General features: G+C 45.7%; 1 protein-coding gene across 1 annotated transcript; it reads left to right on the top strand.

The window, feature by feature from the left end:
- Window positions 1–3,567: 3,567 nt before the first annotated feature.
- LOC119436350 (dual specificity protein phosphatase 12) lies at window positions 3,568–37,298 on the top strand. The gene is made up of 7 exons (XM_037703169.2): window positions 3,568–4,114; window positions 4,197–4,310; window positions 6,736–6,857; window positions 10,349–10,442; window positions 19,899–20,064; window positions 30,107–30,155; window positions 30,673–37,298. The coding sequence occupies exons 1-7, from the start codon at window positions 3,780–3,782 to the stop codon at window positions 31,101–31,103; spliced, it is 1,311 nt and encodes a 436-aa protein (XP_037559097.1). The 5' UTR covers window positions 3,568–3,779; the 3' UTR covers window positions 31,104–37,298.
- Window positions 37,299–58,035: the final 20,737 nt, after the last annotated feature.

The following is a 58,035-nucleotide window of genomic DNA, read 5'->3' as shown; positions in this document are numbered from 1 at the left end:
GCAAATAATTACAGGAAAGAAAACAATAGAAAATGCATAGCATGACGAGAATTGTAATGATGAAAGGAGTCAACATTACAGCGCTATTCCTCAGGTAAAATGAAATGGCATATGTTGTGGCCATGTACAGGGCACACACAGCAGGCTGGTTTCAGAGCTCACGGCAGGCTTACTCCTGCACACGTTTTGTTTACATTTCTATTATAACCACTCGATCTTGCTCCAACTTGACGAAGGTGTATGCTCAGCGACAGTCTCGCTTAGCTTGAGACGAACATCTCTGCAGCTTCCTCGTGCGTACGTTTCCGGATTAGGCCGCAGCATCTTGCTCAGATATGCAGTTACGACTCGCAATGGCAATTTCATGGTGAACGCGCTGTCCTTCCAGGTGTTGAAGCCCCTGAAAGGCTCATCACAAGGCTTTATGGTGCTCCTGACTGCATTGCTTGGATATTAAAGGTTGTTTCCATCACAAACATATTCCTTCATTGTTGTTAGATATGCATGCTCGCTGCTGCTGGGCCCCAAGACTGCGGTGTTGCACTGCTCAGACGAGTAAACCGCTTTGACGACACTTGACTTTCGACGCTTGACGCGCTTGATTTTTGCGATCCACTGCGGCCTTCTTTTCGTCTCTGCAGGAAAGTGAAACATTTAACTATTTATGGAGTAGTTCCTCCACAACGGAACACAGCAGCCATACATGCTGTGTAGAAAAATTCACCAACGACTACGATACTCCCTAATGCGAAATTGAGCACAGCTCTATACGTGCTTTCATTTCACGATATATTTGCTGGCGCGGACAATCTGTCTCGTGCGGCACGTTCCAAACGGAGCGAAGTGTGGCGCGACTGCCTCGCTAATCGGGAGATCGCGAGCGGCAGCGGGAGGGTGACGCGTGGGCGCGATTCACATCATCCGCCGCAGACCAACCTCCGCTCATGCAGCGCTTTGGTGAACAGACGACGCGCGCTACTCTGGCGCAATCTCGTAGCCATCGTCCCCGCAGAGTCCGTCGTGTGCGGAACTACGCGTTTCTTCTCACGCTTTCGCCATAACCTCCTCCTCCGCTTTCCGCCTCATGGTTCCTCTGCAGCCTCCTCCTCCGCTTTCCTCCTCGCGCTCTCTTCGTCATCGCCGTCTTTCATCTCCTGCTGCGCCGCGCGTTCGCTCTCATCCTTCGCTGTGCTCGTTCGCTCCGTTACGAGGTACGACGCCGACGCTCGCCGCAGAAACGAGCGTTCGGATAAGAGCTGCGCTCTAAAACCACTGCCAGGCGGCCACGCAAAGTTAAAACGACGTGATTCCTCGGGAAGAGGGCTACACAGTGGCGGACAGCGGCTGCGAAAACCGATATCGACGGTGACAGTTACTTCAAAGAATGTCTCCACCCGGAATGGAGAGACATCGAGGTATCCTATGACGAGTTACTCGTCATCAGCAGTTAGGGGGTTAATGGCATCCCTTTTGAAACGCGGTGGCGACAGTCACACAGCCTGCTTGAGCTGACCAGGTTTTACATTTATATTGCAGTCTAGCATTGTGTCCGCGGCGGCCGCATTTCGATGGAGGTGAAATGCAAGAACGCCCGTGTGCTTGCGTTGTAGTGCACGTTAAAGAACCCCAGGTGGTCAAAATTATTCCGGAACCCTCCACTACAGCGTGCCTCATAATCAGAACTGGTTTTGGCACGTAAAACCCCAGAAAGAAGAAGAAGCATTTTTTCTATATCTACTTTGTATTTTTATCTTCATCAATTGAGTTCTACCTCTATATTCTGTCTCTTCCTCTGTATCTTCCTTGCTTTTTTTCACCAATGCTCCAAACGTCTCTTGCTTATCTCGACTATCTAGCCACCCTATCTCAACCATGTAATGGCCAGTTAAAGCTCCCACCAGTTATGGACTTTCGCGCTTCTGGAAGGTGTAATACGTTCCATACGGTCCTGGCTATTCTATGACAATGTGCTGACTCGTCTCCGGATTCTTTTTCCGCAGCAGATACATATATGTCTAATCGTGTTGCGAATATTTACTTCCGCATGTTTTTTTTTGTCCTCAGGCAGCCAGATCGGGCCTCAAGTATTAATTAAGGCACTGCCGCTTGCGTTATCGTACAGATTTTATCTCCTGATTTCTTGCTTGCCGTCCTTGTTGATATTTACCGTCGCTGTTTCTCTCATTTTCTTTTTGATGACTCCGGGTTGTCTACATGCAGTTCCAATGACTGAAATTGAATGCCACTTTTCTTTACCTGTTTCCGCGACCACGATTTTGAGGTACAGATATCTGTACACTTCAGCTACAGTGTACTATACCCCCGTGAAAACAGTTTGTCCACGGCACGTCCAAATCATGCCCCAGTGTATGTGCACCGTTTTGGAAACAAATAGGACATCCGCCGGACATCCTGTAACAAGGATGTCCCCGGGGTATTATGTCTGGACCTTTTTCGGCCCCCACGTGAATTAATAGTTGTCCCTCTCTGAGGGCTTAATGTCTTTCAGGTTCCTCAAAACAAAATTACGTTTTCTTGTATGCTCAAATTACAAGCCGATGCGATCGTGTCTTTAGCTATGTAGACATTGTGCTTTGCGTATTTGCAATTCACTTTGAAAACTACAGTTAGTTATATTTATGCAACTTGCACATAGCGGAAGGTCTAGAAGAATGAGTATACACTGCACTTCTGAGCATATCGGGAATCATTATATTCAATCCAGCTAAAGTATATGTTTTCTTAATGATGAAAAAACGGTGACATGACAGGAAAAAGCGTTCTATTGTCTCATCCTCACCACAGTATGAGCACAAGGAGGAGGGCGCCAGACCAGATCAATGCAATAATAGTTTAATGTAGGTATTCAACATCGGAATTTGGTAAAGAGGACTTCAACTTTTCTATTACGGAAGAAGTTTCTGCTCCAAGGAAATAGGAGGTGTCGGTAATCTGTTAAATTTAATAATGCTAGGTTCTAAGATTCTTGCATGACTGCACGTCTCCTGAACCTAGCAGCAGTTATGAAAGCCGATACAGGAAGGATCGGGAGAATTGGAGCACTAAGGGCCGCTCTCGCCAAGCTGTCTGCTAATTCATTCAAACTAATCCTTTGTGAACAGGCACCTATGTTCCCCGCTTCCACTTCATCTTCACATTCATTTTCTTGGTAGATGTTTGAGTATTTCATTCGTTTATGTATACGCAGAAGTATATTGTTTGACTATGCTATGGGTACGACTTGCTGTTGAATGGATACCCCATCATTACTCGTCTTTTCATTATAAAGACCCGGTTTATCGGTTCTAAAATAAAGGCCTCTGTGAATCCCCTGCATTTTCTGCTACATAGTCTGCTAGAAATGGATGGATGCTATGAGCGTCTCCTTTGAAACGGGGTAGTGGGTTTCGCCACCAAGCTCTTGTCAAGGATGAATGGATGGATGGATGAGGCTGAACCCTTTAAACCGGGCGGTGGCATACGCCACCTAGCCATGACTATTAACATATTTTGTATTTTGTACTTCACAGAATGCCCGAAACGGGCGCCTCTGGCGGAAAACACCAGAAGTGTGGCGTCGCGGTTGTTCGTTTGTTTGACATGCTGCACAGATGCTGTTCCGTCTATGGTTCCGTTTCCATTCAGTGTAACTAACATTCGCGCACCGTAGTGCTCGAAATGTTTACTTCATTCTTTTTTCGAGCAGTATCCATATCTTGCTGCTCCTGAATAAGAACACTTGGTGGCCACTTTTACGTGAGCATCTGACTTGCTGAGGCATGAGCGCCGAGGCCGGAGCTGGCGATGGTCCGCAGAGTTCACTAGAACCTCCGGACAATCCCGCTTGTCCAAAATCCATACCTTTGTGCAGTCTTGTGGAAGACGGCCTCTACCTTGGTGGGCGAGACGCTGCTGAAGACGTGGAATTGATTCAAGGTTTCGGCATCACTCACGTTCTTACGGTGGACACGTATCGACTCAAATTTGAGGGAAATGTCGTCTGCTTGTACCTCTACGCCGAAGACAGGGCCGAAGAGGACTTGCTTAGTCGCTTTCATGAGGCCTGTGAATTCATCGAAAAAGGACAACAGAGTGGCGCGTGCTTAGTGCACTGGTGAGTTGATCTCTTCGCTTATTTACTGCACGCACGTTACCTCGTGCTGTCGGCGTAACTATGTACATTCTGCTCGTTCCAGTCGCTTTGGTGTCTCGAGGAGTGCGACATTGGTGGCCGCTCATCTCATGCGAAAATATGCCTTAGATTGTGCCGAAGCGCTGCACAAACTGAAGGAAAGGCGTGCCTGCATTGGGTATGTGACTACTCCCCCTCCCCCACTGCCTTCTGTGGAGGGAACATGCTTGCTTTCTTTTAATTCAGAGAACGTCAATGGTGACGACCAAATTTCCATTCTGTGCTTGATGTATAGTGTAGAGGCGCCCAGCTATTTGCATATCTTGGACAACTAGGCAATAGTACTGTGCAATAACTTTATGTTAAGCACTCTTCGCAACATAATTTGCTCCATGAATAATTCTTGGTTTTGGGTGTCACGTAACAAACGGGGGAAATAAAAATGTTCTGCCATCACGTCATGTTATGAGCAGCGCTGAGCGTGACAGCAGTAAAGTAGTGTGGCTACACAAGAACTGTGGGAGAATAACATGGACTGGGGTATGGCTGTACTACAATGAGACACTAGTATGTGAACTACTGGTACATGTACACTTCCCAAGGCAGTGTGTTATGCAATATGAACCACACCCTTTGTGTCAGTGGGTTAGAAATACACACTGCAACTCATGAACTGCAGCTTTGATCACATTTCCTTTTTGGCCGACTGTACGTACAAGCTGCTGTGGCTGCTGCTCAGCCACAATAGCCTTTCATACTCATCATTGCTCTGACATTCACACTGCAAGTGTACTGAGTCATTGCATTCACTTGCTTGGAAGGTGTCAACACAAGTTAATGCGTGTAGCAAGGTGCCAAGGTGTAGCAAGGTAGAGCGCCTGCACTCCTTGCAGTGCACCTAAGTCAAGCGGAAAGTGCAGCAGTATACAAACATTGTCTGACTGATGTTAGCTTTTATCTTTATACCATGTGCATAGGTGTCACACAGGGCATTTATTCTTGTTGCAATAATATTAGAGTCATGGCAGCAGCAACAAAATGGTGTGGTCCCATGTCTCTTCGTTGTCAGAAAAAAACATTTTTAACGTGAAGACCATTTGAACAGAAGGATACTGCAAGCTATCATTAACACCTTCCATGCCTTGGAAAAACTGTGTTGGTCCACGCGTTTCTGATGAAAACGGCCAAGGATGAACTCAGCTTGTCAACGGTACTTTGCATTTTCTAGCAATGCAATGGACATGCCTAGTGTTGTCTCAGTGCTTGGTCGTGCTTTTGGTAGACCACAGCACACAATCCACAGAACAGCAGAAGCAGAAGCAAAATTATTCTTTCTGCGAAGGTAAAACAAGTTGGCAACTGGGGTCTTTAAAAGTAATTTGCCTGCTTTTGGTCAGAATTTGGGATAATAGTGTGGCATTGGAAGGTGTTAATTCATATCTGCCGACTCTCCTGAATTTTTTGTAAACTTCAAGAGCTTGGGCGCACTTACAATTTTACTAATTTTGCATCCTGCTTCACTAAAAATAAATTCTGTTTGTAAAAGGTTTTAGAGGTGTTGAAAGGTGGGGCGGCACAAGATTGAAAAAAAAAAAAAACATATACAAGAAATTGTGAGGGTACATGTGCCGCCGTCTTATAGCAGTGCAAGACTTCATATACCAAACGGGTATCTGTAAATTTGGCAACAGCAAAGTTACTGAAAAACACACTCTTGTTTAAAACAATGTATTGCTTGTCAGTCTCTCCAAGTTTGCTGCATCTAAAGGTAAATTGTTATTAATAAATAGTGTGTGGCATTTTACAAAAGATGTGTGCTCAAAGCAAAGTTCTAAAGAATGCATGTTAAACCACCCGCCATAGTGGTGTAGTGGCTTTGGTATTGCGCTGCTAAACCAGAGGGCATGGGATTGAATTCTTGGGTTTTGTGGGCCAAAACCAGAATATGAGACACACCATAGTGGGGGACTCCAGATTAATTTTGACCACCTGGGGTTCTTCAACGTGCACCCAATGCACAATACATGGGCGTTTGTGCATTTCGCCCCCATTTAAATGCGGCCGCCGCGGCCGGGATTCGATCCCATGCCCTCGGACTTAGCAGTGCAATGTCAAAGCCACTACGCCACCACGGCAGATGGTATAACATGCATTCTTTAAAACTTTTCCTTGAGCACACATCTTCTGTGAAATGTCACATACACTTTATTAATAATAATTTACCTTTAGATGCAGCGCAAGAGTAGCAGCAAACTTGCAACAGCAGAGACTGACAAGCAATACATTGTTTGTAGATACTGACTGCTCAGTATCTGACTTACTAAAGTAACTTTGCTGTTGCCAAATTTGCAGGTACCCCTCTGGTATATGGTGTCTTGCACTGCCACGACCATATATGATTTCATAATGAAGAACTTCAGTTGATCGAGAGAGACTTGCCTATGGCTCTTCAGCATGGCATCACTTAGAGCCTCTATAGTCTCGGAGTATGAGTAGCTTCTCTTTGTTGTGATTATACGAAATTTGTGCATACTATGTGCATGTGTGTGTGCCCTACTCACGGATTGTATGATTGCTAGCATTGGTTGCGTTTTATTCTGTAGACCAAATGCAGGCTTTGTGGCTCAGCTGAAACTTTACCAAAAAATGGGGTACAAACTAGACAAAGCGGACCTGCAATTCAGACTCTTTGTCTTGGAGCGGCTTTCTCATTTGGCAAAGAAAGGTAGGTTGCTTCGTTTTGACTCTGAGCATTCTTATTAAAATTGCCAGTTTCAAAAAAGTTTCAAATAGTCTTGTGACACTGTCTGTACTGACATGATGAAGAGTTGTTAAACAAGGGATGTCTTAGGCTGGAGCAATCGTTCTGACAAGGGGACTTGTCTTCATCGAAGTGAAGACAAGTCCCCTTGTTGAAATGTTGGCTCCTAACTGATATCCCTTGTTTGACCATTGTCGATCACCTCAAGTCTCTATCTTTCTGTGACACCTATGTCTTGTTCGGATGTCTGTAGTGACATTATTTACATATGGCACAAGCTTTGACAACTGTTCTGAGGAAAAGTGACGACAGTGCTTCGTTTAGTTTTCATATTTTCTGCATGCTATAATTCTTGTAGCTCAGGATTAAAATTTACCTTATGTAAGTGGAAGTGGTGACGTGGAGCAGAGGTAGAACACCGGGCTTGTAATCTGAAGGTCATACATTCGAATCCTCCTCCAGTCCACTACATTTTCAGGCATGGAGTGGGGCCTGACACCGGCAAAAAAAAGAAAAATTGCCGAGAGCCAGTGGGGTTATACTAGTCCAGGTGCAATCAAATTAGGACGACCCATTCAGCTTCAACAAAGGTACTTCTTCACCAGAAGAGGAATTGGCCTCCCTGGTGCAGTATTCGGCCACTACCTGCCTCATGACTCTTCCAAATAACCCATGGCCCTCAGTCTCCAGTGGCTGCAGAGCACCTGACCAAGGCGACGGTCAGATCGCGACGCGGCAGAGGGTGCTAAGAATCTCTGGATCCGGACAGGCTGCCACTGGAAACTGAACCTGGCAACGTTCAACACGTGCACTCTCTCAAGTGAGGCTAGCTTAGCAGGGCTGTTTGAGGAGTTATCAGGCATTGCCTGGGATATTATTGGCCTTAGTGAGGGGGGGGGGGGGGGTTAGAAGAACTGATGAAGCTTATACAGTGCTGACTAATGACCACGTCCTCTGCTACAGAGGTATTCCAGATAAGAAATAATACGGGGTAGGATTTCTAATCCATAAGGACATAGTGGGCAACATTGATGAATTCTACAGCATTAATGAAAGGGTAGCAGTTGTCGTAATCAAGCTGAATAGGAGGTATAGAATGAAGGTAGTACAAGCCTACGCTCCAACCTCCAGTCACCATGATGAAGAAATAGAACAGTTTTATGAAGATGTTGAATTAGTGATGAGAAAGGTGCAAGCTCAGTATATTGTAGTCATGGGCGACTTCAATGCAAAAGTGGCGGAAAAGCAGGCTGGTGGACAAGCAATTCGCATCTACAGCATCGATTCTAGGAACACTAGAGGAGAGATGTTGGTAGAATTCGTGGAAAGGAATAGGCTCCGAATAATGAATACCTTCTTCAGGAAGCACAGCAACAGGAAGTGGACCTGGAAAAGCCCTAATGGAGAAACAAGGAATGAAATAGAATTCATACTCTCTGCCTATGCCAGAATAGTGCAGGATGTATAAGTGTTATGTAGGGTAAAGTGCAGTGACCATAGGTTATTGAGGTCTAGGATTTCTCTCAATTTGAAGAAAGAGCAAATTTAGTCAAGAAGAAATAGGCAACCTAGACGCTGTAGGGTAAAAGCAGACCAATTCAGGCTGGTGCTCACAAACAAATATGCCAGTTTAGAAGAGGAAGATGATAACATAGAGGTAATGAATGAAACCGTAACTAGGCTGATTTCAGAAGCAGCAGTTGAAGTTCGGGAGGTAAGGCACCGGGGCAACCAGTAGGTAAGCTCTCCCAATTAACAAAAGTCCTAATAAAGAAACGAAGCACGAAAATGTCCAGCTCAAGAGATCAGATCAGATAGAATTCATTGGACTGTCAAAACTGATCAACAAAAAGAAAGTTAGAGATATTCGAAATTATAATGCGGGAAAAATTGAGGAAGCAGTAAAAAATAAACGCAGCAAGAAATCGGTGAGAAGAAAACTTGGCATAGGACAAGGCAAGATGTATGCACTGAAAGATAAGCAGGGTAATATCATCACCAATTTCGCTGATATAGTAAAAGCAGCGGAAGAATTCTATACTGACCTGTACAGTTCCCAGAGCATCAGGTGAATATCTCGGCAACCTTCAGTTTGCAGATAACATTGTCCTGTTTAGCAACACTGGGGACGAATTGCAACAAATGATTGAGGGCCTTAACCGAGAAAGTGTAAGAGTGGGGTTGAAGATTAATATGCAGAAGACAAAGATAATGTTAAACAGCCTGGCAAGAGAACAAGAATTCAGGATCACCAGTCAGCCTCTAGAGTCTGTACAGGGGTACGTTTATCTAGGTCAGTTACTCACAGGGGACCCTGATCACGAGAAGGAAATCTAGAGAAGAATAAAAATGAGTTGTAGTGCATACGGCAAGCATTGCCAAATCCTGACTGGGAGCTTACCACTGTCGTTGACAAACAAGAAAAGTCTACAATCATTGCATACTACCGGTGCTAACATACGGGGCAGAAACTTGGAGGTTAACGAAGAAGCTCAAGAACAAGTTAAAGATTGCACAAAGAGCGATGGAACGAAAAATGTTAGGCGTAACGTTAATTTGGATCATAGAGTGCATGGGCATAGTAAATATTCTAGTTGACATTAAGAGAAAGAAATGGAGCTGGGCAGGCCATGTAATGCATAGGGTAGATAATCCCGGTGGACCATTAGAGTTGCAGAATGGGTGCCAAGAGAAGGGAAGCACAGTCGAGGACGGCAGAAAACTAGGTGGGGTGATGAAATTGGGAAATTTGCAGGTGGAAGTTGGAATCAGCTAGCGCAAGACAGGGGTAATTGGAGATCCAGGGAGAGGCCTTCGTCCTGCAGTGGACATAAAATTAGGCTGATGATGATTATGTAAGTCTCAACTGTGAAGTAACTGGGACAGCAGTTTCTGCTTGTTACAGTTTCCTGATTAACTGATGTACACCCATGAGCAAAAGTATACGGACCACAGGGTCGCTGAAAAAACTGAATTTCTTCGTATTTAACACACATAAACTGAAATTGACGAGTGCACTGGAAAGTTCGCAATGCTAAGTTTGGACTGCAGTCCTCAATTTCAAGTTTCATTCGCAAGCACTTGAAAAAATTGTCTTTTTCGCGCAATCGCTGGTCCGTATACGTTTGCTGACAGGTGTACATGGCTTTCTGCTCTTAGAGAAAGCATCTAATTAGTATGTGTGTAATGTGTCATGTTGGCCCCTTATTTTCCATGAAGTCAAAGAAATGAAATTTAATAAATCTGAACACTAATGGAGGTGTTCCCCCTAAGGTAGGATGGCACTGCAGATCTAACTTTCCAAATTGATTTGCTGACCAGATCTCTGCAAAGAATTTATTTTTGTTGCAAATATTGATAGTAAATGCACAGATTTGCTTGCATGTGTAAACATGCTATTTCATGTGCAGCGTAATGGTGTCTCCCTTGTTAATTGAGGATCTCCTCTGTTGCAGCTGGCTCCTTTTATGCTGTACCGTGTGAAGTGAAGAGCTTCTGGACTGATCAAGACAAGTCTAGTGGGGAATGCTTGAGGTGCAGGAAATGTAGGTCAGTATCTACAGCCTTCAAAGCAGCAGGACTGTACTGCGTGCAGTGTTCTAGATTCTTTTGTGGCGGTGGATATGTGAAGCAGATGTGCATGATGTGCTAGGCTGGTTTTAAATCAGTCAATTGACATTGTATTTCCCCCATCCGTTTGTTTTTCACTTTTTGTTTTTCACAAAGTGAACCTGTTCTGGCAGTCAATGTGCTGCTTAATGCGGGACCAAAGCACATATAGACATTTAGTAGGTGATAATGTCAATTTGCAGTTCGTATTATCTTTCCAATGTTAATAAGGATATGTGAATATTCAAAACTTTCGAATAACGAATCGAATAGTGTCATATTCGATTCGGTATTCAAATCGAATAGTCACAATTTGTAAATGGGAATATTTTTCTGATACTTTTCCAATATTTCAAAATGTCAACTGTGCCCATTTAAACATAAAATTGCAGCAAAGGTACGGTAAATTTACAACCCCGCAGCCATAGTACAGACAAAACATGAGAACTTGCGTAGTGGAGCAGACTATGTCGCTTAGGTAGCCATACTTTTCACGCTATACAGCGATCATTTGCACTCTCTGGAGAGTCCTGTGCATGCGAAGAAACTACTTGTTTGCTCTTAATGCTCCATTTGTGCTTTGAATAAACAACGCTTCATAACGTACTATGTAATGGCAGAAACTTGCTAACCTTAAGAATACTGGGATGTGAACATCATTTTATATTATTTGTAATAATGATTTGATTCGGTCTCAAAAATCACTATTCGCACACCCATAAATATTAACAGTGCAGGCTGTTGGAAATAAACCAGTGGAGAGAATCGGCTTAATTCTCTACAATGTCTCTAAACTCCTCTTGTAGCCTTGCTGCATCACTCTTATTGAATTAAATCAGACAAGTAAATCACGCAGCTCATGGTACGATAAAGGCATTTGACTCAATAGCAATCAAATCAGTACACCCCCATCCTTTTCCTCTCCCATGTCTGCTGATGATTATTGTTGGACTTATTGTCCAGAACAAATGCATTAGATGCAATTTGAGGCACACGAATGATTTATAAAAGGATTTCGCCAATGTTACCAAAAATCTGAAGTACCTCTACATATCTTTCTTTATTGCTATGCTGGATATGCTGGATGTTTCAGAAAATGCCTTCTAAATTTCTTTAAAATAGTGATGGTGAGAAAGTAAGTGATTTCCTCTGGATTGCTTTTACTACAGTAGTGTACATAATAAAATTACTAGAGGTAGTGATTGGATGAGTAATTATAAAAATTAAGCTAATTAACATTTTGGTCGACAGAGTGAGACAATTGATTCTAATTCAAAACTCGAAGCTAGTCTCCATGGTTGCAAAGCGACGAAGCACCTCTAGAGTTGCACAATTCTGATGCTAGTAATTTCTGTGGAGTAATGAATTCCGGTAAATTTCACCCAAAAGGCCCAAACTGAAATGGTGTAGGGCACAACTGTCATGTCCCCAGCAGATGCTCATGAGTGACGTGACTGTTTCCACATTACTGTCTGGCAAGCATAAAGTGAGAGGGCGCATGGCTTGATAACCTCATGCTCATCCAACGGTGTTGCTGAAACAGTCTTGTCACTCATGAGCATCTGCTATGGCACGATAGCTGTGCTTGTCGGCACTTCAGTTTTGGGCTTCTAAATGACATTTACCAGGATTCATTACTCCACAGGAATTAGCATGTCAGCCTTTTGCAGCTGTGGAAGTGGTTAAGAACTCTTCGGAAGGTAGTCTTATGAGTCTCACATTAGGATTGATTGTCTGATTCTTTTGGTTATAAAGTATGTCTATTGCGAGTACATACAGCGTGAACAGATGATAATGAGATGGGACGCAGCACTGCTTGGCAACTGTAACGTTTTCCATTGCGTTCTTGGCTAAATATGGGAAGTGAAATGAAATAAGCCAGAGGGGGCAACCAATGATGTGAAAATGAAGGAAAGCACACGTGACAAAATGCAGAGCAGATATATGTGCAAAAGGAGTGGAAGGTTATTTTTAATTCTTTTCTTGTTAGATTTACACTGTCTATCAAAAAAAAAAAAAAATTCGCAGTGGAACCATCCTTGAGATTGATATCTTTGTAAGCGATAGCGTGTGCATTATGACAGGAGATGCGCTTCAGATTTTAGTGATGAACGCATCCCTCAGCCACCATGGTGGACTTCGCAGAGAAAGCGGAATTTTTATTTAGCATCATAACGTGTTGAAATGCAAGACACGATGGGCTTGACCTTGTAGAGACGTGCAGCGAATTTCGCCGATGAACGTCTCCTGTAACTTCTATCTCCATCGTCGGCTAAAAGATGCGTGCACTCACTTTTTATCGGTAAATAGCTGCTATGCGATGCGCCCAACACGCCAAGCATCTAAAAGCCCTGGCTAGCATGAGGGAAATTGGTAAAGGTGTTTTATTCTGCCATTTTAGGCATGTGTTTATGGCCTAATGGTTAGAGCATCAGGCGTATGTGCTGTGGAAACGGAGTTCGAAACCAACCATCAGAAATTTATTATACAGGGTATCCTAACTATCATGCATCAAGATTTAAAAATATGCAAATGCCACATAGCTGGACAGAACCAAGGTAATGTTGTTTGCCGTCGCTTGGAGATACTCAGATTATTTCTTGCATGCCGCCTAATTACATAATTAATCTTAATTAATCAACTTCTGAAATATAATTAGGTTAAAAATGTAAATGAGAAAATTGTACAGCAAGATGAAAAACTCCCTATAGAGCTTTCTGTTGCTCAATACATGCTACTTAAAAGTGTTTTTCCGACCATGAAAGAAGCCTGCGAAAGCACACAAAATTGCCGCGTGACTGGCCGCTCGTGGCACTTAGCGTATATTCGCAGGCTTCTTTCACGCTCGAAAGAACACCCTTATGTAGCACGTATTGAGTAACAGAAACTGTATTGGGAGTTTTTCATCTTGCTCTACAATTTTCTCATTGACACTTTTTAATCTAATTATAATATTTGAAAAGTTGATGAATTAAGACTAATTATTTAATTAGGTGGAATGCAAAAAATAATCTGAGTATCTCAAAGCGACGGCAAACAACATTACCTTGGTTCTGTCCAGCTGCGGGGCCTTTGCATATTTTTAAATCTTGGTGCATGACAGTTGGGACACCCCGTATACAGTATAGACCACTTATAACGTAACCTTGTATAGTGCAGGACCGGATATAGTGCGGTCTTTTCAGACTCCCGTTAATTTTCCCATAGCACTCCATGTATACGCATACCGCTTACAGTGCAGCCGCGTGAGACGAAATACCGGTTATAATGCGGCTTCCGCAGGAAAATCTCGCCGACAAGGGCGGCAGCGAGCACGCTTGTTAACAAGGTGTGTGCTCCCGGCCGGTGTATGCATTATTCAATGCAATCATACTCTCGTTAATTCGGACTTATTTGGCCGCACATCGGTTAATTCGGACTACTTTCGGAGCTCGGTGAGCGGGGAGCGCCGCAAATGTGCGACGCAAAAGAGCAAGAACGGCGCTAGCGTCCAACCGAAACGAAGCGGCGAAGTCCGCATCACCACAGCCATCAGTTGAAATCGTACGTGAATGACAGCAGCGCCGGAACGCTTTGAGCCCATTTGTGTCTTTAAAGCCTGTATTCTTGCGTTTACATTGCGTTGGCCGCGGGCTTTCGTAACTGCGTAGTCGTCATCCACGATCGCGTCGATAGCGGCTGCGGTTTTCTCCGCAGCGGTTGCGGCGAACAGTAGTTTCATTTTTACTCGGTACACGCGTTGACCGCGTGCCTAAAGAACTGCGTAGTCGCCATCGATGATCGCATAGATAGCGACCACTGTTTCGACTGTAGTTGTTACAGCGAAAGGTAGTTAATTCGTCCAGACTTGGTGCGTGCGTCAGGCCCGTGCGTCAGGCGCGTGCCTTCAGCACCGCAAAATCACGTCGATAGCGGTCATGGTTTTTTTCTGCAGCGTTTGCAGCAAACGGTTGTTTCGTTTTGACTCGGTGCAAAACTGTCAAACTTGAAGAGCACCGGCTGCATCGCAATTATGTTTTTGCCAGCTCACTGGCGAAAACGTAATCATGATGTGCGCGCGATAGTACAAAGCGCGTCTACATGCTTGGTCTACATGTTTTGCATACGTGCAGGGCTTGAAAATCGTTGTTTTGTTTATAGTATGGTACTGCTTATAGTGCAGATATTCGCTACTCCAGCAACTTAGGTTATAAGCGGTCTACACTGTATAAAGAAGGAGAGCATGATCCATTGAGAGGTTTCTTTACTCAACGTTCAGGCTGGAGGTCCGGCATTTATCTATAGTGTGTATATGATGTTACATGAGGGTTTTAGTGCTTGAACAGTTTTAGCTGTGGGCAAAGCCCGAATGCTCCATCAATCAGGTTTGAGATCGTAAAATAAAGGGAAAAGAAAGTGCTTACGAGAGTAGTCAAAAAGGTGGGGCAAAAAAAGGGGGTGAAAGAGAAAAAATTATCACAGAAAGAAAATTAAAAGAAAAGAAAGACAAAGCCAAGCAAACATTGCCTTCATGTAATGTGGCTTCAAGTTCAAGGAATGTGAAACATAAGTGGGTTGCACTATAGCTAACAGCCGCAGTTAGGGGATACAAAAGACACAGAGGGGAGAGCGGGAGTGGGGGCTGTTTTTCCTACGCAGCGTGGTATGCACGGGCGCTACACCTTGTGTAAGCTACATTGTATTGGGAGTTTCTGTCGATTTTTGTTAATCACGACCATATAAATCCAGCGGGCAATGAAGGCAAGGAAAGCATAGGGGTCTTTAGCTGTGCTTGAAACTGAAATGTAGAAAATAATGCAGAAAAGGGGAAATGAAAGTGGACGAAAAATAACTTGTAGCCAGTAGGGACCGAACGTACAACCATCGCGTTACACGTGCGGTGCACTACCAATTGTGCTAGTCTCGGCCATTAATCCGTCCACTAACTTGGGTATTTATGTTATCTTTTCATCCACTTTCAGTTCCCCTCTTCTTCGTTATTTTCTATAGTTAAACCTGGATATAACGAAATTGACAAATTCCCGGAAAACTTCGTTATAAAGAGGATTTCGTTATATGCAGGTTCGGCACGAAAATTCGAAAAATAAACATTTACCCTATTTACTCGATTTTAACGCGCCCTCAATTGTAACGCGCACCCGTTTTCCGTTTTCGTCGAATCACTCATCCTTGGAATGTCACACCAGGTACCGGATGCGTGGACGCGTGTCGTTTCGCACAAGCGCGAGGCATCGGAAACGAAGAGCGAGCGTCACGATGGCGTCGTAGCGTCGTATAGTGTTACAGTAGAACCTCGCTGTTACGTTCCCGGGGGCTGCGTTTTCCCGGCTGTTACGTCATTTTCGACCGGTCCCAGACGCAACACTCCATTTGCTAGTAGGTACAGCGTTTGACCGCTGGCGCCACGCTGCGCCGCTGGCGCGTACCGCGTTTCTAGGTGGTTTCTTTCGCCGAGGGCGCTCGAACGCAATCATATGGTTCGCATGAATGCAACCCTTCGAAGCGTGGCTGTACGGCTGAGTGGCTACGGCGCTCGCTTTGGGATCATGCGTTCGCTGGTTCGAATCCCGCTCGGGCTACAATTTTTTTTCTTAATATCACGTTTTTCTTTTTTTCCTCTCTGTTTGCCAGCGTGGTCGTTTGAACCCCGGTGCCACGGCGGCAGCCGTGGTACCGGGTGCCGACGCGAAGCGGCGGTCGTTGGTGTGTTGCGGAGCGCAGCGTAGCAACACCCCAAATAAAAAAATACTGCTCCAGTCAGGTAGACTGCTCCCTCCCTGATAGTGAGATTATATTTGGATCATCAAAACAGTGATGCGTTTATAATACTACCGATCCCAACAGCAGGCTAGTCACCACCAGCCCAGCGTTTTCTCCGTCAACGCCTCCTCCGTTCCAATGGCGGCGGTTACAAACATGGTACGCGCGAGCGGCGCAGCGTGGCGCCAGCAGTCAAACGCTGTACCTACTAGCAATTGTAAATACGCGTCCCGGACAGCTCCCATAGAACTCAATGCGTCATGCAGCCAGCGGCAAGCGTCAGCGCCTTGCCGCGAGGCCACCGTGGCACGCGCGTGGCAGCGCGATAAAATCTCCAGCGCTCTCCGAACGGGCGAGCAACACCGCGAGCGCTCGTTGTTTCATGCGAGAGACGATGATCGTCGATTGAAAACCCAGCGCGGACCGGCGGCGTTCCGATTGTGATGGCTCTGTGACGTCACCCTCGTCGCTCTTGATTGGTTCTTCATCTCGCGGCACGCGGCATTTGCCGCAGAACCCATTTCGCGCGGCACGCCGCAATACCCCCGATTCCTGCCGCTTTTGACGCGCGTTTTTGCTGCGTGTTTTTGCCGCTAGCGTGGCCGTACCCTAAGTCCAAGGGCGATAACGCAGTCGCCGCGCGCCGTATGTATGTGCGAGTGAAAACGTGGGAGGGGAGCCGACGACCGCGTCTAAATCTCGCGCGCGCAAGAAAAGCAGGGAGGAAGCGCGCCTTCTTCCGTTGCGCTCGAGGCAGCGGCGAGGGAGCGAGGGGGAGGGATAGCGGGGCGGCGCGCGGTCGCGCAGGCCGTATCTTGAAAGCGATCTGCGTCGGGGCAGAGTCTAGCCAGGGGGGTGAATCTTCCTATACCTCCCATTGGTTCTTTTATAGCAGACGCTCAGTCGACGCTAGCGCCAAGGCGCACTTCAGTTAGGCCCTAGCGGATGGATGACGGTACTACGGTGGCGAAAAAAAGAAAAGCGGCGCGATTTTTTTTACCCTCCCCCTTTCGCTATAGCACTTCTTTCTTCCTTTTTTTATGATAACGTTGCTCCACTCTTTTCTCCTTTCCTATGCCTCCTCGCAAACCTCGCCTCACCCTCCCCTCATGCCACGCGCAATGCTCTTTTTTTTTATTTCTTTAGCTTTCCGCGGCACGCTTTTTTTTTTTTTTTTTGTCGCGGACGCCGGACCAAATCTCGTGCTCCGCGCTCCTCTCCTGTCCGGCCGTGCCATTCGTGCATTCGTGCTTGTGCGCAGTGGATTCTTTTTGCGTTTTCATGCACGCAGTCCCGTTCATAATTAGTATCAAGCAAGCATGTGCCCAAATTATATTTAAAAAACAATTGCACTTACAACAGAACAGTTCTTTGGACTCACTTTATTGAGTTCGTTTGCGAAAACCAGAATTGGAGCAGACAGTGCAACACAACAGAATACAACAAAACGCGGATGGTGTTCCATGTACGCACATGTGAAAAACATTTATTCTAATTGATCTAATGGCCAATGCGCAGAATAGCTTCTCACAGCCTGCTTCTCGCTCGGTTCATAAAATCCACTTCCGTTAAGTGCACCGAGCATATTCTGCGGTTGTTGATCTTGTCTCTGGGCAAACCCATTAGGTCCATCCTTCCAGCGTAGGTTAAAAACGCTTTCATCCTGAAGAACAGTGAAGATAATAAATTATAACATCGCAGTTGGAACATACAGAACAGAACTCGTTTCGCATCACGGCAGAGTACTAGTTGTGATATGTCAACCTTAATTCTCAGAAAAAAACGCACACCTACACACGTGTTCTTTGCGATACGCACAGGTGGTATTATATCAGGAGCTTTATGTTCGCTGCTTATTGGCATAATGATTTACTGCAGTGTTGTGGTGTTTTCAAATCAGCCAACTGCTGCCTGACCACCGGACAACCATGTACAACTGCGCACAATTACCATAACAAGTGAAAACCGGGAAGTAAACAGCACGGTGCTCACCTGTTGTCTTTAGGGATGCGGTAGAATTTCACATCGCATGGCTCACTTCGTCTTGATGTGTTCGTACGCCACGGAACCACACACGAACAGTGACAGCTGCGAGACATGGCGGGAAAAAAGCCGACAAACGTGCAACGGTAGGTTACCACACGGACCACACTGCTAGCACGGAAGGCGAAAAACTGACCGTATAATGCCAGAAAAAAAAATTCCTGCCGTTTTGGCCGTTAGCACGGCCGCGCCGCCGATAGTTGAAGGCGAGAGAGAAATGACAAAGTTGAGAGAGGGTTGACAAGAAAAAAAAGGGAAAACGATTTTGGTTCCGCATCCATCTCATGGATGGCGCTGCAATTCGCGTGGACAAAAAACAAGCGGAGTTTCCGGGGCCTGGTCTAGCAGTGTAGGTGCGTCGGTGGCTCGTAGCTTTCTGCGTGCTGTGTGTTCTCGGCGCTCAGTTTGTGTTGAAGCGATAGACAACAGCATGAAGGTCACTTCGCTCGCTTCTCCAGCGGCGCTTCCACACGCCGCCAGCGTTTGACAGGGCGTGTCCGCGCTCATCGAGTCTGATGTGCCACAGCGTGTACCAGCGCGTCGGCAACATCAGCTGGAAAAGGAGAGAGTGCCGGCTTGGCGGGCTAGGCCAGCTGCAGCAAGCGGCAGGATCAGATTTGAATGAAGGGAGGGGGAAAGGTCATGCCCGCGGCGGCAAGATCGCCGGGTCGAGGGATGCAGGGCCGCCTCGCACACGCACACGTGCGCTCGCTTCGCATTCCATCGCGGCGGAGAAGGTGCTTCCGGTTGCTGCTCACGCAAAAATGACAAAATTTGGGGCGAAATCTCTAGGTGGTCGGAGGGTAAAATTCGTTATATCGAGGGGGTCTCCCGCTGCCACTTCGTTACGTAGAGGTCTCAAATACATGTGCTTCTATGGAGTAATGGCGGGGAATCAATAAACTTCGTTATATCCAGGAATTCGTTATATGGAGGTTTGTTATAAGCAGGTTTAACTGTATTTCAATTTCAACCACAGCTAATTACCACTACGCTTTCCTTGGCTTCATTGCCTGCTGGATTTATATGGTCATTATTATATGTATATATATCACATCTATATCCCATAGTGTCAGTGTTGTCTGTTCGAGCACATACCCAGTGGCCCATGTTGTCTGCTCGGCAAGACCACAGCCATCGTGTACCTAGTGGCCCAAGTTGACCCTCCTCCCGTAAATGGCCAGAAACATACAAACCGCAAAGTGAGGGGAAGAGCCAAAGAAAGCTATCGTGTTAAAAAACATCCAGGAAGGTGTGCTATCCACACCTAAAGAGCGTGTCTCTCTCTGGTCTATGTAACCTTCCGAGTGTGGATGTTGCTCAGAGCTTTTGCATTTGCACATTTTATTACGTACATAAACTGGGAATGCCAGGACATGAGGTCCTTAGCACGTCCTGAATGTCAGTGGTATTGCTGAAGGACCAGTAAGTTTGGTAGTCCATGCTGTGGAAGATTTTAGGGCTATATTGGTTTCGCCTTTTACACATTTTATGTTGTAGTGTGGTGTGCTGTTATTTGGATGTTTCTAATCACAGCCAAGTGGTGTTTGTGCCTATACATAGGTAATTGAGCATGCATGGTTATCATTTCAGGTTTACGCTCTGCTTCGCATCAAAGATTGTGCCTCACACACCAGGCTACAGCATTGCCTGGTGGGACACTCGCTGGAAGGAGCCGGAAGAGAGGCTTTGCCAAACAAGCATCTTCGTTGAGCCAACAGCCTGGCTCTTCAACCAAGCAAGGGCACTCCAAGGAAGGGTAGGCCCTGTACCATTTCCTTTCAGAACAAGCGCTTCAGTACTAGCTCATTCTATCTTTTGTGTCAGTTAAAAACTTTTACTGAAACATTATGCCTTTTACTGGCTATAGCAAAGCTCCACTGATATGGGTCTTATTTTAAGTTCCTGGTTGTGATATCTATGTTAATATAAAGCTTAAATCTACAAATATTTTTGCTTTATGATTGTTTGCAGGAGGAATATTATAAAAGTTTTATTATTGATAATCTTTATATTGTCATTTTTGTTTATCATTATTGCGATACTTCTCCTTTCCTGCTTTTCTACCTTTCGGAATTGTGCAAGTAGGGTCAACTCGAGTATGAGTCAACTTATGCATGTTAGGACAGTTTACTTATTTATTTTAACGGTAAATAAGTTTATTCTAACAGTGAATAAAAAAGGATATAACAGTTGTGGGATGTCAAAATTTGAATTATATCTGATCAGCCACACTTCTAGTGAATATGGCGCTATTTAATGACATATAGACTGGTATAATGCAATGATTTTATTCCATTGTTGTACCTTTTGCTTTGTCAATGGTCGCAGTGGTGCTCTGCCCACATTATCAGCGGGATAGACTGGCCGTGAACAGTGGATGATAGGAAAGGAATAGAATTGAATGAAAGGAATCCTTACAGTATACCAGCCGTGTCTTTGACTGTACAGGGCTTTCAGAAGCCAGATACCTATAACAATGGCATCACCTAGGCCAGGGGTTCTCAAGTACAGTCATCCCACGGAACCCTGCTAAGCTCCATAAAGTGCCAAGGAACCCCCCCCCCCCCCCGAATTAACCGAATGTCGAGTTATCTAGGGTATCAAGAAAACAATGAACAAATACTTCACTATGTCATCACGCTTCTATTTACTCAATGAATCGTCAAATCTTGTTTCTATTTAGCACAAGACCAGTGCGGAAGCTGAAATTCTCTTCATCTCATGACTGATTAGCGCTAGCAGCGGCGAAGGCCTCGCGACATCCTTCGCGGCGCGCGTTTTCATCTGAGACGCGCTTTGCACACCAACAGGCGCACATCTCGATTATTTTTTCTCCACTCAGCTGCTCGCCAACAAATTGTCCGTCCATCGCGATGTAGCTGGTGCTTTTTATCTTCGACAGCTTTGCACTGAATCAAAGCGAAACTACTGCTTGCCGCAACCGCTGCGAACGAAACCGCGGCCGCTATCGACGATCATGGACGGCGACTTTACGGTTCAGAAGGCAGGCGGCTGACGCACGCACAAAGTCAAAACGAAACTACCGTTCGCTGCAAGAAGTGCGGACGAAACTGCGGCCGGTCGCTATCGACGCTGCCATGGGAGGCAACTGCGCAGTTGCGAAGGCACGCAGCCGACGCGCGCATCGAGTGAAAACGAAACTACTATTTGCCGCAACCGCGGCGGACGAAACTGCGGTGGTTATCGATGCGATTAGAGATAGCGACTATGCACTTACGGAGGCACGCGGCTAGCCGCCAACGCGGTGTTGCGAGCGGCGATAAACGCAAGAATAAAGGCTTTAAAGGTTAGGCACGAAGCGCTTCGGCGTTGCTGTCAGTCACGTGCCGCTTACGATCGCCGCTGAGGACCACGGCGATGCGGACTGCGCCGCTTCGTTTCGGTTGGACGCTACGCCGTTCTTGCTCTTCTGCGGCGCGCATTTGCGGCGCTCCGCGCATTTTTTCCCCCTCCAACGTATACGTCAGTGCGCACACTATCGGTATCTACAAATAGGAGAAACGCGCATGGTGGTAAGCTACGGCCTCCGAGATTCAAATGTGAAAGCTTAGGCGCGCTGCCCGTTCTCAGAGGTTGGGTGGACTAATTTTACAGCGAAACTGTTAAAGGGGAGTTCTGTAACGGCTTTCATGCAGCGGTCAAGGCCGGTGTGTGACAGCGTGGTCAATATCAAATGTAAATGCAATCAAACGTGTGTCAGAGCCCTGAATTTGCTTTAAACAATAATAATCAGTGATTATAAAATAAAATATGGCTACCGTATGCCTCATTCGAATAGACAACTTATTTGTGCAGTTTTTTGACCCAGTAATCTGTTATTGTTTCTTATATTGTGGTTTTCCGGCTCCACGTTTAAGATCTTTGTGTGGCTGTAGCAGTTACAGCTGACTGCATCGCGTTGCAGCGCAGCCAGTGTGGGAGCCGTCTTTGAGCAAGGCCGTGAGCCTTGGTTTTCTGAAGGGTATGAGAACTCGCTTCATCTGTGAGGGATATTTCTGTTAACATCAACAGTACCAGTTGTGTGATCTGCCAGAACAGATACACATGATCGCTGATAGCAGTGAGCCTCCTTGCTTTCCTTATTGCAAAAAACAAAAAAGAAAAATAAGGCAGGCACAGCATGTCTTACCATCATTGAATCCTTTTGATATTTAAGTGCAATAAATGGAGTGTTACGGGCAAAACCTTTTGTCACTGAGGAATGACCAGTGCAGCCTGCTGCAACAGCATGCTTTTGAAACCAAGACTTTAATGTACAGTAAAAGCTTGTTATTTCACAACTCGCTAATTCGAAATTTTTGATAATTAGAAGTAGCCGCCGCGGTCCGTCCAACAATGTATTGAAAGCAATATGTAACGCATCCCGCTAATTCACACTGAAATCCGCACCGCCACCGATAATTCGAACTCCGCGCCATCGTGGATGGGGAGAGTGCTAGTGCACGGGAGCACCTTAGCGACGCTAGTGCTGCCGCGCGGGCCGCACAGCTTTGCTTTTTCCCATCTTAGGCACCCGTTCCTGTGGTGAGCTATGGCGGCGGCATGCGCAGTTTGACGTCGCTAGGTTAAGGTGCTACATCACGTTGGCGAGAACAACGTTGTCTATAGTTTGATGCACTTGCGCTGCGCCAGCCGAAATGCAGCCCCCTCTATTGGGGGCAAGGACTTACGAAGTCCCATCTGTCGGAAGCGCCTCGCTTGCTAAGGGATAACGTGGCACACTTCTTATAGGCTTGGCTGTCGGCGCTCAATAAAAACACCACGCGGGAGCCCTCCTGGACATTTCTGTAAGTACTCTCCAAACAAGGGAAGATTCTTACTGTCAGAATAATAATCTTGGGCAAACACAAAGTGCAGAATAGTTTATAGGCGCTATCTTTTTACCGAATGCGTACAGCAAACGCCCATTGCGCAGTCGCCGCGATGGAGTCCCCCTAACCAGCTTATTACATAAAAGGTAGGCAGTCGCTGAGAGCAAACTATGTGAAATATGTTCTTATAGTTATAGTTCTATGTTCTGTATACCCTAATGGAGCATAACAGAATGAAGCCTCAATGCAGCGATCGCATGAGTTCGCAGCGACCGACTGTGCATCTGCATGCATGTCCGCGCACAATGTTTCGCTTTCGCTGCCAGCGTGTTTTCGAGCCGTGCCACGAGCTTTAGGCCGCAGTATATGAACAATTGACAGTACACAAGCAACCATTGTTGCGTGGACGTTATCAGAGGTGTTTAAAAATAATTTTGTTATAACTAGGGATTTAATTCCCCACTATACGGCGACTCGTGATGTGCCATCGCGACAATTCATTTTTTTTTTCTTCTTTTCTTTTAAATTCTTGGACATTTCAATATCGTTATTTCTCATGTTTATCGGTCTCAGCGAGGAAATTTCCCGCTGCTTCTTTTTGCTAATCCAGTACATTCATTGTTCGCACTAAGCATAAGCATATTCCATGCCTTTTTTAATGTGCTTCTTACCGTTCCCTTTCCATTCTGGTGAACTTGCCAGTATCTAGCATCAACAAGTTCATAGACCAAATCATGACATTAACCAGGCAGCGCGCGCGCGGGATGAGCTTCTCAGTGCGCACTTTCTGCTACTCGCTGAACATCGCAGCCCCAACGCCATAGCAGAAATCTTCCTCACAGAAGTGCTTGCTACACACCCGAGTTGTAGCCGATGGCTGCTTGGTGGTTCTAAGTTTCGCAATCCAAGCTACACGCAGCTTATTGACCTGCGGGTACATGTGAAGGCTGACACCAGACTCCGTTGCGTACGCATCGGCACTGCGGTACCGAGCAATAACCTACAATGTCGGACGCCTTCAAAGGCAGCCACTACCTATTATAGGGTTTTCAAGTGTTGACAAGCAGACACTCCAAGCGGGAAAACATCCCCACTTAATCAGAACCGTAGCGCAGGTGGGACTAAACTTTCATTTTCAGCTCGCTTCGGCGCTTCTGAAGCAGACGATGCGGCCGCTGTGTGCACGTGATCCCTCATACCATGTCACGGTGAGGGTGGCACCAGCTTTTCCAGTGGTGGAGCTCGCCCCCAATACTCTGAAGTGCGTGCCGTCGGCTGCTTTCTTCGGAGCATGCGCAGAATGATCCCCAACCCGTGCGCCGCTTTTAACAGCTCTCTGCGACCGTCGGGGAAGAACGCGTGGATGAAGCAAGAGTCATCTCGACGTCGGGAACGTCTGACCGCTTTGGCCGCGTCCAGTTACGTTGGCTGGGCCAGTGCGTCGAACTATAGACATTGTTCTTGTCAACATCTAGAGCACGCACCTTAACTTAGCGATTTTTTTCTCTGACTTTCATTAGTTAAAATTTTGTAGAATTTGAATTTTTGAAGCAGTCCCACGGAATTCAAATTAACGAGCTTTGACTGTAATAGTGTATACTGTAGACCACTCTACCACCGGTATTGTAACTTGTGCTTGTGTAGTGTTTAGTTTGATGCATAGCTACTTAAATAATGGTAGTCACCGAGTTTGACAGCTTTGCTGGCTCTCCGTAAAGCCATGTACATTGCAGTAACACTCAGTACAATTGCATTACACAGTATATCTTATAAAGTAAGTTGTTGGGCGAGTTGGTATATGTTCACGAATACAAAAGGTTGAGCATGAAAAAAGTATTGAGACAAGGAAGATGGCAGGATGAGTGCTTACTTACAACTACTAGTTCTTCATTCTGGAAAGCACACAAATATATACCGTATTTACTGGATTGTGACACGAGGGATGACTTTTTTGTTGCGTCCAGCAAAAAAGAAGAAGAAAACCTCTAAAGTAACACGAGACCACCGGATGCATGAAAAAGTTGCAGTTTAGCCCGAAAGGCGAAGCATCAATTGCGATAGCCAATTAGTACAGAGCTATGCGGAGTAAGGATGGTAGTTTTATTGGCTACATAAACTTGGACACGTTCACTTACTAACTGAATTAACAAGCATGGTGTCAGTGCACACAAGCAAACATTAATAGATCACACTCGATGACCGACCGTGCAAAACCGCTGTCAAAACGCTAGCGTGAGCAAGCACGCCAGCAGCAGCGAGCGAAGGTTCATGCGGTCTATCGCTTGAATGGAAACTGAGCGGCGAAAGCACAGCACATACAAAAGTCAGAGCCGTATGGAGATCGCTTTCAAGATATGCTGCGCGCGACAGCCTGCAGCCGGGCAAAGTACAAGTACGCAGTTGGTGGCAGAGTAGAAGCCGCGCCCCCTCCCTCCCGCGCTGCCTTCCGGCTTTCCTCCTTTCGCGTGGGAGATTGAGTTGCCAGTTTTCCTTGCGCCCAGTCGCAAGATACGCATTTGGTGCCGCAGCTAAACGTCACCTCCGCTCCCTCCCTCCCATCCCCCACGGCCTTTCGGACAATGGAAGACGCCACGTTTGCTCTTTGCCGTGCGTTCACTCACACATTTCACTCGCTGATTAGAATTGGTTGCATGATTGCACTTTTTAGACAACTTGAATTTCGGCATTCGATTGCGACGCGAGGATCGACTTCAGGTAGCAAAAATCTGGGGAAAAAACTACGGTACTTTCCGTGTGTCGTGACGTGGAATCATTAAACATTTTTGCACATAATTAACATGTCCTATCATACTTCGAACAGTTTGCTCATCTTTTGCTAAGCCTTCTTCTGCAGGTAACTTCCATGAGCTTAATCTTTTCCCATTCTATGCCCGTACAAATACTACAGCTTCTTTCCTCGCACTATAGAGGTATGGAATTCCTTACCTGGCTATCTTCGTTCACTCCCGATAAGTGAATTCGAAAGTGCTCTTTATGAAAACCAGTGTGTGTAACTGCTTGAGTTATGTTTGTTTTATGCTTAGTGTATGTATTTCACTGTTTTGCTGCTTTCTGTATTAAAGAAAACGATTTTCCAGTGCTTAACTGTTGTGCCAATATTTAAAGTAGCTAATGTTGTAAGATTCTTTGTTGAGTCTCACTTTATTTTTTGTTCACCACTGTATTAACCCACTCCTGCAATAGCCCACGAGGTCGCGGGATCAAACTGCAGCGCGGCGGCCGCATTTCGATAGGGGCGAAATCCAGAAACGTCTGTGTCCCATGCATTGGGGGCACGTTAAAGATCCCCTGGTGGTCAAATTAATCTGAAGTCCCTGACTACTGCGTGCCTCATAATCAAATGGTGGTTTTGGCATGTAAAAACCCAGAATTAAATTTATCTTCTTCGATCTCCACCAATGGAGATCACCAACGCGGTGACACTCTTGTCGACTGTATTATTATAATGTTATATATTATTTATCTTTTACCCACAGCACCGATGTGGCATTACAGTGGGGGGGATGATACATATAACATAACACATAAATGCAGGTATATGGCAACAGAGACAACAAAATTATAAAAAGAGCATCGTCATCAACAAAACCGAAAAGCATAACATACATCGACACAGTACACAAGTGTGTTTAAAACCCAAAAGTGTGTTATCAAGCAAAAAAAAAAAACATAAACGCAGTACACATGTAAACGCAGAGATACAGGTACATAACTTCAAAACAGGTATTTCATGCAGGAACACTTTGCCATAATAAGCACTAACTGGGTACACTAACTCCACTAACTGCACTGGGGACACTAATAAGCACTAACTGGGTACGGAGACGACGTCTGTCTTGCGCAAATCCAAGCAGATCGGATTGCCTCCAAGCGTAGTTTGAGGGAGGGCATTATTAGAAGACTGTAGAGGCTTGGGCTAGTCGGTACATACTCAAAAGGGAAAACAGCACGAAAAAACACAAGAAGACAAGGGGGACACACACCAGCGCTGACTGACGACTGAATTCTTTATTCAGAAAGGGACACATATATACCAAAAAAGAAAGAAAAAATAAAGAAAAGGAGGGTATATCACTGCGCATGGGCAAAAAATAGACACTGATTAGATTTGGATTTCCCGCGAATTATGACGGTTCCGGAGATATGTTAGTTCTGCCTCAGACAAGGCCACAGACGGAGTGCTGACGCAAGACGCACCATTCCTTGCAATGGCAGCAGCCTCAAAGATTTCTCGGGCACACGCGTCATGGTAGCGTCTGCGGATCATGCACTGCGAAAAGTAAAGTCCCGGATTACGGCACAGATCACAATGACTGTAGTGCAAGGCCAAGTTGCTGCCAGTACCGGAGCGAAGACTGTAGGCATGCTCTCTTAAGCGATTGTTTAGGCAACGACCAGTCTGTCCAATGTAGGAGCGACCACAGGGGAGAGGCACCTCGTACACCACGTCTGCTTTGCACTGGACGAATGGTGTGGCATGGTTCTTTTTACACGCAGGTTGTCTGTGTTTCTCCTGGTTGACCTGGCGGCAAAGTCGACCTAGCTTGTTAGGCGCGGACAAAACTACACGAACACCTGCCCGCTGCGCGATTCTCTTTATGCTGTGGGAGACGCCATGAATGTAGGGTATGATGGCATACCTGCTTCTGCCGCCGTCTGGCTGCTTCATGGGCGACAGTTTTGCAACTTTTCAAGAAGTTTTTCTGCGACGCCGGTGAGGAGTGGACGCGGGTATCCTGCACTGAGCAGCCTCTCCACTTGGGAACAGAAGCTGGTGTGCACCTGGTGATAGCAGGAGCGCTGGAGAGCGTTTCCCAGCGCGGCTGAGGCAACACCTCTCTTGATGAGCTTGCTGTGGGCCGAGCTGAACGGGAGAAGGCTCATCTTTGAGCGAGGAGCATACTCCCAAAAAACGTGATCCTGCTTGCACGTTAGCTTGAGGTCTAGGAAACGAAGGCTGTCATTCTCAGGATACTCCTTAGTCAGTGTGAAGACATTGAGGAGTTCACAGAACTTGGCGTAAACTTCCTGGAATTGAGTAAGGGCGTCGTGATGGCCTTGTTCAAGAACAATTAGAAAATCGTCCACATAACGAAAAACCTTCTGAACCGACACCTGCAGAGACGATAGCGATGCGTGCAAATGCCGGTCAAAATTAGCTAAGACCAGATCACTTAGTAAGGGCGCAATACAGGAGCCTATGCAAACTCCCTTTTTCTGACCGTCGAACGTAAGTATAGTTTCAGGGCTTCGAGGAAGTCAGTTGAAGAAATGGCACATTCGTTTTGAAATCTCAGGACACCATACGTGTCGATGGCGTCTTCAACGACCTGGCAGATCATGTCCTGGGGCAATGAAAAATATAGGTCCTTGACGTCGATCGAGAAGAAATTCAGAGAACCAGCGTGCTGCTTAGCCAAGTAATCAGAGACGGTCAATGAGTGCCTTATCAGAAAAGGATCATCAACAGGAAGTACACCTAGGTGCTTCTGCAGAAAGTTTCCCAGCAACCGCTGCCAGGTGCCTCGCTCGGAGACGATAGTGCGAAAAGGGCAACCTTCTTTGTGAGTTTTTGCAGAAAAAAAGATGTTCAAGGTGAGTCGTTCGCAAGCTCATCTAGAGAGGTGTTGCCTCATCCGTGCTCCTGCTATCACCAGGTGCACACCAGCTTCTGTTCCCAAGTGGAGAGGCTGCTCAGTGCAGGATACCCGCGTCCACTCCTCACCGGCGTCGCAGAAAAACTTCTTGAAAAGTTGCAAAACTGTCGCCCATGAAGCAGCCAGACGGCGGCAGAAGCAGGTATGCCATCATACCCTACATTCATGGCGTCTCCCACAGCATAAAGAGAATCGCGCGGCGGGCAGGTGTTCGTGTAGTTTTGTCCGCGCCTGACAAGCTAGGTCGACTTTGCCGCCAGGTCAACCAGGAGAAACACAGACAACCTGCGTGTAAAAAGAACCATGCCACACCATTCGTCCAGTGCAAAGCAGACGTGGTGTACGAGGTGCCTCTCCCCTGTGGTCGCTCCTACATTGGACAGACTGGTCGTTGCCTAAACGATCGCTTAAGAGAGCATGCCTACAGTCTTCGCTCCGGTACTGGCAGCAACTTGGCCTTGCACTACAGTCATTGTGATCTGTGCCGTAATCCGGGACTTGACTTTTCGCAGTGCATGATCCGCAGACGCTACCATGACGCGTGTGCCCGAGAAATCTTTGAGGCTGCTGCCATTGCAAGGAATGGTGCGTCTTGCGTCAGCACTCCGTCTGTGGCCTTGTCTGAGGCAGAACTAACATATCTCCGGAACCGTCATAATTCGCGGGAAATCCAAATCTAATCAGTGTCTATTTTTTGCCCATGCGCAGTGATATACCCTCCTTTTCTTTATTTTTTCTTTCTTTTTTGGTATATATGTGTCCCTTTCTGAATAAAGAATTCAGTCGTCAGTCAGCGCTGGTGTGTGTCCCCCTTCTTATCTTCTTGTCGTATTTTTTCGCCCTGTTTTCCCTTTCGGGCATTATTAGAGATTTTTTTAGGCCACTCTAACCCTAATAAATTTTATTTTTGGGGGTGAATGAGTATTTCGGATTATTTTTAGGTCTTCGCGAGGTCCGCAAACTTGGTCGGTGACTGTGTGTGTGTGTGTGTGTGTGTGTGTGTGTGTGTGTGTGTGTGTGTGTGTGTGTGTGTGTGTGTGTGTGTGTGTGTGTGTGCGTGCGTGCGCGCGCGCGTGCTTTCTGGAATAAAGAATTAGTAAGTGAGCACTCATCCTGTCGTACTCATTACAGCGTAATTTGCATATCACAACAGTTTGTTAGTGGCTGCCATAAGTGGTTGTCCTGTGCATGATTTGGAAAGGTGGGGTTATATGGTATACTTGCTGGTTTAGTGCATGTTCAGATATGCTCACCTTACTCATTTAGTGTTCTCCTGTACTTGATGCAGTTAACCTGTCCAAGTTGTCATGGCAAACTAGGAAACTACAATTGGTCAGGTGGGTGTCTGCAATTGCATTTTTTAATTCTTTTAATTAAAGCACATTATGCTTGAGTAGATATTTCAGTTATGATAGGCTTTCACAATTTATTCACTTACAATACCATTGCATTCTTTGGAGGAAAGGTTGGTGTACATTTCAGTGAATACGAGGATGACAGACATCCTATAATTAGGTAAGCTTCTGTGACCTTGTTTAATGTTTAATTGCCAAGTATTGTTTACATTGTTATGTGAATGAGCTCGTAGTGCCAGCCTCGTGGTTCCTGCTCGAAGCCAGAAATTTCAGTTCTCTTATCTTTCTCTTTGTCACATGAACAGTCAGCATTGCAAGAAATAACTGACATAAACATAAGCCTTGTAATGTCACAGCTTTGCACATGTTTTAGGAAAAGCCCTCACTGAGGGACACATTTAAAATCTAATTCAGTTCAGTTAAATTTGTAGTGTGAAATACCCCTTGTGTCTCCCAGCTGTTGTTCAAGCTGTTACCTGTCGTTTTCTTGCTGTCACAGGGCTGTATTGTGAGTGTGGAGCTTGTGCACAGCCAGGCTTTCACATCACGCCAAGCAAAGTGGACAGGGCTGTTGGTGCATCAGAGCCTGTCAAAGCCTACCTGCGGCACAGACACAGGCCTGCCACGAGTGAGTGTGGGCCCGCTTACAGTCGCCTAGAGGAAGAGCCTGACGACAGAGAGAACGACTCCCAATCCACCTGTGAAAGGCTGCAAGATAAGCCTGTCATTGGTGATGTGGAGCTCATATCTGCGTGTTGTCAGTTGGAGAAGCAGCCGGAAAGCAACAGTGAGCAAGTCTGTGCCTGCAGTCAACTCGAAGATGAACAGCATGAGGTGCACAGCTTTGAAAGTGCATTGGTTGCTAACTTACATGAGTCGAATGAGGAGCAACAAGATGGTAGAGGAGGAGAGCATCCAAGAACAAACTAGACTGCATTCGAAACCATTCATTTGTTAAAAGGACAAGGCAGCAAGGATTGGCACAGGAAAGAAGGCCTGTGGGCATTGATGTAAACAGTTTTTCTGTTAAGCTTCTTTATTTCTACCACATTGTTTTGTGGTTTCTGTCCTGAACTGACAATTCCTGGAAGTGAGAAATGCATGAGGCTATGGTGAATGTTATGGACTGACTAGCCGCTATGTTAGCAGAAACCACACACGTGAGAGCGTCCTCTTTTTTTCCTTTTTGTCATAACTAGGCTTTGCATCTTGCTCAGAAAAATGGAGGCCATCATTCCATTACCATCACTTTTTTATTATTGACTCAAGTCACAGATGATGTTAAGCCCAACTCCAGCCTGTCTTGGAAAGGCCAGAAATAATTTCCTGTGTTGACATTGCTTATATCAGTACACACTGTCGCATGACCAGTGTTCCATGACAAATGTTCCTCCTATGCTGAGATTCATATAACTGCCAGGCAGAGGAAAGTTTTCAGCGAAGCAATGATGGGGTAGTGAGTGACTTGCCGAGTTGCATGCGATGCTGTGAACATAGTTTCAAGAGTTTGCACAAGTTTTTCTGTTTTGAATGTGCCAGTAAAGCAGAAATGGTGAATCAAGCGGCAGGAATCATGATCAATACATGCTCAAAAATGAGGTTGAATGATATAAGGGAGTACATGTACCTTTATTTCCTTTCTTTATCATGCTTTGTGCATGCTCTCATTGTGTGTAAATGCAGTTCCTTGCATCTTCAAGTCCAGATTTATCCCCTCAGATCTAGTCCCTTGTTGTGATAATGACATAACCTCACGGTGTGAGCAGTTTCAATGCCTGTGAACAACGGAGCAACATCCCATGGCTCTCCAATAGTGTCAGTGACTGTACAAGACTGTTGCATCATAAGAGCTGACTGTGTCAGGCTACAGTGCTTTAATACTTTCATGCTCTTTGTGACCTACAATGCAACAGCACCTGTGGGACGTGTTGCAGTTCATAGGAAAGTGATGTGCTGTAATGTATGACATTGCACAACTGCAAAGACTGTAGGGAAGCCATCTGATATCACAAACATTCATCACTTGCTGATACTACTGCGGAACACATTGACTTTTAAAGTAAGCTCAGTTGTTGTTCATATTGTATGGCAAAAGTGCACTGGCACAGCATGGGGCACAAACTGCCAATAACCATGACACATTGCATCCTCTGATTCATTGCTTTACCTGCTGGTAAACTAAGTGTTCAGTGCCATTAAAAAGATGGCAGTGTATAGAGACAACTTATTGGTGCTGCTTTGCATCATGAAGGAGGTTTTAAATAAAATTGGCCTGCTGCTCATGGAAATTTATTTGTACATGAAACTGTATCACGTGAAACTAAACAGATGATTTAATGTTTACACTCTTCCATTTTTTGCACCTTTTTACAATGCTTGCATTCTCATATTACATTTCTTTATGCTCAGTAATTATGCTCAGCACAGAAAAAGTTACATCTAGAAAGCAGAGCAGAACAAGGGTGCAAACTACAGTATTACAAAGTGCACTCGGGGTTGAGCCATAATGAAGCTAGAACAGTCATGCAAAATATCTTGCAAATAACAAGGTGCTCCATAACCACCATATAAGTTCATTTCTCGGTAAGAATGTGAATATCTGCTAGTTAAAGACATAATTATACATTATATTTAATGGTAGGGACAGTGTAAACCTTGGATTAAACAGGTGTTTGATAAAGTAGTAATTCACTTTATTTGCTTGTTTCATTTACAAGTTCAGCTGCTGGCCACATTCAGGTGCCAAGGCAGCTGGTTACGTGCGTATATTGAGGGTACAAAAGCAAACGAAAAAATTCAGCAAACAACATTGCAATGTTAAACTGATAGCATAAGCACAAAATATCAGAGAAGCTATATAACGTGTGGAAAACAAACCGAAATGACATACATAAAGTGTGCAAAGATGCAAATTTTCAAATGCGTGCAAGCATTTGCGATTTTTGCTACAAATGGACTCGTTGCATTCCTGCTTGGCTTGAGAATTATGTAAATAATATTTTTCGATAATCGTGAAGGGTTCAATGGGCAGGCACCAACCATGACAGCTCAGTGGCTATGGCATTCTTCTGCTGAGCATGTGGTAGTTGACTTGACACCCGGCTATAGTGGCTGCATTCCAAATAAGGCGGAATTGCAAAAAATGCTCATGTATAGAGCTTGGGGGGACACGTTTAAGGAACCCCATGCTGTCAAAATCAATATGGAGCTGTACACTGCAGTATCTATCATGCACAGCAGGTGTAATTGCAGGTGTACTGCATTATTGCGGTCTGTATTACGTATCATTATTTACAAAACACTAGGCTATTACCTGAACCTGTGTTTCAAGTAAAACCATATTTCCTATTGCAGGAAGAATTGTTGTATAGTATTATCATAAACAGGGAGCAATTACTGGATTAGTATTCGTTTGTATATAGTTAATTGGGCCTGACCTAACAAGGAATGCTCGATTTTTAGGCTGCCTACAGATTAATCTCAAATTATGCAAAGCAGTGCCGTGTTCTTCCTGGTGATGCTCACCATATCTGCATCACAGGGTGTGTAGTTTTAAAGAGTGCTATGTTATCGCTGAGTGATAAGGGCAAACTGCTTAGACTCGAGAGCGATCATTTTCTACCTGTAAATACTTATTCATTATATGTTTTCATTATTTATTTTTCATATAACCAATTTAAGCTTTTCACATTGCGTCTGTTTGCTGTTTTTCTTTTTCTGTTATTATTGTATTCATACAAAACTGTGATGACCTTCCTCTTATTTATTTGCAGCCCATTTGAGTACACCTTTTATATTTTACAGTAGACAACCTTAGGAGCTTTGGAATAGAAAAAAAGTGTACTTTTACCCTTTTGCCTATTCCATCTATTTTTGTGAACTTTTTACACATACTTATTTAGTATTCAATTCTGTATTCAAAGTCAATTGTTCCTAAATATTTATATTCAACTTAGTTGCAAGATTTTACTATTTGCACTTCCATTACTAGTAATAAAGTGCCCATTATATATAATTAAAATGATATCTATGCTCTAAATCAGTTATAGCACATCATGTGCTCTGATTAAAAGAGCTGAATAACCTGTAATGTTGGCACTGGCCACTAGTGCCACTTAGATCATACAGCTAAAGTACCACTAGAAGGTGTGGCTGTGTTCTTAACTATAGTAGCTCACGACTGCTGGCCAGGCACTAGCTCGTGCAGCATGGAAAAAAAAAATAACATATTACCACTGCAAGATTTTCTTTTTATTTGATGACGGGTAACTTTGCTTCACCCCAAAAATAAACAAGAATATGTGTTTTTGTTTAGATTGTGATAACATATACTGGCTATATACACTGGAATTTCCAATGCATTAGCAGATATAACCTGTACAATATTAGGGAAAAGGTCATTAGGAAAGACATCTTTGTAAAGTTTCTTTTGAGTTGACACATTACAATGGTTTAAATTTGAAGATGTCATCATTTCATGCCATCTAGTGATGTGGTTATTTTGCTTCAGAGACAAATTTGAGCTGCTGTGAACTGCACAATACAAGGGTGTGCTGATAAGTCTTGAGCTTTATTGAAAAAGAAGTCATTGTAATTTTCCACTTATTCAAAATATTCTCTCTGAAGGTCAGTGCATTTTGGACAATGAAGATTCAGCTTTTATTGGCCTGTCAGGAAAAACAATTAAGCTCAGTGAGAAAGGAATCGCAGGTTGCTTGCAACTTGCTCAAATACCTTGCAACCACACTGCTGATCTTAAAAAAATTTGGTCGCATCAAATTTGATCGCACTGATGTTGCGGTACTTGGAAAACCTCACCTAGTTGCTTTTCCTCCACCAAGACACCGCACCACCAATATCCACTGTGAGTGAGTCATCGCATATGCCGCTATCCTCTGTGCTGCTGCTTCCACTGATTCTTGGACCCCTCCTGAGACCCTTCCTGGGAACCTTCTTGAGATGTTCCTGAGAGTGTTTCGTGGAATGTCCTTGTGGCCCTTTCTTGAGATGCTCTTGGAACTGTTTTCTTGTTCAGGCAGCAGTTCGCTGTCTGCACTTTTCCCACCACTGTTCCTGGGATTGTTCTTGTCACTGTTTTCTCGTTCGGGTAGCAGTTGCTGAATGGTCTTCACCAAGACAACCAATTTGGAAAGCGATTCGGAAAGTGATTGGGCATGGAACCATTAATCTGCAGCTTCTAAAACTTGTTCACAGATGGAAAAATTTGTGCCTTTGAAGTGTTCCTTCAGGTTAGGAGAAAGATGATAATCACTGGGTCTAGCAGGTAAGGGAGATGTTGCACGAATTCAAGCATGACGTCAGCCAGTTTTCTGCTTCATGATGGTGGCCTTGTGTAGCAGTGCATCATCATGCAAAAGTAACAACCTAACTTAGCAATTTTCCTCAAGGCTTGTCAGATCCTGCCTCGCTATGGCCAATAGTGATAAATAACAAACTGCTTTGAGTGTGTTATCTTCCAGATGGTCAACGAAGATGTTTCTATCCTTGTCCCAAAATGCGGATGTCATCACCTTTCCTGTGGATACTGGTACTAGGAATTGCTTTTGCAGAGGGTAACCCAAATGTTTCCACTCTTTCGACTGTTTGGTCTCAGGATTGTACAAATATAATCATATCTGATCCATCATGAGCAGCCTACACTAAAATTACCTTTATCATCTTCAAAATGGTAGAGAATGGCCTGAGTTGACATGCATCTGGTCAGCACTAAGGAATTTGGAGACCACTTGGTTGTAACCATCACGTCCAGCACATCAGTGAGTATCTAGTTTATGCACTGTTGTTACAAATTAAGGGTCACTACTATGTGTTTAGCTGAGGTCGTTCTGTTTTCCAAAACCATTTCATGAACAGGGTCCATATTTGCCCAAGAGGTCACTTCCACAAGTCTCGCAGTACATTCATCTTCCATGCTGATGTGGCCTGTACAAAATATAGCCACCCATCTTTTGACTGTAGCATATGAAGGGGAATCATTCTCTACTGTTGCTCACAGTCTCAAAAATCTCCTTTGCAGAATTCTCTCATGCTTAGATAAATTTGATAACTGTATGACACGCTTTCGGAGTAAAATACAATGCAATTGACGCAGTCTTCACTTCAGAAGTGAAAAGTTTAGAGAAAAATGGCTTAAAGGGTAAATTTGCAATATAGTTGTGCCAGATAATATATTTTATAACTTAATACCAAAAGTTTTTATTAGACGAGAGGATAATGGTAAGCTTCATGATTTATCAACGCTCGCTCGTATATATGTTATCTGTAAATTTCTTGTTTTGTCAGCTATGCTTCATTCTTATGGGGGGGCCATCATTGTTCACAAGTATTTTTCTTGCTACATTATTAAAGAATACTGAATTTTCTAGCGAAAACACACTTGTACGCACAAACAATGTAAAAAGCTGGCAAAGGCAGAAAGCTTGCTAAGGCAGAAAGCTTCTTGTATGTTTCATTGATAGTAGATGCACTTTAAGTTTACAAGGAACAAGTAAATGATTGCTCCTTGCCGCTTCAATGTACTCTCAATTCTATCTTGAGCATCTTCAACATAAATGCTGTGTTGCCAAGAGCGTAACAATGAATTGGCACAAATGCCAGCATCAGCACAGGTGACTGTAGCAACTGTTTCACTAGAACTGAGAGCTCTGCATAAGGATGTGAAAAGTCGTGCAAGAATTTTATAGAGAATATTAAAACAATTACCCCTTTCATGACGATGTGAAAGTGACAAGAGGCAACCTATTACTCGTCCTAATTATGTTCTCATCAGCTTTCTCTCTCATACCACAAATAAAATACAAAAAGTACAATGACTTAAAAATACTTTGTATTTACAGTTCATCTCTTTTTGATTACACTACACGGTTACATTTTATCTGCTAACGCTGCATACACAGACATCACAGTTTAATCGGGCTTGCCATAGCAGGTTCTTAAAGAGCTCCTCACCAGACCACATTGCAAATTTTGGTTATGCACTGTTGAACTTCTTGGGAGCATTTCACCAAAATAATTTTTCAAATTGGTTGATTATTGGAGGAGCTAGAAGAAATTGAACTTCCTGTTACCATGCCGCCAGGAAGCAAGCGTCACTTTGAATGGAGACACTCTATCCCTTTGCCTCGACTAGCATCTGCAAGCGACGTTCCTTCCCTGCTTTCTCTATACTGGAGCCGAGGGACCTTTTTCTCTCCCATTTTTTACTGAGGCGCATTTCCAGTGGCGGCGTTGCACCTTCCACATTGGATGATTAACCGAAGTCACGTGCCATGCTCGGTGACATTGCAAGCAGTGTGTCTTGCATAGTAGCATCTGTGTGTGTGACCTTGACTCTCGCTCAAACCGCGGCTATCCTTGATAGGAAGGGTGTTTGGCTTTCTGTTTGAAATTTCTACTGCTTTTGCACCATGCAGCCATTTCACACTTTGCAGACGTGATCACCATCATGTGATCCACAAGACACACTTGTTTGTTTGCAATGCCCAAACCTGCTGAGGGGCCCTTTAACCCTTTCAGTGTCACTGACTTACTGGTACGTTTCTGCGTTTCTGTCCTGCCATGCTCCTTTAAGACATTCCTTTTGTCAGGTAAGAATGTGAGGACTACACCAAGAGAGCAGTCACCATTATCTGCATCATTATTTCATTTCTGCACAACCAAAAATAAAGTGACACTATAAACAAAAAAAAAAACCTGACACTGAAAGGGTAAAGACTGTTCAGTGCGAACAGACATATGAAATTGACACCCAGCATGTTCTCTTTTGCACTCGCGCACGTTTTATCACACTTCAAAACCATAACACAGGAAACAATTGGAAGCTGGTCTTAAAGGTAGTCTGGACATTAGGCAAAATACAACATGAAGGGTTATGCGACACTGCGCTCCAGTGCAGGTTGTGAGGCAAGTTCCAAGACTGGAGTGACATAGGCCCCGCAGCACGAGGGGCTAATGGCAAGATGCCGTGGTCAGACCGCTTGAACGCACAATATGAACTGAGAGGTGGCATTTGGTGTCCCGTTGGATGCCCGAAGGTGTTCACCAGCTTAGGAAATTAATCCGCACGCCCAGGAGCACCAGGGACAAGCAGGTGGAGTCCGACAGACTGCTTCTTTTGCCATTTTTTTTTTTCAACAGTGTCCGTTCCCTGCTCGTGCCACAATGCTCTCCCACGTTTCTTTTTGATTCACATATTTTATTGCGATAGCAATTATATGGACACTCAAAGCGGATTTCTGTCGCCGGCACCGTGAGGTTCCGTATGACGTCAACGGCGATGAAATCGGCACCGCGCGCTGTATGCTGTGTGTCGTATGCGCGTGCTTTCATGGGGAGCGAACACACGGCGGAGAGCAAACGTGCGTTCTGCGCCGTGCTCCCAGAAGGGCTGCAGAATTAAACGTCTCTTTCCTCCTTTACAATCACCATTTATATAGAGCAAACGCGACTTCTTTCGTCGCGCAAAAGGACATGGGGGGACGGGATGGAGGGAGGGGAGGCGACGTTTAGCTGCGGCACCAAATGCATAATTATATAAAAACGTTGCGAGGCGAGAAGGTGGTAAAGACTTCTGACGCTGCTCAACGAGTGTCCCGTTCTGATCTAATCGAAAACCTCCGAGCTGCCTCCAGAGGCACCGGCAACAGTCGCCAATGCCGCGCGCGTGCCAACGCGGGCAAAACGCCGATGGCGTCGACAACAGTTCTGCGCGTTGCTGGTGCTGCTGCATGTCCAAGTTTATGCAGGTGGTAAAACTACTATCCTTACTCCGTATAGCTCTCTACTAATTTGCTATCGCAATTGATGCTTTGCCTTTTGGGTGAAACTGCGACATTTTTTCTTGTGCCGTTGCATGGTCACGCCATCTTGGTCTTGGTCATCGTCTTCGTATCTTGTTTGCAATGGTAGCATGTGCACCTCAAGACACAACCCCAATTTGAAGGGTGTTTTTTTTTTTGGGGGGGGGGGGGGGGGGGAGGAAAGAAAACCACACACACACACAGGTGCATTCTCATTAGTACAATCACCGACCGATAATTTAAACCCGACAGGAACCACGTGAACATCCATATGATAGGGACTCCTAAATACCGAATATGCCCAAAAATAAGTGGCTTTATTCCACAAGTAATCAAAAAAATTCGAGAAAACCCATCTCACAATGACCGTCGATGGTTGGGGTGTGCGAATAGTGATTTTTGAGACCAAATCAGATGCGAATTGAATAGTGCCAGAATCAAATTGGATATTGCAAACTACTCGAAAAGTATTCGAGTAATGCTTACTCGTTATCACAATAATTATAAAACAAACTTCATATCCGAGTATTCTTAAATTTAGGAAGTTTCTTTCATTACATAGTACGTTATGAAGCGTTGTTTATTAAAACTAAAATGGAGCATTAAGCACAAACAAGTAGTTCCTTCGCATGCACAGGGCTCTTCAGAGAATTCGAATGATCGCTGTATAGCCTATAAAGTATGGCTACCCAACTGATATTGCCTGCATCACACGCAAGTTTTCATGTTTTATGTCTATACTATGCCCACGGGAATGAAAATTTACCATACCTTTGCTACAGTTTTATGTTTATTTGGGCGCAGTTTACGTTTTGAGATATTCGAAAAGTATTCGAAAAATATTTGCATTTACGAATAGTAGCTGTTTGATTAAAAGTTCAGAATATTCGCACTCCCCTAGTTGACGGTAATGCGTTTAGCATTGAATCAATAAAGCGACACAGCGTTTTGCCACCGTCGAAATGAGTTATGTATGAGGCGTGTACTGCAGCAGGACTCCTCTTTTGCACTTTTCTAAGAACATTTGGCCCCATCTAGCAGAGCCACCGCGAAGCCTGCATGTGGCCTACAAAATGCATGCCGCACCAGTGCGTGCGAACGCTGAGACTTGTTTTCTCACTTGCCGCAAACCCAGTGGCACAAGTTCAAGAGAAGAGGTTCATTAAAGAGCGGTACCTACTCGGTACATTCATATCGCAGCTCGCTAAAGTGTTGCCGTGAAAGATGTTCATTGAAAAGCAGCACATACCCTGTGCATTTGTGGCACAGCCTGCTAAAGCATCGGGTTGCTGTCCTTGAGGAACCCTTGCGATGTGGGTTCGATTGCACTCAGCATTAGTTAAATTTAAGGGCTCTTTCTAGTCATTGTAGAGCGGCATATTCCCAGTGGCACGTTCTTTGAAGGTGGCACACACCTACTGGCCCATACCTCAGTGACCCAACCTCTGGCGTCAAAGACCAGCACAGACCAAGTGGCACCTACCTAGTCCCGTAACTACAGTGGCCCATGTTTGCGTGAAAGAGGTTCATTGCAGAGCGGCACAATGCACATTGCCACATACTCAGGGACTTAAATTGGTTCGACTACTGGTTTCGAACCCCGTTCCCTTAGCTCAGCAGCCTGATATGCGAGCCATTCGACCATGGACTACCCATTGACCAAGGCAGGTGGGAAAATGGTTAAATGCTGTGAAAGCATTATAGTCTTTTTAGTGAAATGATTTTTTTTTTTTTTCATAACAGGGCAGCACGCAAAACAAGGACGAAGAAAGGTAAGTACACAGGACGGTCCTTTCTTTGCCCTCGTTTTTCGCACTGCCCCGACCGAGTACGTACATAATTTCGCGTCACTATAGTGCAATGGCATTCTTGGCACAGTGCCGAGCACGCCATCTTATCACTACAGTACTGTTAATTAGTAATGTACTGTCACTTAGTAAGTACTGTCAATTAGTAAATTGACAGTACTGTCAATTCAGTAATGGGGTTTTACATTCCAAAACCACGATCTGATTATGAGGCACGCCGTAGTGGGGGACTGCGGAAAATTTGGACCACCTGAGGTTCTTTAACGTGCACCTAAATCTAAGTACACGGGTGTTTTCGCATTTCGCCCCCAGAAAGTACTGTCAATGCATGCACCGAATTCTCATCGGCGACTGCTAGATCGACTATTGTTTCAGTGTTGTGGAGCGCCAGTGACATGGCCGATGACCATGCTGGCGATGTGTCGAAACGAAAATATCGCTATTTCTACTTGACTCGGTGGCCATATTAGGACACAGCCATGCAGTTGGAGTCCATATTGCATGATCTGAAGTGAAGGCATGAAAACGACGGACGAAGAGAGAACACACACAGAGGCGCCACTTCCAACAATGTTTAATCAGAAAAAACGCCACTGTTTTATACAGGGAGCGCTATCGCAGTTTCTCAGTGTGCATTTGCGTTCAGGTAAAGCAGTTCTTTGTGCAATAAAGATATTGATGCAACATGTACGCACTTATCACCTGCCTCAATGATCCTTTTGGCCTCAATTATGAATCGAACCCATTTGTCACGGCTTCTGGCAACCACAGCGCAGGCGCAGAAGTCTGGCTTACATTTGCAATCTCTACAATGAATTGTCAGGTGGCCTTCCCTTCCAATGTTGTTATGTTGCCTCAGCCCGTCATTTAGGCACTGCTCAGTTTGGCCCACGTACTTTCTACTACCATCTAAAGGAATCTCGTCGACTTCTGCTTGACAATCTACGTATTTGTTATCTTGTTTTGTGACACAGGCCGGTGCCTTGCGGAAAAAAGGGTTGGTCGTTCTGCAGAGCTTAGAAAGCTTGTACGGGGCAGAAAACTCTACATTTCCATCAGCTCGCTTGGCAATCTTTTTTGAATTATGCAACATGCGGTGTATGTATGGTAGACAGCTACCTTTTCCGCGAGGTGGCTCCTGGTCCAGTTGACGAGTTCGCGACTTCTTCAGGATTGTTTCCGCTACGGAAACTAGAACATGTTGCGTGTAGGCTGCCTCTTCCAGTCGGTCAAGCTGCTTAAGAAAACAATGCGCAGCTCAATGTGGACAGGACTTCTTAAAAACATTCAGCAGGCGCATGTTAGCAATGCTGCGTTTAACTAGCTATGAGTGAGAGGAACTAAAAGGTAGCAGAGGTTTACTAGGCCAAGGTTCATACTGCCAACAGGCGTGGTTGCTTGAAAAAAAACAATCTAAGATCTAAGAACCTGATGGAGGAATCTAGCAAAAGTTCGTGGGTCACTTCTATGGGAGATAAAATATGCCTGAAAGTTGTCAATGTTTTGCTAACAACGAAGTCGTGCTTCAAATCGTGCTTAACCAACATGCCCAACTATCCATCCTAAAGCCATATTGCACGTCGCACTGTAAGATGTTCGAAATTTCGGTCGTCCTTATAGTACATTGTCTATGGGGCTATAGTGGAGGTGCCGCGGAGCTGTCCAAATAATCAAGCATGTCCAAATTATCGGTATCCGAATAATCGGTCGTTGACTGCATCGTGAATAACACTTCCAAAGGACAAGTGACAACGAAATGGTGATTTCACTACCATTCGGTGAACACCCTAGAGGCAAAGCAGTGTCAGGCACAAGAAGACAAGGTGCAACTATTGGCACCTCACATGTTCACCTTTATCCTACTACTGTCTGGCTGTCTACCATAGTGCAGCTGATGTTCACATTTGAAATGTCCTTAGCCTTATTTAGTGCTTTTAGAATAAGCCTGAGCATGTACGTGTACATCAGGCACGAGTAAAAAAAATCTGTCCTTTATGTGTATCCTGTGCAACCTCTTGATTTGGGTGTACCCAATCATAGTTTGGATCTACCAGTTCCTAAGCTCCTGGAATTTTGCCTAGGAATATGTCACAGGTAGGGAAGTCTGTACATCTCGCCAACGTTTCACCAGTAAAATACAGTGACGACAAGGTAACCGGGTCTCAGTTGAAATGTGTGTAGTTCATCAACCAGTACTACGACTCTTTGTTTGCAGGTGAGAGACTCTTAAGAAAACGAGGCCTTGGCGCACTACAGTGGTATCGCTGCCTGTATCTTGCAGCACGGAAACATCATATCCATTTAAAACATACGCCATCATGGGCATATTATTGTAAGAATTATTTTCCTCGTGTATCATGCTGGCGATATCACCCTGAGGATTGCTTTCACCGACTTCGGATCTTGCCACACCTCCAGAAACTACATATTCAATATTCTCTAGTTCAAGCATAGCTTCAGATGTTGACTGGCCGCTATCTAAAGCACAAGACGCTTGTTCACGCCACGACCTTTTTTCTGGACATTGTATTGCCTCATGCCCGTATCGGCAGCATGTCTGACAAAATGTGGATTGTGTTATGGCTCAACAATTTGGAGCCGTGTGGCCCACTCTACTACACAAAAAGCATTTCTCAATTGCAGCTCTAGTCTCGGCCAGAGTATTTGCTTCAGAGTATTGTTCATTTCTGATTCCTCACTGAAGTGGCACAAGTTTTTCTGTTGCTGGTCTTCCATAAACTGATCTGCTGCTTTTGCTGCAGCACACATGGCAGTCTCTCTCTATGAGAAAGGTCGCCAGTCTTTTATTGCAATTTGCTAAGAACTGCTTCGTCTTGATTACCTCGACAAGACCTTCAAAAGTTTGAGGTGCTCTTGAAAGTTCGACCCGCCTATCGAAGTAACATCTAATCCTAGCTACATACTTCATAGCCTTCTAAATTATATTAATTATGGGGTTTTACGTGCCAAAACCACGATTGGGGGACTCCGGAAATTTGGACCACCTGGGGTTCTTTAACGTGCACCTACTTCATAGCCTTCTCTTTGTTCTCAAGTTTGGATACGCCAAAATGTTCCCTGTGCCCATCTGCCGCAATACGAAAACACTGCAGCAGAGAAAGCTTGTCCTGGTCGCAGTCTAAGCACTCCTGAAAAGATAACCTGCCATATACTTTTAAAGCTTCTCCTGTGAGGCACATGCTCAATACAATAGGCCACTGTGATCTGCCTAAGCCTTGGCTGGTAGCAACACATTCAAATCTTTTGAGGTAGGCATCCAAATTGTCTCGAGCGTCCTCATACTGCGGGAGAAACTTGCGCAGATTTATTGTTCAATAACAAACCACTCGTGCTGCTTCACTGCGTTCCTCTGCCTGCATTCTGTCCCCTCAGGCTGCCACCATTTCAACAAGCTTGATGCATAGCTGGGAGCTGCACACCTCTGCTTCCGCTATGCTCGTTCTGATGATGCACATTAGGTGGTAAGCCACTTGCGCTTCTTTGTGTCCTCGTGCTCAATTGCTCTCGTCACGCTGACAATTCCCCGCCTCTGTCATCTACTCTCTCAACTCAGCCCCCAGCAAGCTTGTCTAGTCCATTCCTTAAGTCCTATAAATTAATGGGTGTTCATAGCCTTAATTAAGTGCTTGAACGACAGAGAACAGCTTCGTCCTGTTGCGCAGACACCAAATGTCACGGTTTAGGGAGGCAGTAGATGGTTCTTAACTCTTCAATACGAACAGACATGAAATTTAGTCAAAGCGTGTTCTCTTTCGCACATACTTTTTATAACACTTCAAAACAATAATACAGAAACAAAATACAAGCTAGTCTCAAAGGTGGTCTGGACACCAGTTGAAATACAACATGAAGGTTTATCGGCACCATGGTCCAGTGCAGGTTGTCAGGCAAGTTCCAGGACCAGAGCAACATAGGTGTGGAGTGTCCACTGTGCAGGAGGCTCGTGGTGAGACGACGTAGGAGCAATGAGACTGCTTGAACGCACAATACAAGCTGAGAGGTGGCATTTAGTGCCACATTGAACGCCCCGAAGATGTTCGCCAGCTCAGGACGTAGATCCTTAGGGCCAAGAGCACCAGGGACAAGCAGGAGGAGCCCACTGCTTCTCTCGCCAGCCTCCTCTTTTCAAATGGCACCACCTCCCCTTTCCCTGCTCATGCCACGATGCTCCTCCTGTGTCTTCTTTTTCCTTCACATCTTTTTTCTGTGCTGTTGCACGGTCACACTAGTCTCTTGGTCATCGTCTTAGTCTTTTGTTTGCAGTGGTAGAACATGTGCCTTACGACAACAGGAAAGCATTTCTTTATTCAGCTAATAACTGAATAGTGTTTGGAGTACACTTAGCATTTACTGGTATATTTCTTAAATGACCTATCCAGTTTCTTGTTGCCAATTTTAATTTAGCTTATGGTAAAAAAGTATTATGTAAACTCTTTCTGGTTAAAATCTTCAGTTTGAACCAGCAAGCTTATATATACTGTGCATATGTACAAGAAAAGAAAGAGAAAAGTAAAACAGTTGCAGTTGAGTTTTCATCAGCACATAGAAACCATCGTGTCACGAGTGTCAGCAGAGTTCAGGCATACTTTAAACTTCTAAATTTGTAGTCGTAAGTATGTGAACAATAGCTACAAGCTATTCAAAGATTATTGGCAAGCCACTAAAGGCATGTAACATGCTTTAGACGGCGGGATTCAGAGGCAAGGCACAGAAGCCTGATCTAGACACATTCCAATGTGGGCATTTGTAAAATTTAGGGAGAACCAATGAGCTGCAGCATTAAGTCTAAGTAGGCATGTCTTTATGCACTTATTGTTGCTGACATTCTGATTTCTCAGGCTTGTTTTCAGTTTTGTTCTCTGTACTGGACATTAGCTGTGAAGCATTATGACTCCTACAGAAATTATTCAGGACTAAAGCCTACTTTAGTGACTTACTTTTACCACTTTGTCTCCATGTACAAAATTTTGAAGTAAAAAAAAAGGTTTATGACACTGGTATTAAAATCAAGATTTAGTGTCGAAGAGCTTGAACCAGCATCGCAAATGCAATACAAAACAAAAAAAAAAAAAAAACAGGACACCACAGCACCGTGCTTGCAGCTAGATTTAGGCTGTGCAAGCGACCCAGGAGCTTGAGATCGTTACATTTGCGCTGATGATGGCAGGCGGTTAATTCACTAAAAATGGGCATAGAATGAGTAGGGATGTTATTGCAGTAGATGGTGGTCCGAGACGGCACCCCTAGATGGCTTGAGTGCATGCTGGCAGCGCGAAAGAAGAGCCAGTGTCCAGTGGAGGAAGGCTTTTATTTCAGCAGCAAAGCATCTGCCTGGGGCCCTCATCTCAACCCGACCACCTGTTTTTAAAAGCTCTGTCTAGCTCCCCTGAGTCAATCTTCCCTCTCTCCTGCAGAGTCGCAACCACAACAACAAGCACGCATACATTCTTTGACTGTGCCTGCTTGAGCAAGGAATTATCGGTCGTTGGTCCTCTACAGCAACACAGGTTGAAAAGCCGCACCCAGCAGAAATTCGTTTCCCTCGTAACCAAGATCTCGCCTCCACGGCTTGCCTCTACCAAGCATGCTCTCCATGTGCACTTTGTATTCTATCTGCGCCGTGGTTTAGGGAATGCTGTCACGGCTTTCAACATCATTTCTTTCACGACCCTCGTGCACATGGCTGAATGACCTCGGTGCTGCTGCAGCCGCGCCCAGTACGATGAACCTGCTTCCACAATGACCGCCTAGAAAAACATGGTGAACCAACAAGAGCCCCAACTCTCAAACTGACAATGCAAAAATTCTCATGTAGCACACTTTGGTGCATGTTGACCCCAGGCTGCAAAAATTAATAGCCCATATGTTACAGTGGGATGTTAAACCCAATCAATCGTCATGTAAACAAAGTTGTAACTGCAAGTTTAGAGCAGCCTGGCTAGTGGCAGAAGGTCAAAGTACAGGCTCAGAAGCTTTTGACCGCTAAAGATTTCTGTGAACACATGCACTGTATAACAGCACATGTGCTTGCAGAGTATTTTATTCTGCTCTTTACCCTCTTCATTTTTTTTATAGATTTACGTAATTGTTTTTATTGTGCCATGTTGGCCATGAAATCCAAGTTTTGTGTTTCCAAGTGCTTGCAGTTTACTCTCTGTGGCAAGAAAGTGGAGTGCAGATTCTGTATGCTGCAAACGTAAATTTTAAAAAATAATAACGATACACTCTGACCAAAATTATTAAAAACAAATTAAGCCCTTCTGAGTGCCATGCCCATACTTCAGGATGCAAAGTTTAGGCCTTGGAATTGCAAACACACAGAAAACAACTATTCATAATGAAAACATGTTGCTTGCATTTTACATTTCTGATAGGTCTTTTGCTGCAGTGTGTGTGCAAAGTGAACACGTGGGGAAAATGGACCATCCTGCATATTTATGGTGGCACTGATGAGATGCCATCATGTCGGGCAAGACTGAGATAACTAAGTATATTTCATGTGCTGTAAATATAAAACTGTCAATTTTATTCCTGTATAACATAATTTTCCAGTTTGAGGCACAACATCGACACTTGCAACTGCTATAACAATTGTTGAATTTATTTTCTTTTTTTTTCTTTTTGACGTTCGTTTTCACAAGGGCCCTGAAACACCGATCTAGAAGCTTGAGTAACACCTTCGAATGTGTGCCATTCAAGGAATGTTCTTTTGAGAGAACTTTTAAGGAAAGCCACACAGCACAGTTAGGCATGCAACTTGCTTGAGATACTTATGGATCTGTGCTCTACCGACAATGTATTCGCCTATTTCAGGATAGTTCAGGGACCTAGTAATGGTAACTGCAAGAAATATATTCAAGAGTTTTCAAAAGTCGAGCATGCTGCAATATTGAGCTCGGATAAATTGTCCCTCATATAAAACAGTCACTGAACATAGTAATGCAATAGTAATGGATAGTAAACAGCACGAGCACGTTTGAGTGAGAACAGCAGACACTCCAAGTAAGCCCAAGCTTCAGGCAGCATTATGGCTCTAGCAGCTGGCTTTCCCCCAATAATTTGCAAATGCTCTGTGCAGGTTTTCTGCACTGCGGTTAGGCAAGTGAGTCTAGTCATGAGCCCTTGGAAAGAGTTTTTGACCTCAGCACAACATATGAGCATGCAGAGAAGACATTTAGACAACATGGGAACTGTGGGTTGTGCGACCATTTTCCCATCTCTCTTTATGCTCATCTGTTTCGTGTTGCGTGGCCAGTTGTGAATGTGTACCATTTTGGCTCGGCTGGCTATACTAGAAAGAACGACCTAGACTGGCCACGTTCGCACTCCAAACATTAGGGAGTTTACGTTTTGAATACCGAAAGTTAGGGGACACAGGGCGTTGGGCTTTAGATACCCAAGGACACTAGGGTGCGCTATTTGTAAAGCTCCCTATTGTGGACATGTGGTTCATGACTGCGGACTGTTCACTTAGCAGGCAATGCTGCGGAAAGTATAGGCAAGTAGTGTGGTTATTAAAGTCACTTCACAGGTTTCACCGTGCAGTTGTTTTTGATGTGCGATGCACAGGGTAACTACTTCATATATATTGCAACTACATGGGTCGCAGTCAGCATCACCAAAAAATGAACTTTTATGTTCCTACCTTTTGTCGGTTAATTTCTCTGTTTCAGCATGAAATTAACATTGATGAGTTCTCAAGCTGCAAACCATGCAAATAAAAGCAAATGAATGAATGAAAAGTTGCAACTTCTTACTCAGTGGTTTGAATTGGGCTGAGCTTGTCACAAACAGCGTTTAACTTATGTTACGTACCTGAAATTTTGGCTGTCATTTTAGCTCGGCTTTCCTAGTTCACATTTATTCATAGCACTGCTTACATTTTTCTTGCATGCACCGAATATGGAGAGTGCCCACACATTCCATAACACATATGTGACGCTAGTCGAGTATATTAACTCTAGGTTAAAAAAAAAAAAGCAGAACCAGCCTTGAGTTAATTTTATGCAAGTGATATCTTGACCCGGTAATGCCCAATGTATCATATATGTTACACTGAGTTTGTTGCCTCAAAATGCCGATTAAGTGCAGGAAACCAAATAAAAAGCCCATAGTGGCGTTCTTAGTATTGTCACGTAGTAGTGACGCTGAAGAAAACAGTCGTAAAACTGTGTACGACGAAACTGGTTGTTTATTGGGCGAACCTGTGCCCACAAAAGCAAGGTACACTCAAAGCACAACGATAGCGGCGAACACAGTCGGCGATCGTCGAAAATCTGATCAGCGGCGAGACGCGTCGGCTTTTATACCCGAGTCATCGAAGGTTCCAGATTAATCACTGATGCCCGCGTGTCTTCCAGAAAGTTCTAGACAATTCGCGTCGGTCACACAATCAGATAACATAAGCGTCGGTGAAAACAGGCAACGAAAAGAAGCATCGATAACGTTCTAGAAACTTCCGATACAGGCGCATCCTGCGCCGAGTGATAACGTTTAACATTTGTTAGCCGGTGGAAAGCGGCCACCGGTGAAAGATAAACATGTATACGTGTCAATACCCTCCCCTTAAAAAGCATCGTCCCGATGCTACAAACAAACGCGAAAGCGAAAACAAAACGACGCGTAATAAAGAAAGAAAATAACAAAGTAACAAAGTACCTATAAGCTCGTCAGCGGGCGTAGAAAGGCTTAAGACGCACCACGTGGATGACTTCAGGTCGTGCCCGGCGCCGCTGTGATTGCGAAATGCCGTCTGGCACGACCTCATAGTCCAGTGCGCCAATACGTCGGATTATCTTATATGGTCGGAAATAGCAACGCAACAGTTTCTCGCTAAGTCCTCGTCGGCGTATCGGAGTCCAGACCCAAACACGGTCGCCGGGCTGGTACTCGACGTAGCGTCGTCGTAGATTGTAGTGTCGGCTGTCAGTCCTCTGCTGGTTCTTGATGCGCAGGCGGGCGAGCTGTCGACCTTCTTCGGCACGCTGCAAATAAGTGGCAACGTCGAGATTTTCTTCGTCAGCGACGTCTGGTAGCATGGCGTCAAGCGTCGTTGCCGGGTTCCTTCCGTAGACCAGGTTGAACGGCGCCATTGTGCGTCGTTTCTTGCACGGCCGTGTTGTATGCGAAGGTCACGTACGGAAGGATGGCATCCCACGTCTTGTGTTCGACGTCGACGTACATTGCCAGCATGTCGGCGATGGTCTTATTTAGGCGCTCGGTGAGGCCATTCGTCTGCGGGTGGTAGGCGGTGGTGCGGCGATGGCTTGTCTGGCTGTACCGCAGGATGGCTTGAGTTAGTTCTGCCGTAAAGGCCGTGCCTCTGTCGGTGATGAGGACTTCTGGGGCACCGTGACGCAGGAGGATGTTCTCAACGAAGAATCGGGCTACCTCGGCGGCACTGCTTTTGGGCAAGGCTTTTGTTTCGGCGTAGCGGGTGAGGTAGTCCGTAGCGACGACGATCCATTTATTCCCGGACGTCGACGTCGGAAAAGGCCCCAGTAAGTCCATCCCGATCTGCTGGAACGGTCGGCGAGGTGGCTCGATTGGCTGTAGAAGTCCGGCTGGCCTTGTCGGCGGTGTTTTGCATCGCTGACAGTCTCGGCATGTCCTTACGTAATGGGCGACGTCGGCAGAGAGGCGAGGCCAGTAGTATTTTTCTTGTATCCTCGCGAGAGTGCGTGAAAAACCGAGATGTCCAGCCGTTGGGTCGTCATGGAGAGCTTGCAGAACCTCTGCACGCAATGCTGAGGGTACCACGAGGAGGTAGTTGGCTCGGAGAGGCGAGAAGTTCTTCTTTAGGAGAATGTCGTTTTGCAAGAAAAACGACGCCAATCCTCGCCTGAACACCTTCGGCACAATGACGGTCTTGCCTTCCAGGTAGTCTACAAGGCTCCTTAGTTCCGGGTCGGCTCGTTGTTGTTCGGCGAATTCGTCGGCACTGATGGGTCCCAAGAAAGTGTCGTCATCCTGGTCGTCTTGTGGCGGCGGTTCGACGGGGGCGCGAGACAAACAATCGGCGTCAGAGTGCTTTCGCCCGGACTTGTAAACGACGGTGATGTCGAATGCTTGAAGTCTCAGGCTCCAGCGTGCGAGGCGACCTGAAGGATCCTTCAAGTTAGCTAGCCAACACAAGGCGTGGTGGTCGCTCACAACTTTAAAGGGCCTGCCATAGAGGTAGGGGCGAAACTTTGATGTAGCCCAGATGATGGCGAGGCACTCCTTTTCTGTTGTGGAATAATTTGCTTCCGCCTTCGATAGCGACCGGCTAGCGTAACTTACAACCCTTTCTAGTCCGTCAGTCCTCTGCACAAGCACGGCGCCGAGTCCTACGCTGCTTGCGTCGGTGTGGACTTCCGTATCGGCGTTTTCGTCGAAATGCGCAAGTATTGGCGGCGATTGCAGGCGTCACTTCAGTTCTTCGAATGCTTCGACTTGCGGCGTCTCCCACTTGAACTCGACGTCGGCCTTCGTGAGATACGTCAGTGGCTCAGCGATCCGTGAGAAATTCTTGACGAAGCGCCTGTAATAGGCCCACAGTCCAAAAAACCTACGCACTGCCTTCTTGTCAGCGGGCGGAGGAAAGTTGGAGATGGCCGCAGTTTTCTGAGGGTCGGGGCGCACTCCAGACTTGTTGATGACGTGGCCCAAAAACAAGAGCTCCTCATATGCGAAGCGGCACTTTTCGGGCTTTAACGTGAGTCCGGAGGTTTTGATTGCTTGAAGAACTGTTTCAAGGCGCCGCAGGTGTTCTTCGAAGCTTGAGGCAAACACAACGACGTCGTCCAAATAGACGAGGCAAGTCTGCCACTTCAAGCCTGCCAGTACTGTATCCATGACGCGTTGGAAAGTCGCAGGTGCCGAGCAAAGACCAAACGGCATGACCTTGAACTCGAACAGTCCGTCTGGTGTTATAAAGGCAGTCTTCTCCCGGTCCCTCGACGAAAAATACTTTGCGTTGTAGAGTCGATCCAAGGCGTCGTCAATACGTGGGAGGGGGTATACGTCCTTCTTCGTGATCTTGTTGAGCCGACGATAATCGACGCAGAAACGTAGGGTTCCATCCTTCTTCTTCACTAACACCACGGGGGACGCCCACGGACTCTTGGACGGCTGGATGATGTCGTCGCGTAGCATTTCGTCGACTTGGTGCCTTATGGCTTCACGTTCGCGCGCCGAAACACGGTACGGGCTCTGACGGAGTGGGCGGACATTTTCGTCGGTGATGATGCGGTGCTTGGCGACAGGGGTTTGTCGAACTTTTGACGACGACGAGAAGCAGTCCTTGTATTGCAGGAGCAGAGCTTTTAGTTGTTCTTTCTTATGCCTGGGAAGGTTCTGATTGACGTCGAAAGTTGGCTCAGGTATTATAGTCGTCGTTGCAGGTGCACTGGAATCCGTGAAGGCGAAAGCACTGCTGGCTTGTACTATTTCGTCGATGTAGGCGACCGTGGTGCCTTTGTTAATGTGCTTATATTCGGGGCTGAAGTTCGTGAGCATCACCCTTGCTTTCCCTGCACGTAGCTCAGCTATGCCTCTAGCGACGCAAATTTCACGGTCGAGCAGTAAGTGATGATCGCCCTCGATGACGCCTTCCATGTCTGCAGGCACTTCGGTACCGACGGAAATCATTACGCTGGAGCGCGGCGGAACGGTGACTTGTTCTTCAAGCACATTCAAGGCATGGTAACCGATGCTTGTATCCGGCGGTATCGCTTTGTGTGTTGAAAGCGTTATCGACATGGACCTTAAGTCGATGACTGCACCATGTTGGTTTAGAAAGTCCATGCCTAGGATGACGTCCCTGGAGCAGTGCGGCAGGATTACGAAGCTCGCCGGGTAAGTGCGGTTGTTTACCGTGACTCGCGCTGTGCAGATTCCAGCCGGCGTTATTAGGTGACCTCCCGCTGTCCGTATATCGGGTCCTTGCCAGGCCGTCTTCACCTTCTTTAACTTGGCGGCGAACGTGCCACTGAAAACTGAATAGTCGGCGCCAGTGTCGACGAGAGCGGTGACGTTATGACCATCGATGAGCACGTCTAGATCGGTAGACCGGCGTCTGGCGTTGCGGTTAATTCGTGGCGTCGGATCACGGCTGCGTCGGCTTGCTCTGCTGCTGCTACGTCGCGTCGGAAGGTCTTCGTTCGGCGGCGATGTGTTGTCAAGGCTGTTGCTAGGCGGCGTGCTGATATCTCGTCGTGATGATTCGCGAATCGTCGTCGTCGTCGGCGGCGGCGGAGGATCTTCGGCATTGCGTCGTACAGCAACCGCACCTCCATCGGTTGCTGCTTTTAGTTTCCCGGGTATGGGCTGGGAGATCGGCCCCGGGTTGGGCCGGCATACAGGCGGCGATGCGGCGAGATGTAGCGGCCTGGTGACGGCGAGCGTGAGGGTCGTCGTGGTTGCCACTGGGCTCCGGCAAGGTAGTCGGCGATGTCACGTGGTCGCTCGCCAAGCTGTGGACGTGGCGCGTTGACGGCGAACCCTCGTAGGCCCATCTCGCGGTATGGGCATCGGCGGTAGACATGGCCGGCTTCCCCGCAGTGATAGCAGAGCGGGCGGTGGTCGGGGGCGCGCCAAATGTCCGTCTTCCGCTGGTAGCTGCGCTGGGCGACGGGCGGGCGTGCTGGCGGCGGCGGCGATGGACGACGGAACTGCGGCGTTACGGGGCCCTGGCGCGAGCGCGGAGGGGAGCCTTCACGACGGGCGACGGCGGCGTAGGTCATCGCTTGCGGCTGTGGTTGAGGCGATGCCGGAACTTCTGGCACTTCCAGTGATCGCTGAACCTCTTCTTTAACTATGTCAGCGATTGAAGCCACCTGAGGCTGCGATCTTGGGAATAATTTCTGTAGTTCTTCCCGTACAACCGCTCTGATCGCCTCGTGCAGGTCGTTGGCGCCTAGAGCTTGAGCTTCGGCGTAGTTTGTTAGCGCACGGCGGTTGTATTGCCTGGCTCGCATTTCAAGCGTCTTCTCGGTCGTTGTCGCCTCCGAAACAAATTCTGCCACAGTCTTGGGCGGGTTGCGCATCAATCCGGTGAATAGATGCTCCTTGACGCCCCGCATCAAGAACCTAACTCTCTTTTCTTCAGACATGTCGGGGTCGGCATGGCGGAAGAGGCGAGTCATCTCCTCCGTGAAGATCACGATGCTCTCGTTCGGCAATTGAACTCTGGTTTCCAGGAGAACTTCAGCCCTTTCTTTTCGTACGACACTCGTGAAGGTCCTCACGAAGTTCTCGCGAAATAGGTCCCAAGTCACCAGGGTGGTCTCTCTGTTCTCAAACCATGTCCGAGCAGCGTCATCCAACGAAAAATAGACATGGCGCAGCTTGTCATCGTCGCTCCATTTGTTGAATGTTGCGGTCCTCTCGTACGTCTCCAGCCATGTTTCAGGGTCTTCAGCTGATGATCCACGGAAGGTCGGTGGCTCCCGAGGTTGCTGCAGCAGGATGGGGGACGCTGGGGCTGCCATTGTGGTCGTTGACTTGGCCTTGATCGCTGTGGTCTTCTCGGGAAGAAGTCCGTATTCTGGCAAAAGTCCTTGCTGCCTACGGCTAGCTCGCTGGTCCTTGGCGACGTTGGTCTCGTCCTCCGGTTTCGGGCTTGGGTCGCGGCTTTGCGGGGGCGTCCGCTGCATGGACACAAAAGCACCTCCACCAGATGTCACGTAGTAGTGACGCTGAAGAAAACAGTGTACGACGAAACTGGTTGTTTATTGGGCGAACCTGTGCCCACAAAAGCAAGGTACACTCAAAGCACAACGATAGCGGCGAACACAGTCGGCGATCGTCGAAAATCTGATCAGCGGCGAGACGCGTCGGCTTTTATACCTGAGTCATCGAAGGTTCCAGATTAATCACTGATGCCCGCGTGTCTTCCAGAAAGTTCTAGACAATTCGCGTCGGTCACACAATCAGATAACATAAGCGTCGGTGAAAACAGGCAACGAAAAGAAGCATCGATAACGTTCTAGAAACTTCCGATACAGGCGCATCCTGCGCCGAGTGATAACGTTTAACGTTTGTTAGCCGGTGGAAAGCGGCCACCGGTGAAAGATAAACATGTATACGTGTCAATATGTCGCAGTGAAGTTTCAGCAGTGGACAGTAACAAACTATTTGCTAATCAATTATTGTGGTAATTAAGTTGTAACCAAAAAAAGTTTCCTTTTTTTTTCTACTAATGTACCCTCCATGGCCAAAAATAAATGGCAACAATTTCTTCCAATTTTCCTTGATGTGTAACTGTGTTTGGGCATCTGTTTTTGTTGACAAACACCCTTTGTATGATGCAGCCTGCTACTGTTGGCACAATTGTACTAACCCCTATTTGTTTCCTATTTAGGAGGTCCCCCCCCCCCCGGACAGTTTTTACTTCGGGACCTCCAACTGTGCAATTATGCTTCACCTGTTTTTGTTTTTTTGAACTACTGATGAAAATAAAATTTAGTAAGATGTTAATAGTAAGATTACGGGGTTAAGCATTACGACAAGAGACGTGCTGCAGATTTCAGCGACAAATGCATTCCTCAGCCACCACAGTGGACCTTGCAGAGAAAGCGGAACTTTATTCGGCATTAAATCATGTTGGATCACACGACATGACGTTCCTGACCTTATAGAAACGTGCCACAGTACGGTAAAAGAATTTCGCCGATGAAGGCGTCCCGTAACTTCTATCTTCATTGTAAGCGAAAAGATGCACGCGCCGAATGCATCAAACATCATAAAGCGCTACTTAGTACAAGGGAAATTTGTAAAGGTGCTTTATTCTGCATATTTAGGCATGTGTCCGTGGCTCAATGGTTAGAGCATTGGGCTTCTGTGCTAGTCCCGGGAACAGGGTTCAAAACCAATGATCAGAAATGTATTTTATGCATATATATATATATATATACATATATTTGCGCATAAACAATGTGACCCAGAATACAATACGATGGGGGACTTTCGGCCTCACAGAAAAAAAAGAATATTTTACCACTTATCGGGAAGTGATGCCACTAAGAAATGGGAAACTGCGCATAAAAGCGCACACCCACAGGACTTTATTCATCATTACCGCGAACTGCCATGGCAAAATAAAGTGAACGGACGAGTGCTTACATCTGTCACTATTGGCGAGAATGTCATCGTCCTCCGTACACGACAGCCACCAGGGTTTTATTGTATTGGATGAACAGCCCTTCAGTAATGCCCTCGATGCAATAAAACACGGCAAAGCCTTTTACAGATTATGCGCTCTGATGCACTGTGTGACGTTGAAGACAGCTCGCTCAAGTCCAGGAATTTTGGACATTACCCCTTTCGCTATCTATCAAACTTCGCCGTAGTGCACCAGCGTAACTCAATGGTCAGCATTTTCAAAAAGTTATTTTAACAACTTTCAGTTAGAAACGTCAGCATATTTACGGCCCTTGGTCGTAATGTCTTTGTCGAGTTATAGCTGAATTTTGTTCAGGATTAAAACACTGCTATAACGCACCAGGAATGTTACGAATAAGTGCCATAAATATGCATGTTTTTAGAAGGGCGTACCCTCCTTGACGTCGCTAACTGAAAGTTATTGAAATACAGGTGGCCTCTTGAAATTTAATTTTTCAAAATGCTGCCCATTGAGTTAAACTGGTGCACTGCAGTGAAGCTAGGCAGATGGCAGCAGGGACAATGTATAAATTTCGGTTATAAGCTGGAAGTAGTTGTGTGCCCTCTAGGGAGCCGCAAGAATTTTTCAAATTGGTTCATTATTAGCTGACAGAAATATTTTGGTGCCGCGAACCCATGATTTCAGGAGGCGAGCGTCACCGCCAACATAGACACTCTCTCCATTTGCCTCGTCTAACCTCCGCAAGCGAAATTCCTTCCCTGCATTTTCCCATAGCGGAGCTCATGCCGGAGCTGGAGGATCGCGTGGCCCATACGTCACGGGCCCCGCTGAAGGTATTGTGCGCAATCTGTTGCATTTGTCTTGTTTTGCACAGCGCACGATTTTGTACACTGTCCACGAGATCAGCCAACTAGCGGTATAAAGTCAGTGCTACACGACCACTGAGGCAGACGCAAGTGGATCACAGAGCATAATCACACGCTGGAACACAGTAGAAAATGAGTTTGTTGACTGCACGCTATCGCACGCACTGGCGCGGCATGCATTTTGTAGGCCACAACGAAACTGCACTCACTGCAGTTTCGTTGACTGCACGACGCGGGAACAATCAGACGAAACAGAAGTACATCTCTATTGCTGCAGTACAAAGTAAAACAAAAACATGCAGACATTCGGTTTGTATGTTTTATTATTTCTCTAAACTTTAGTTCGTCTACTGAAGCAACAGATTAAACAAAAAACTGATGTTGCCTTGAATAATTCTCGAAGCCACGTGTCACTGAGAGTGACGTCGCAGCATGGCGATGGCGTAGCGCACTTGTGATATATACGTCACTCTCCGGTTGGGAGCACAGCGCTCGTGAGGAGAAGGGCAAACGGCGTTTGGTTTTAAATTTCAGCTTTCCACAACGCGTTTGGTTTGAAATTTCAGCTTTCCACAACGCATAGCGATGTAATACTTAGCGAGCATTGTATGTACTGCGCTTGTCAGCTCAAAATGGCCAGACCTGGTGAATGGCCCTTTAATGGGACACTCCCTTATTAGCAACACGGAAGTATTGCTAATGGAGAAGTCCACTCTCAGAAGTCCACATGGTTGTCAAAGAGGTTCTAAAGCACACCCGAATCCTTCATGCAGCAAACGTGCAATATCTTCAGGAAGGACTTTTCCACCTAACACTATCAGGAGCCTGGGCCTGTACTCCACCTCGAGTAATTTGTGTGGAAGCTGCAGGATTCATAATCCGATAGGAAGGTCAAATGCCCCTCAAGATCAGTTCGTCCACGCTGCATCGTCTGCTCACCACCACAGTAATTTGCGGTATACGACGTGCATATGCAAAGGTCCTAACATGTCGTGTATCAGTGTAACGTATCATGTACCAAGCAAAAATAAAACTCTCCAATCTCGCCAATAATCAGACAGTTACAGACAGAACTATATTCCACTGCGCAAAGATATTAGCTGTGTATGCCTCATACTTTGGGTAGTACTACAAACAACTTGGGATAAAGAATGCATCCATAAGACAATGGATGTATGCAAGCAAGCATACCTTTCCTGGCTTCATACAAGTCAGCTACTCTGGGCACTAAGCTATTTGTTA

This window comes from Dermacentor silvarum, chromosome 1 (assembly GCF_013339745.2).
Source record: "Dermacentor silvarum isolate Dsil-2018 chromosome 1, BIME_Dsil_1.4, whole genome shotgun sequence".
Lineage (NCBI taxonomy): Eukaryota > Metazoa > Arthropoda > Arachnida > Ixodida > Ixodidae > Dermacentor > Dermacentor silvarum.
The sequence above is the reverse complement of the archived record's forward strand: the minus strand, read 5'-3'. Positions and strand labels throughout refer to the sequence as shown.

Coding starts and splice junctions, on each gene's coding strand:
- LOC119436350 (XM_037703169.2), top strand. CDS start 3,780: ATGAGCGCCGAGGCCGGAGCTGGCGATGGTCCGCAGAGTTCACTAGAA. Junction 6,858..10,348: donor TTCTCATTTGGCAAAGAAAG/GTAGGTTGCTTC, acceptor CCTCTGTTGCAG/CTGGCTCCTTTTATGCTGTA. Junction 30,156..30,672: donor AGGAAACTACAATTGGTCAG/GTGGGTGTCTGC, acceptor TTGCTGTCACAG/GGCTGTATTGTGAGTGTGGA.